General features: G+C 35.6%; 3 protein-coding genes across 3 annotated transcripts; 1 reads left to right on the top strand and 2 right to left on the bottom strand.

Moving 5' to 3' along the window:
- Positions 1-19,036: 19,036 nt before the first annotated feature.
- Positions 19,037-23,199, bottom strand: LOC113350073 (folate-biopterin transporter 1, chloroplastic-like). The gene is made up of 9 exons (XM_026594151.1): positions 22,881-23,199; positions 21,764-22,011; positions 21,566-21,630; positions 21,301-21,463; positions 20,570-20,718; positions 20,200-20,454; positions 19,900-20,068; positions 19,716-19,808; positions 19,037-19,560 (listed from the first exon to the last, which is right to left on the bottom strand). Exons 1-9 carry the CDS (start codon positions 23,131-23,133, stop codon positions 19,261-19,263), a joined length of 1,695 nt encoding a protein of 564 aa, XP_026449936.1. The 5' UTR covers positions 23,134-23,199; the 3' UTR covers positions 19,037-19,260.
- A 21,854-nt stretch (positions 23,200-45,053) lies between these two features.
- Positions 45,054-47,556, bottom strand: LOC113350072 (protein MARD1-like). The gene is made up of 3 exons (XM_026594150.1): positions 46,777-47,556; positions 45,871-46,666; positions 45,054-45,519 (listed from the first exon to the last, which is right to left on the bottom strand). Exons 2-3 carry the CDS (start codon positions 46,620-46,622, stop codon positions 45,414-45,416), a joined length of 858 nt encoding a protein of 285 aa, XP_026449935.1. The 5' UTR covers positions 46,623-46,666; positions 46,777-47,556; the 3' UTR covers positions 45,054-45,413.
- A 912-nt stretch (positions 47,557-48,468) lies between these two features.
- On the top strand, positions 48,469-50,204 carry LOC113352529 (zinc finger BED domain-containing protein RICESLEEPER 2-like). Its single transcript, XM_026596340.1, has 3 exons — positions 48,469-48,656; positions 48,902-49,207; positions 49,277-50,204. Exons 1-3 carry the CDS (start codon positions 48,469-48,471, stop codon positions 50,202-50,204), a joined length of 1,422 nt encoding a protein of 473 aa, XP_026452125.1.
- The last annotated feature ends 21,885 nt before the right edge of the window (positions 50,205-72,089 follow it).

Raw genomic sequence — 72,089 nt, 5'->3', positions numbered from 1 at the left:
TGAGTCAATTCAAGAGCTGGTTCTAAAGAAGATGCTTGCAAGAAAGGACCATAACTCCTGGATTGATGATTTTTTCAAGGATTTAACTCGTTTTCAAAATGATTCAAAGGTCGAGTTTGCAGATCTCCAACTTCAAATAAACCAACTCTTGGATGGTCAGGACAAAATCCTTGCAAATCAAAATATTCTGATACGGAATCAGAAAAATCTCATCATGGACTGTGTCAAAGCTAGACAACTTTCTCGGTTTGTTGATCGAAAATTTTGTGTTCTAAATAACGAACATGAGGTGTCTACGGTCAAGAGAGTAAATGGAATCAGTCATACCTTCTATGATGGATTCATTGAAAGATATGAGGTTCTCAAAGAACTTTGATTTTGTCTAGTAAATCTTCTTTTAGAGAATTTATTTCTTGTTTTTTGAAGAATAACTAGGGTTTGGAATAGCCATTATTGTGAGTACACATAGCTATGTCCAACGATTTTCATCTTCAATGTTTTTAGATTTACTTATTTAAATTATAAGTTTTTGAAAGATGACTTTTGCAATTTTAATCTTTATGATTTTATATATTGCAAATTGTTATGGAATATGTTGTTTACGTCCCTGAATCTCTGATTGTCCCATACTTGTTCGAAAGTTATCTCTATTATGTCGGTATGAATGTATTGATAGAAGATAGAATGAACTTTTGACATTACAAAAGTTAAAGCCTTTTATGTCATTGTTTTGATGGAAGAAAGGATAAAACTTTTGTTTTCAAGGATTAAGAATATTATATGCCATTGTGCAAATAATGATGGAAAATAGAATGAATCCTTGTTCATTCCGCAGTATTGGTCGATCTCCGATCCACATCCTTGTGCATATACTGTGTTGCTCCATAAGGTTCCTTATCTTTGAGCATGACCAACTAAATTGATCATTCTCTTTTGGTTATTTTAGTTGTTGCTCCGTAAGTTCTCTTATGTCGAGTATGACCAATTGAATTGATCACTTTTGTGGTTAACTTAGTTGTGTAATTCCAATTGAATTAATCATGGGTTTTCTTATGGTTAATTTAATTGTGCATTTCGATTGGATTAATCATGAATTCTTTTGTGGATAATTCAATTGAATACTTTGGATTCAAATTCACATTTTCATGTGATTTGATTTTGTCCAAATAAATCCTTATTTTCTTGTGAAAGTAAGGTCGCCTTTGTTGTTTTTTAGGGAATGACATTTTATGGGGGAGAGTTCATTTTGAACTTGTGCTTAATTGCCAAATCTTTGTGGGGAGTGCGGCTGTGGAATATTAGGGGTTATCTTATATCTTTATAAACTCCTTGATGAATGCATTTAGCTTTGGATTTATGATGGCATCTAAATAAGTTGATATGGTATTCTCTTTTGGTCATGAAGTATCTCTGTGAAAATTTTATGAGGATCCCACTAATTTTCGTACCTTTGCCAATTTATATTGACAACGGATCATTATGTAAGGGGGAGTGGTTTTCATGTTGAGATGAAGTATTGACTAAGGGGGAGTGATACATATCACCATAGTATTGTTGTCAAAGTTGTGATACACTTGAACTTTGATGTTGTGTAATAATACTATGACACCGTATAACAATGATTGAGAGCATTTTTTTTCTCATTGTTATCGCTACGGATCTTCAACAACTGTGATGCTGAACTTACAACCTTTAGGATCATGGAGTACTTGGAAGTGACGAAGATTTCGAGTCGCGTTGAAGATGCCAAGGAGATCAAACATTTGAATGAGAAGCTACAATTTCTATCTATTTTGTAATCCATATGTATTGATAGTGTTGTCACTAAAATTGACAATGGGGAAGATTGTTAGAGCACTGCTCGGTCGAACTCGCATGCGTTGCAATCTCAAGCATGTTTTTCAATGTTAGTGATCAAAACTATAAGTCTTGATTTCTAGCCTATTTATATATGTCTCGGACTAAGACATACATAGTGTAGTTGAGCTTAGATTTCACAGAGTTCATCATTTGAAAACGAAGAACTACTAAGGGGAACTTCTGGAACTTCTTCGACAAAAGGTATGTGGAGACTTGAACTCATCTATCACTTGGAAAGTCTATTTCTACTATCTCCTATATTGAAACATAAGTCGTATTAAGATATAGTTTTCTCTATACACATTTGAGATTTTGAGTTGAGTGTATCTCGCTGTGTTGGTAAGCTTTCGCTTCGACCACGTTCATCTTATATCATGAGAAAATTGCTGAGTAACATCTTACATGGTTTGTGTGATACAATCATTTGATGTAGGCTTGTAATGTTTCGATAATGATTATTTCAATATCTTGAAAATTGCTTTGATGCTAATAATGTGTGAAAATGGCTATTGTCATTATAAAAGAAAGTTTAAATGATTGAAATAAAGAGTTGAGAATGTAACCATGTTTGGATATAAGCATATATAGTGTGTTCGCACATTAGTGTATAAATCCATAAACTGGGAGCCAAGTGTATGTATATGTGTGCATACGAAATTGGTGATGGAGACAGTAAGCATACTGGCAGAAGTTTTCGAACCAAAAATTTCTTCTGAGTTTGGTTTTGACAAACTCTTAACTAGTCACCTTAAGTATGCGTACCCGTACGCATACTGGTGGAAGTTTTCGAACCGAGAATTTCTGCTGAGTTTGGAAACTTAAGAAACTCAAATCTGGTTGCTTAAGTACGCATACCCGTACGCATACTTAAGCTGGTTACTTTGTCAAATAGGTCGGTTCGTGGACTTAAACATTTAAATTATAAGGAATGCAATCTTTGAATGTTCATTATTGATTCAAGTGAATCAAACCGATTTGGTTTCAATTGTGTTTTCTATAGCAATTGAACAACTCTTTAACTAGTTTCATTTGAGTCATTTGAACTAGTTATGGTTGAGATGAATAAGGTTGATATGAGAGTAATCATATGGCTAACCTCGGTTAACTATTTGTGAACCAACATGGTGTACACGTTTAGGTACGGTTACGTAAACCTAAATAAGGGTACATTTCATTTGTGTGTAACAAGCTAAGTTCGATCTAACGGTTGAAAGATATTATCTTGGTTGAATCAGGTTTTTCATCTAACAGTGAATATTGAATACTTTGTTACCAATTGGGAAACCTAATCTCCACACCTCATGTGTGTTACTAGTTGCATAACTAGAGTCGATTCTCCTTTAAGCTTAGGTTTCTTCTCGAGACCCTGTAGGTTAGTGACTTGAAGACTTCATTGGGATTGTGAATCCATACCCAACTATTATCTTTGTAGTTACGTGATCTGATCTTGCTGTTTCTATCGTGTTGAGTACAATTGAAATAATTGGCTCGAGATTTTATATCTCCGATAGAAAAGATATAAAAGTAATCATAAACACTTCGTCTCATCGTTTGTGATTCCACAATAACTTGTTTCGCTAGTCGATTAAGTTTATTGTGAGGTGATTGATAATTCTAGGATGTTCTTCGGGAATATAAGTCCGGGTTATCAATTGGTTCATGTTCACCTTAATTTATCAAAAGAAGGAACAAAAACTCTTGGGTATTTCTGTGGGAGACAGATTTATTCAATCCTATAGACTTTTCTGTGTGAGACAGATTTGTCTATCGAGTCTTCGACTTTGGGTCGTCGAAACTCTTGGTTGTGGGTGAGATCAACTAAGGGAATAAAGTGCGTAGTATCCTGCTGGGATCAGAGACGTAAGGAGCGCAACTGTACCTGAATCAGTGTGAGATTGATTAGGGTTCAACTACAGTACATTACGAAGTTAATTGGTAGTAGGCTAGTGTCTGTAGCGTCTTAATACAGTGTGGTGTTCAATCTGGACTAGGTCCTGGAGTTTTTATGTATTTGCGGTTTCCTCGTTAACACAATTCTGGTGTCTGTGTTATTTCTTTTCCGCATTATATTTTGTTATATAATTGAAATATCACAAGTTGTGCGTTAATATCAATCAATTAGAATATCCAACCTTGGGTTATTGATTTACATTGATTGACACTTGAACATTGGGTACCATTCAAGTTACTCATCTTATTCAATCAGGCTCGCATATTTCTACTTGCTGATTACGGATTGAATTAAGAATTGGAGATCTTAAACTCTTTGATATACTTTACTCTAGATTGAGTCTGACTGTCTAGTTGATTTTCTAGAAAGTATTTTGGAGTAAGTCCTCTCAGATTGCCAAACAAACTGTTGGGTGTGGTTGTTAGACCCCCCGCATGTTCACTTAGTGTACCTAGGGACATGTTGCTGAAGATTTGGGGTAATGGCATGTATGATAGCATTTAAGCCGTCAGAATTTTGCTTTGCATCAAGGATATCTTCTGGACTATATCTACCAATATCCTTAGGTATAGATACATCGCCTTCTATATTTACCGGAGGATCATAGCCATTCACAACACGTACCCACGTTTGAAAATCACGAGCTTGAATAAAATCACGCATAACGATTTTCCACCATGAGTAGTTTGAGCCATCGAAGACTGATGGTACGTTTATGGAGATAGAATTCCTGTCCACAGAGTCAAATCGCTAGGAACACAGACTTATAAGGTCTTTAAACGTGTTTACCTTCTATGATACCAATTAGAAATAGCGGGGTCTAACAACCACACCCAATATTTCTCCTAGCAATCTGTATGGAAAAACTCCAATATACTTTTAAGAGAATCAACTAGACAGTCAGACTCAATCTTATAAAAATTATATCAAGAGTTATATCTCAATTTCTCGATTCAATACTTTACTCAAGCAAATAGAAATCTGCGAGTCTAATTGAATATAAGAGAAATTAACTTGAACGGTACCAAAGACCAATGTTCAAGGATCAATCAAATTCAATCAACAACCAAAGGTCAGATTTCCCAATTGATTGATTCAATGCACAACCTGTGATATTTCAATTATATAAAAAAATATAATGCGGAAAAGAAAATAACACAGACACCAGAAGTTTTGTTAACGAGGAAACCGAAAATGCAGAAAACCCCCAGGACCTAGTCCAGATTGAACACACACTGTATAAAGCCGCTACAAACACTAGCCTACTACAAACTAACTTCGGTCTGGACTGTAGTCGAACCCTAATCAATATCACACTGATCCAAGGTACAATTTCTCTCCTTACGTCTTTGACCCCAGCAGGATACTACACACTTGATTCCCTTAACTTATTTCACCCACAACTAAGAGTTGCTACGAACCAAAGTCGAAGACTTTAATAAACAAATATGTATCACACAGAAAAGTCTACAGTAATAGATAAATCTGTCTCCCACAGAAATATCTAAGAATTTTTTTTTCGTATTTTGATAAATTAAGGTGAACAGGAACCAATCAATAACCCAGACTTATATTCCCGAAGAACATCATAGAATTATCAATCATCTCACAATAATCTAAATCGTATGATGGCGAAACTAGATATTGTAGAATCACAAATGATGAGACGAAGATGTTTGTGACTACTTTTCTATCTTGTCTGTCGGAGAAATTAATCTCGAGTCAATCTTACAATTGTACTCAATACGATAGAAACAGCAAGATCAGATCACGCAACTACAAAGAAAATAGTTGGGTCTGGCTTCACAATCCCAATGAAGTCTTTAAGTCGTTAACCTACAGGGTCTCGAGAAGAAACCTAAGGTTAAAGGAGAATCTACTCTAGCTTATACAACTATTATCACACAGGAGGTGTGGGGATTAGGTTTCCCAGTTGCTAGAGTTCTCCTTTATATAGTCTTCAAATCACGGTTTGCAATCAATGCTACCTTGGTAACAAAGCATTCAATATTCACCGTTAGATGAAAACCTGATTATATTCAAGATGATATATTTCAACCGTTAGATCGAACTTAGATTTTTATACACAAATGAAATGCACGTTCATTTACGTCTGTGTAACCGTACCTAAACGTGTACACCTAGTTGGTTCAACAGTAGTTACCAAATGGTTAGCCATATGAGCACTTTCATATCAACCATATTCATCTTCACCATAACTAGTTCAAATGACTCAAAAGAACTATTTAGAGAGTTGTTCAATTGCTTAGATCTTATAAGACACAATCGAAGCAAAATTTGTTTTGATTCACTCGAATTGATTCATGAACATTATAGCCACGATTTGCAAATTGCATTCCTTAATATATAAATGTTTTAGTTCATGAACAAACCAATTTTAGAAAGTAACACACTTAAGTATGCATACAGGTATGCGTACTTAAATAACCGGAATTGAGTTTTTTTTGGTTTTCAAAATCAGCCGAAATTCACGAACATGAACTTTCCGCTAGTATGCGTACAGGTACGAATACTTTGGTAACCGGATTGAGTTGGTTTTGATTTCCAAACTCAGCATTTATTCACGGTCGTGAATTTCCGCCAGTATGCGTACGGGTACGCATACTTACCCAGTCTCCATCAACCATTTAGTACACACACAAGTATGCATACATTTGGTTCCCGGTTTTGGACTTATACACTAATGTGCGAACACACTATATGCTTATATCCAAAGATGGTTACATATTTTAAACTCTCATTTCAATCATTGAAACATTCTTAGAGAACGTTATATAGTTGTTGTTCACAAACTATTTTTCGTCAAAGCGATTTTCAAGTGATTGAAACTAATATGACTTTCGTCACTAGTAAAGATGAACTTGGCCAAAGCGAAAGCTTACCAACACATATTTCGAGAAATAGATAAGCGAGATAAACTTGATTCGAAATAGCAAATGTGTATTATCGAAGTCTATATAGCAATACGACTTTTTTCTCAAGATAGGAGATAGAATAGATAGACTTTTGAGTGATAGATAAGTTCAAGTCTCCACATAACTTTTAGTCTATGAAGTTACACCAGTTCCTTGAGTAGTTCTTCGTCTTTGTATGATGAACGTCGTGGAGTCTAGAGCTCAACTAAACTTTCAATCATAGTCCGAGACTTAGTTATAAGTAGACTAGAAATCAAGACTTATAGTTTTGGAAACTGAACTTGACAAACAAGCTTGAGATAGAAACGCTTGCAAGTTCGACCGAGCAGTGCTCTAACAGGTAGGCTTTATCAAAGTATCATAAGGTGTTATGATTGAAACTTATATGTGAAAAGTCACAAGATCTTGAATCAATTTGTGTTTACATGAGTTGTTTTTAGCATAAACATCAGTGTTTCGGGTTTTCAACTTTTGCTATTGGCATGCATGAGTTAAAAACCATTTCAACCTTTCTTTGGTAAAGGTTGATCTTGTCGTTATTCTTTTGTTCTTGCAGGAGGATGACAACAAAATGGGGGAGAGTTCTTATGTGAACTTGCGCTTAATGATATATCTTTCTGGGGAGAAGAGGATGCGTAATCTGAGGTGACGAATTTTTTAGTTAATCGTTTTCCTTTTTATATTGCATATATTTTAATTTTGCTTAACAAAATTTCGGTACAATTGATATATTCCATTATGATGTGTATGGATATGTGTGTGTGAGATTCAATTGTATCCGGTTAAGAATAATTGTTTGGCTTACTGATTGGTATCTACTTTATTGTTGGGTATCAAGTGTTTTTGCTTAGCGAAATTCGGTGCTATAATGTCTATGTTTGTTTCAGTTACTTCCGGTTAAGAAAATAATTATGCAAGTAAATTTATTTTGGTTTGTATGTATTGTTTATGGCTTAACGAAATACGTGATCATTTGTTTAGTCCAACTCGATTCTGGCTAAGAGAAACTAAGTTAATTCTTATCTTAGTTAGACTTATCAAATTGAAGGATTCGGTTATTCAAGTCTAATCGAATGCCTTGACAATAAAAACTAATTAAATAACCTAGTGTTTGTCTTGTCTAAAGGGAAACGTCTAAGTTATTTTCTGAATAGTTAAAACCTGATGAGATAAATAAAGTTAATTCTGATCTTTAATTTGGTCTTATCGAAATAAGCGATTTTTTTGTGTACAATCGATTTAACAAGGGAACTAAGTTTCTTAGTCAATTTTTTAAACTATTAGGGAAAATTGCTTCGGGAAATAGTCTTCCTTTATAACATATTAAAACTAAATTACTTGTAGTTTCGGTTTTAATGTTAGTTATATAAAAGTGGTATGTGAAATCTTCGTGCTTAACTCTTATAGGTTGTTTACAAGTCTTTTGGATTTGTAAGATCCTTTCGGTTTGACATGTATTTGCTCGAACCTTTGTCATTTTGTGACAGAAGCGGGAGAAATATATGGAGTAAACAAGTGATTTTCAATCACTAAGGAAAGGATAATTTTGCTTAAACGTTATATTTAACGAAAGAGTAAAGCATTGACTAAGGGGGAGAAACATATCATGTTTTTGTGTAGCATTTTTTACTACAAAAGTGGAATAAAAAATATGTTCGGATTGAATATCTACCTATCTTACCTTTACGGGGAGTATAAGCTTTGTTATTCAGATGTCAACAGCGGCATTTATTGATTGAATATATGCAGGATATTGTGCTGTTGAAACTTGGAATCAAGCGTATGTATAATGAATTCTTGTAATTTGTTTATCCATATGTATTAAGAGTTTGTCACTAAAATTGACATAGGGGGAGATTATTAGAGCGTAGCTCGATTGAACCCACCAAGCGTTGGTATATCAAGTTTGGTTATCATATTTTAGTGACTCAAAACTCATCTAAGAGTCGCTTGATTATGTACTAGAGACAACTTCGTTTAGGTTAGAATATAAAGTCTAGGAATGTTGAGGCATACAAGTATTACTCGAAGACCTGAAGAACGTGAAGAAGTAACGAGATACAACGACGACGACATCCTTCCTCTTGAGGTTAGTAATATTGACTTGAACTGTTTCATTCCAAACATATGTTTCAAGTCGTGTAATATTGAAAACATAACTGTGAAGCTGTGTATGGATATATTACTAGTAGTGAGACATGATCACATGATCATAGTATTAGGGAAGTATAATGCTTATCTTTTGAACTTCGTAGATATGACATCGATATAATCTTATGAATGTTGTTATGATTATGTGTATGGGTAAAGGTGAATATTTCATCCTAGGAAACAATGTTTTACATTTGTTTAGAGGAAGTACATTCATGAACTTACTTTCTGAATCGAAAGGAAATCTCTAGGCTTATTGGTACGGCTATTCATTGCAAATCTTTGGATTATTAATATGTGTGAGATGGTAGAACCGATCGTAACTTTGTTATGTATCTTGGTACAACTAATCACAATGCCTGACTTATGATTTGGTATGACTATTTTTGATTAATTAGTGTAACCGATCCTAAGTAATCACCTGAGATTGTATGATCGATCCTACTAATTGGTGTAACCGATCCTGGTAATTGGTGTAACCGATCCTAGTGACTGGTGTGACCGATCATAAGCAATACCATGTGTATATGGTAACCGGTCCTGGTAATTGATGTAAACGATCCTGGTAACTGATGCAACCGGTCCTGGTAACTTGTGTGACCGATCACAAGTGTTCCATATTAGGGTATAACCGATCCCAGTGATTGGTGGAACCGATTGAACCCATAGATGTGATTTGATATTTGATCAATCACATAGTTTTCTTGGAATACAGATGAACCAATTCTAAACTTGTTTGGAAGTATGGTATAATCAATTCCAAGGTTGTAAATATGAAAGAGGATTTACAAAGAAGAGATGTCAACATTCTTTGAACACGTACAGTTACTCTTATCTTTTATTGTTCAAAGATATTCCTTAGTACTCAAGGAGATCATGTTCTAAAATAAATTAAGAATCTTTTAATTAAGGTTATTAGTTTTATATGCTTTAATTACCAGCAATTAAATGCATATCTCTAGAGAATAAAAATTAGTAATGTGTATTTACTAATTGGAGATTTCGGTAAACATTGGACAAAGCATTTACTGGGATTATGAAAACCGAATGGGCATTTAAATCATATCTTGAGAATACTTTCGGTTTTGGAAATTCCTTGATGTCCAAACATCCTTGGTCTACAATTACCTAAGTTTGCATTTCTATCAAATTCCTTGGTTGTTGAAACTTTGACTGCACCTAGTTTGTTTATTCTTGAGAATCCTCTCTTCTGATATAAGATTCACTCAAACTAGATCGAAGTATCGACGGGATCTTTAGAACTGTTTGTATATCTAAAGAAATCTTGTGATAATCCATTGTTAACAGACTCGGTTCTGTGCATGACTGATCACAAGAGATTCAAGTGGTGTTGTACAGGTTTTAATTGAAGATTAAAGAAGATTTGAAGATGAAGAATATTCTTTATTGGTTTCTCATATCTTTGTGTTGCATAAACCTTGATCAGATGGGATCCATTTAGAATCGGATTTAGTTGCACCGAGATCGACATTCACGATATATCTCTTTGATATTTAGTTGGATTGAGTGCGCATCTAAACCTTGCTACTTCGGTAGTTGTTGGATAGGTTGATCAAACCAGTCAAAGGAGTTTATTAGCTTAAACGGAAGAGCCTTTGCATATGACTTGAGATATCTTATCTTAAAGAATCAGTAGAGTTGTTACCAGATTTGTTGTTCCTTTACTGTTTGGAATACGATCCAAAGGAATTGTTCCAGTGCGTGCACTCATCGAAGTCGTAATCGCAGGGATACTGAGGAAACTAAGTGAACTAGGGTTAATTGCTTGGTCTCAACTATACGAAGTTGGTTTAGATTTTGTATAGCGGCTTAATTCTGAGAGTATTCAATTCTGGACTAGGTCCCGAGGTTTTTCTGCATTTGTGGTTTCCTCGTTAACAAAATCTTGATGTGTCATTTACTTTCCTTTCCGCAATTATAATTGTTGTTATTATAATTTAAAGTAAATTACACAAATGTTAACTCCGGTTTACTTGATAGTGATCCTATAGAGTTTGGTTAAGTCTGAACCTATTATCAAGTAATCACACTTTGGTAGTCGTATTGTCTCGATCTCGTTATCCATAGACAATCATACAAACTGCGCATACCGATTTGTAGTATTGTCTCGACTTTGTCCATAGACAATCACTTTCGGTAAGAGGACTTATAGGTGAATAAATTAAAAGATTATGGTGTATTTAGGTACCCTTGTCTTTTCACGGATATTTTTACCGAAGGCTTATGTTTTCCTATTTTTTCAAGACTGTTGCATCAACTACTGGATCATTCAGCAACATCTACTTCGGCTTCTACTGTTCAGATTTCAAAGATATCTTCTTAGTTTTGTTGTTGCATTTCTGTTCTCAATCTGATACTGTGTCTGTCGGTATCACATTAAAGAGAGTTTATTACATATATAAACATGTGAACTGTTTGTGTGTCAAGTCAACTAGTCAATGTTGACTCAATTTTTGTTATACTCCCTCTGTTTCTGGAAAAGTGTTACTTTCATTTTTTTTTTCATTTTAGCCTAAATATAGACCAAATTGAAAAAGTGAAATTAATACTTCTCCAGAAACTGAGGTAGTATTAGTTTTAGTGTTTGGTTGTTGTGTTATTATAGCTAATCATTGTTTTTAAATGCAATGTAATGATCTCTAGATCTGTTATCAGAAAACGTTTATAATAATAATAAAGACCATAAGTTACTCATAAATGCATTGTTGAGTAACTAGTGCAACCACTTATGAAATGACTACGCTTAACTTGGGTACCGAAACCAACCGAAACCATTAAATAAATGCCACGAAATTTTCCGATCACCAAGTGATCTGGTGGTTGACATGTTCCCTCCCACCCGAAGGTAAGGGTTTGAACCCTATAATTACTGAAATCTACCCCAATTTAAATAGTTTGTGTAGTATAGGGACTATTAGTCTAGGACATTTAAAAAAAACACGACATTTGTGAATTAAATAAGCAGCGTTTTCAAACATGTAAAAACCAAGACACGTGTGCTTCAAACCCTAGTTAGCAATTCGGAGAAATTTATTCGCAAATTATTACGTATTTATCGTTCCCGTCCAATTCGCCCATCCAATTGTAACCCCGACTCCCATAAGCGCATTTTATCAGGTTACCGAATTAGTCGTGATTTTCACGTTCCGAACGAGGGGTCGGCTTATTAAATCGGCCCAACTAGCTATCTCCTCCTTTTAGCAAAACCGAGATCAAACAACTGACATCTTGATCCTTTGGTGATAACTTTAGAATCCTATTATTTGGGCTTAAAAAGTCTTGGTCTTTTGACCATTTTGGGGGCTTAAATGATTTAGGGAGGCAAACACTAGATGGGGGAGATTCAAGTGAATTAAAAGTCTAATTTACCCTTTCCTCTAAAAAAATTAAATCAAAACCTAATCATAATTTTAACCCTCTCCTCCATTTCTATTCTCTTTCATCTTTTCAAAAACTCTCAAAAACCAAAATCAAAAACTTTTTATTCTCCATTGATTCTCTAGATGGCAGCAAGACCAAGAGTGACAAGATACGGACGATAGAACCCTGATTCTGAAACAGGACAAGTTATTGATGTTACTTTTAATGGAGATGTGGTGAAACAATCTCTCCAAACACTAAATCCCTATGTGGTGAACCAATTTGTTCAAACACCTGCAAATCCTCCACAAATGACTCCTACAAGGTAAGAATCGAAAAATCCACAAGTTATTTTATCGTTAGATTGAAAAAAGAGGTTCGATTGATGATTTTAGGGTATTTCAAAATTCATTTCTGAAGGGTTTACGGCTGGGATATCATATCATCCTGGCCGTAATTGCAACCTAACGGTTGGGACATCACGAACTCCCAGCCGTTAACATCTTTAACGGTTAGGAAATTTTGATATCCCAACCGTTATACGTTTACACGGATGGGACTTTCCCAACCGTAAAAAGCCCCGTGTTAGCTGATTTTTTTTTGTAGTTGAGCGTTTTCGGCTGGAAATTTCCTAACCGTAAACAGTAGTTCTTGACCGTTATCCATGTTTCCTAGCTGATTTAGTAATTACAGTTAGGTAAGGTCACAATTCCCAGCCGTAATCGTGTAAACGGCTAGGTCGTGTACATTGTTTATAGCCGACACTTTATTTACAGTTAGGATGTCTCAAACATCCCAGCCGATATTGTTTCCCACGGATGGGTTTTTGTTAGTTCCTAACCGTAATTGTATAACTCTGATTTGTTTTTCACCATTTTTAGGAACCCTGAAAAGGAAAAAGAATCCCATGAACTTCCAATGTGTGACATTGCTACGATGATGGTTAAGAGAGCTAAGTGGATAGCCAGGGGACTGCAACGTAGCATTGAGGAGGTCTTATATTTGGATTGCGACCTGACGACGAGGGATGATCTCTATACTGACGACGAGGATGATTGTATTAGTCTTTCCCAAACTCCCGACAGTTCTTCATCATCTTCTGAAGATGTTCCTTCGATTGTTGGTCGTAGTGGATGATTGTAGGTTATGTACTTGTTTAAGTCATCCCAGCTTATGTTTATGCAGACTTTTAGCATGTTTTTAGGTTATGGATTTGGGTGATTACTTTTCGGACTTTCTTTTCATTATGCAGACTTAACCTTGAATGAATGGATACTAGTATTTTGATTACCAGCCGAAATTTGTTTTACGGATAGGTGTCTCAGCCGTAACAAAGTAAAATCTGAAACTGACATTTCAGGATAATTTACGGCCAGGATTACCATCTGTAAGTCTGATTAACGTCTAGGATTACCAACCGTTAAACTGATCGTACTAAGAATAACGGTCAGGAATCCTAGCTGAAATTTGTTTTACGGATAGGTGTATCAGCCGTAACAGAGTAAAATCTGAAACTGACAATTCAGGAGAATTTACGGCCAGGATTACCAGCCGTAAATCTGACAGTACCCAGGTATACGGGTAGGGTTCCTAGCCGTTACTGGATTTTTGGTTAGGTTTCTCAGCCGTAACTATGCGAATAGATCACTTGGGTCATTATGGCTGGGTCATGTCAGCGTATTACCTGGCCGTAAATACCTCTAAATAACCACATTTTTATAATATTATCATTGCAAACACACAATCATATATAATGAGTGATTCAAAATACATAGGTTCACACCACATTGTTATCATATTATCATCTTAAGCACCACCCTACAAAAAACATTGTTATCACTAACCTTCACACCAAATTTACTCATAGTCATCCTCATCGGAACTCATTAGTACACAAGGACCATCCCTCGAAATCTGTAATGCATCTCACAGTTGAAATCTTTCCTCGAACCTATGACACCAACCCAATGGTATTTCGCCGTCACCACCATCTCCCTTCCTTAATGGAGGTAATGGGCATTCATATTTCAATTGGAGGCCGATATAATGGTTCGAGTATACGAACCCCATGATGACTATATTTGGAGAATCTTCTTCGGTAAAATACGTCTTATGGGTGCGTATGTAACACTATGTCCATAGCAGATGGAATGAATAACGCAATGGAATGCGTTGGCGAGTAGATAGCCACATATTGGCATTCTCATCCAATATTCAGTTTTCAAACACTTGTTGCCCATTAAACGCCGTTCAAATGCTTTGAACTCTTCATTTAGCACCTCCTCCGTGTCATCTCTTTCGAATCTCATCATTGGCTTGTAGAAATCGGGGAAACCACGTAGTTCAAGCAAACACTTTTGCCTTACATAAGTAATTTGGTCGTCACCCCATTCTTTTGCCTGCTCAAAAGGTCCAAGTTGATCTACGAACACATGGTAACCACAATTTTCGTCGCCCTCAACATCGTCGGTGGACTTGACGTAGTTATGAATAAAATATGGTAAAAAGTGCATGTAATTTTCGTATATCGTGTAAGTAGGTCGGGTATAGTTACCTTCCTCATCTACAGGGGGTGATTTCATCGGACCTACATCCAAGATAACCATCTCTTTCTCACCACTATCAACTATTTGTGGGGTGATTTGCGATGGTTCGACCATCGGTGCTTTTCCTTTGCTACCTCGGCTTCTCGCTAATTGCTTAATACCAACCACACCACCAACTTTTCTTTGGACGCTACTAGCTTCTTTTTTTGTTGAACCTTGTTGAGAGGGAACAATCGGGTCTTTAATTTTGACTCCACTATCAACTTTTTTTCTTTTTGAACCTTGTTGGGATGGAAAAACCACATTCTTCTTACGGCCTTTTACCTTCATTTGACTAACTCGGATTGGTTTGCCTATTTCCATTTCTTTTCGTTTTAGTTTGTACAACTCGTTCAACTTCTCAAAACCCGAACGATCTCTTCGTATTGAAGGAGTCAATTGTGGACCCTCTTGAACCTTTCTCTTAGATTCTGCCCTTTCCTGTTTCTTTGTTATTTTCTTCGAAGGCCTACCCTTGCCTTTCCCCTTGTTAGGTTCCAAAATATCATCTCTAATGAATGGACAGTTGAAACATATAAACTTATTCCCCGGATCCAAGGGCTATCCCGGTAGTCGGTAATCGTTCTAGATCGTCTCTTTTCAAAATATCCTTTAATTATATGGAGATCACGCTTGAAATACTCGACCAAAGCTTCAAAAACAACAACGAATCCACCATCACAACCATTTAACTTACTCTTGAAACGATGGTGAGTCGACTCCACCGTGCTTGTGGCTTGATTGTCATAATGTCTATAACGGTTTATCCATGCACTAATAAACCTTTCTTTGTGGGGATCCAATAACTCTTTCTTCAAATATGTTATAACATCCGGGTAGGTTGACTATTTTATCATTACAAAACGCTCCCTTAGGAAATATAATGGTTCCGTAAGCGACCATATTAGATGTTCCCAATCATCTTGAAATTCCGCCCAAAGCACCTCGGCTATTGAGTCATTCATCTCAAACTTTTCTTTCTCTTCTTCTTGTTTCTCCAACGGTAGATTTTTAATCCTCTCCATCTCGGTCTTCTTTGCCGACCATATAACCCTCTTGCAATTAGTTTGCACATTATTCCATATATGAAATGTGCAAAGATGATGACGCGCGTAAGGGAAAACACGTGGTATGGCCCACATCAATGCTTGCTCTTTATCTGTAATCAACACATGTGGAGTATAACCTTCTTGATACAATAACTTCACCTTTTGCAATGCCCACAAATAACTTTCCTTCGTCTCGTCTTTCAAGAAACAAAACGCAACGGTAAATGTCGACTTGGTAGATGTTTGCCCAAAAAAATTCAATATCGGCATGTTGTACTTGTTAGTTTTATACGTGCAATCCATAAAAAGAATTTGATGAAAGCATCTTGCCAATTGTGCACATTCCGGATTGGCGATGAAAAGATATTCCACTTTCTTTTCTTCATTCGTTTCATAGGCGGTAGAGTACTTTGCCTCCTCAAACAAAAACAATAATTGTTGCATAAGCAATCTCTCTTTCCATGACTCTTTTCTAAATTTTTCTCTTTCGTTATAGATAGTTGACAATGAGGATGATTTTTGGGGGTTTAACACCTTCACGCCACTAAGAATATCAATAGGTCTTGTGCGTCTTTTACTCAACACGTGTATTAAATCCTTTTCTAAGAGGTTGAGCCTTGCCGAATAAGGATGGTTGATAAAACTCTCCGGAATAGGATGATTATGATAACCCGAGACGACTTTAGCCATATACCACTTTTTCGTATCGTCGTGTTGTTTAAATTGAAGTTTAAAAGGGCATCCGCACTTCTTCGCATAACATACTCCCTTCTTCCTCGTGGTTTTTCGTTGATACTCACTACCCTTTTTCCAATGGCTCTCATACTTTCCACTACACTCGCAAACCATTTGAAAGTTGTTGAATGTAACTTGTTTATTCTGGACTATGATGCACATCTTTTTCAACCCTTGTGATTTAGCCCACTCCTTTGCATCTTTCTTAATTGTCCACTCATAGTTGTTTGCATAGTGAGCACTTGTGTCCTCGGAAACTTGCATAGGTTGGGGTTGATCTTCCATAACCTCCTCTTGCTCTTCAATCACCACCTCTTGATCTTCCATAACCACCTCTTGGTCTTCCACCGGAACGTAAGGTACAATCTATGATAGAATGACATATGTCACATAATTATTCACAAAAGAAATTTAAACACATAGAAACGGCTGGGTCGACAAGTGATATTCCAGCCGTCAATGCGTATACGGCTGGGTCGAGAAGTTATATTCCAGCCGTCATAACATAACCGGCTGGGTCGAAAAATAATTTTCCGAACCGTAAACATGTTACATCCAGGAATTCCAGGACGTAAATCTCACTGTGGAAGAGGCAGCCTAGAAAACGAGCCGTAATACAAGTTACGGCTAGGTAACCCGGCCGACGCCGTCAGCATTAAATAGCATTTAATATTTTCGGACAGGAAACCTAACCGCCGCCGAAAGTATTAAATTCTTCTCATGCACGTAGAAAAAACATGGCCGTAATTTTTTTGTTACGGGCTGGTTTATTCGGCATTCCATCCGTAACAATATGATAACGTCTGGGAGTTCATTAATTGTCAACCGTAAAAAAGGAAAACGGCCAGGAGTTCATGGTTTCCCAACCGTGAGTGGACATGTCGGCTGGAAACTTAGGGTTTTCGGAAGGAAAAAATCGAAACTTCTTGCAACTCTGAGCATAAAAACTGAAATAGGAGTTACAATAGAGGTATACCTGGTAATCTTAGGCAACTGTTTCTTCGGTTTCTTCTTCTTCTTAGGTTGGTCCTTCGAAATCATAGTAGGGTTCATAAGGGTTATTTTGAATTTGAGAAAAAATTTCATGATTTTCGGAAAAATCAGCAAAGAACTCATCGTTGTTGATGGGTATTAATATATTTTGAAGATGAGGGTTCACCTACATCAAAAGTTTTGGTTGAATCACTCATTTGCAAAAAAAATTCTCTAATTATTTCTTCTTCTTCTTCTTCTTCTTCTTCTTCTTCTTCTTCTTCTCTTCCCTCTGATTTTCTTTTGTTTTGATTTTCAGTTTCATCACTTCACTTAAAGAGATGAATTAGTCTTAATTGATTTGCTAATCTAATTAATAATGTTAATCACGTTTTATTATCTAAAATCATATATGGTCATATTAGTCTTTATATAAATATATTATGAGGGGTGTCCCAACTGATATTTGGTGACCCTAGAAAGCCCCCCAAAAAACTTGACTTTCTAAGCCCAATAATAGGATTCTAACTTTATATATGTTTTAAATATCTACATTTTTTATACACAAATCGCATTTTCTCCACCATATTTAATCTTTTCTTCGTACTGGTACATGCCGAATTTTGTGTACCGAACTCATATCTCTATAATGAATTATACACGTACGTATGCCGTTCCGTATCAGTGTCGTATCACGAACCGTTGACCGGATTCTTGACCGAATTTAACTTTTACAAATCCATATAATACCCGTACATATCCCGTTCCGAACGTTTTCCGTACCCCGAATTACTAACTAGGCTTCAAACAAGCAGTGGACTACACAGTAATTTTTTCTATTTTGGACCAAACTACATTTTTCCATGACATGATATGTTGCTGTTGCATATAAGTGTGAAATTGATCCTGGTCTGGTGTGTCTATCCAATGATAAGTGATATTTATGACCACATATTTGATTTACAGTTGCAGTTAACTAACAATTTCGTTCAGTTTCAATATGTGCCAAAACAAATGGAATGTTTAGAGCAATCCAAGTACCAGATGTGTAGGTCGACGGACCACAATCACCCAATTTTCAAACAAAAATACTAGAACAAATCAAATAATAAGGCAAATTCCAATTTGGATAAGAAAGTTGTTAAAACTAGACATTTGTCTCGCTGATTCCTACTCTGCCATAGTAAAACATCAAATAGTTTCAGACTGGTGGTGAAGTTCTTGTAAAAAGGGGGTTTACCATAAAACAGTAAAAGCACACATAAAATGGATACATCTGGATAACACTGGAGTATTTATCTATCAAGACGCACAAACTGGTAGCCTACAGCGGTGACCAGTCTTGGGAAGTAGTTTGGTCCATTTAAAGATAAGCCCACAACCGAACCACAAACAGGTGGGTAACATTAAGTAAGATTCTTAAGTAACTAGGTGCAGTTGGTCCCCAACCACAGGCCTATCGTGGTGTTTTTAATTAGTAAACTAAATTAATTTAAGTTACAGTGTATATTTCTAGTGTATATTTATATTGTGTATAAGTAATTAAGTATTAAGTTCAATTTGGACTTCTGTAGTGAATGAAACAGTGAGAACAGGTATTTCAAATCATTGCAGCAAAATTTTGAGGTGCTTACATAAGTTCAATTTGACTTCATCTCGACATCTCCATTCTCGTCAGGCTTGGTATCTGGAATGTCTTTGGGAAGAAGACCAAGGAGAGGCAATGGCAACAACGAGCTGAGATTGCAGATAACTATCAAGAATGTCAAGTTATTAAAGCTGTCTCTTGTGACACCCAGAAGCTGTGTCAGGCCAGCTCCTAACAGCCCCCCTATGACACTCCCTCCATTTGAGATGGACATGAGAGTTGCAAATAGTGTTGCTTCCATACCAGCGGGACATAATCTTGCAGCCAACACTAAAACAGGCATGAATGATGCCTGAAAATCCCAGACACCCAAATGTTTAGTTTAAAATTGATATAACTTGGATGAACAAGTTATATTTTGGGTATGCTGTATTTAAGCTATTCAGTGGCCTTAGATGTATAGAACTGGATAGAGGAACAGGATAGCCCCATATAGTTAGACATTACCTGACCAAGAACTGTAATGATTAAAGAATCCCCGACAGCAAACCACTCGTCACTTATGCCAAATTGTCGATTTAATCCAGTAACAAGTATAACCTGTCCAAATACACGCCTCTTTCAGTTCCGAACTAACTTGGAATAACTCAATAAAACTTAATTGAAAGCAAAAGCAGATATCTCTGAAAACCTGTGTCATCCCTAGTGCTGAACCTATAATGGTGGTCACAAGAAAAATCTTTCGCATTGGAACATTCTTCAAAAATCCATTGTACAGTCCTACACCTAGTAATGATGCAACCGAAGTGACAAGCTTGACACGACCAAGAAATTCCGGGGTGAAGCCAAGTTTGTTCGTACTGAAAAAAAAATTGTTATATAACAAAGATGTTATAAGAAGAATATATATACAAACAAGCTTCGGGTAAGATAAAACACACTACACAAACAGTTAAAATGAAAGACAGGTATAAGTAGTAATGGAACTTACGTAAAGTAAAACATAGCAGACTCTGAATGAGGTGTAGCTTGCCAGAGGAAAATGAATAAGGTGGGCAAAAATATATTTGGCTGCCGGATGGCACCCAATAACTGAATAATATTCTGCTTTGAGCTCTCAAAAAATCCTGCACCCACTAAAGAAAGATTATATCCTCCTGTAGACCTAGACGTGGGTTTTTCTTTAACAAGAACAGCAACAGCAGACGTTATCAGTGGAAGCAATGCCGTGATCCCGAAAACAAACCTATAAATAACAAAAGATATCAGGCTAGACTGTGTACAATTTGTATTTAATAATCGAGAATGTCTACATCTACCATCTACAGACAAATTTTCAGCCAGAGAAGTTATGACTTTACCTAACACCATAAGCATCAACCAGGGAGCCGCTAAAATAAGCACTAACTATCCCACCGAAAGCTGAGGATCCCCAACATAAAGACTGAAGAGAGCCAGACGTGCTTTGTGATTCACCACGAGCCCGTTCAACAACCATGGAATCTACAACCTGCACCAAGCTTCAATTTGCTGAATCATGCTTGTGAAGTATGGCACATGAATGAAGAGTATCTATCGGCCAGGTATGTTGTTTGAAAAGACTAATTATAGAAATGCTTCCAGGTACACCAAAAATGCGTTTACCACTGCAACATACCCATCGGAACTTTATGTCAAAATTATGCTGATAATTGCTCTGTCCATGCTAGATTATAGGAACAGATATATTTTGCTAATAATTGCTAAGTCTGTAACAGATCTACAACTCTTAACAGATGATAGCAAGCGACTAAGTGACCACAAAATGCTAGCATGCCTTTTTATAATTTCTTGACGGAGGACAACTACTCACTTTTGCTTAAAACACCATTTTGAGTTTCTATAAAATATCTTCGAGAACTATAATAACATGAATACAGTTATATCTAATTAATGCATAATACAAGTCTCAAAGTTGATACTACTACGGAAGTTCCCCCACTTGCTAAATTTTCAAATATGCTATTATATCCATTCAGGAAAATGATATTAAACATAGCTACAAGCATGTTGATATTTGGAAAGAGACTGTGAAATAATCGCCAGAACTTACCACATCAGAAAAGGCAACAGATAGAGATCCAAGAAGAATGCAGAAAGCAGCGCCATACTTGTCATCAACGAGGGAAGCCATCAAAGACCATGATAGTGCTCCGAGCAGCCCAGATAGAACAAGGTATGACCTTCTTCGGTAACCAAAGAGTGGGACAGAATCACTGCAACGACCATGAAATTTTTAAGTAACAAGGTATAACATCATGGAGACAGAAATGAATAGTCAGGGATGCATAAACATTGAGGAAGAGATAAATAACCACCTAATGAATCCATACAGAGGTTTGATAAGCCACGGCAATGCAGATACACCAGTTACCACTGCTGTCTACTTAACACATTAAAAGAAAACAAAAGTATAATGCTAAATCAAATTTGACAAAATTCATCTACAGAAAATGGGATGATAAAGTAACTGAGACTATAGAACTAAAAGAGAATATAGGGTATAAGTAACATACCTCTGCCGGATCTAGGTGGAGGTCATCTTTTAAGTAAAAGCTCACTGCAAGCCTAGAGAGGCCTAAAACACCCTGTACAAAATATACCATTGAAACCGCAATATTATCTGGGGATAAATCCACCCCAAAGAACGATATGTAAGGTTTCTTTTTCCGTCCACTAGCTTTACTGGAAGAGCATGTTTCACCTTCTTTATCAGTCACTAATACTTCTCCTTTCTCCGAAGAAGGTAAGTGACTCCTCGACGCTTCACAAACGGACCCAACAGCCAATTAAAATCACAGGCAAGAGTATTGATCTGATACTTGAATCTATACTACTCAGATAATAAAAAGAACTTGAATCTACAATCCAAGCAAATATCAAATTGAATGATGCAGTCGTTCTCGTTGGTATAATCCCTCGACCACGAGCACAACAAGTTACAAAAATGAACTCTATGATTGTTTGCCTAGGGCCTGTAGTAGACCAACACTGTCCCAATGTTGGCAAAGGCACATGTATGCAACACCTATGTGCCCAAAGGCCTACTCAGGAGTAGGCAAGTCGTAGCAGCCCAACTTCCCGGGTTAATGCACGCCTACCTGCTTAGGAGTGGCCCGGGGAAATTGGGAGGCGAATAAGGTGACCTGAGGGGAATGTTGCTTGATTTTGCCTTTTCTTTTCTTATTCTTGCTGGTTTGGTGTTGGGCTATTAGATTATTTAGACATGTATTATCTTGATTCAGTCCTAAATTTTGATAACCTTATTATTTGATATGCAAAAAAAAAAAAAAAAAAAAAAAAAAAAAATCCACAATATCTGTGTCATAGGCTTGCTTATGGCATTCCCTGGCGCCTCCCCCCGAACAACATATATTGTTGCCGAAACCAGCTGACATGAAGGTAGGATGCCCAAGGCTACTAATACGGAACATTACACATCTAATAACAAAAAGCCCCAGTCTTTGCACTTCAGACACCCTAGATTCCTTCAAATTAGTGGTCTGAAATTGGTGGACTATAAATATCTCACTAATTAGTTCTTAAGACATTGAATGAATCTATAACTAAAAAGTCAAATTCAGGCATTCTCCAGAAGAAAATTAAAATTCAGGTATAGTGTTAATTACTTACATGTTCTAGATCCAAGCAAAGATGCTCCTTCTTCCGATGGAGGAATTTGTAAGCTGACAGACATGTCTTTTTCCGAGGAAGATTTTTGTCTAGATTTCCGGCGGGTGGGTTTTGATTTACATGTGAGTTTGTTGTGTTTTTGCCGGTGGATCTGAGAGAAAGTAGGAGAGAGAGAAGGGAAGAAGAAGAAGAAAGGGTTTTGGGAAGTGAAAGTGGAAGCGAGAAGTGAACTGGAGTTTCTTATGAATGCCATAAAGAGGATCGGGTACACTGTGTGACAGTGTATCGGGTTTCTTTTAAGCAAATGAAAGTATGAAATGCATCGGCAACCCCACAGGCCACTCGATTAACGGGAATTTAAATGGGTGTGTGGATAGCGCTCCGGCTGCGAAGCCTACCCAAACCATGAGCATGTTGTCTTCCGTAAGCAACACGTGTATGTCCCACGTTGGAAAGAATGTTTAGGATAAACCAAGGCTTGAAAAACGGGTAACGTCTCCCGTCATCTGGGTGTGACCGTTATAATGCGTTTTGACGAGTGTGAGTACGTTTCAGACAAAAAAACGCGTTTTTTATACATTATTCTAAAATAACGGGCGTTATAACGGTTATAATGTGCGTGAAAACAGTTATAACGGGTCTAATAATGTTGTTACAGGAAAAATTACATAAACTAGTTGGAAGCCTAACAAGCTAAGCTCCAACAACGTACTACTACATTCTTAAAAAACGGTTATAACTATAGTGAAAACAGGAAAAAATTTCTAGAAAACTTGCGTTAAAATGTTATTTAGAAGAAAAAAAATGTAAAATTCAATTTTAGAAAAACAGTTATAGCATGCATGAAAACGGTTGTAACGGGTCTAAGTAACGCTGTTATTTCCTATTTATCGGTGATATATAGACACGTGTATCAGTAACCCTCACGGACACGTTACATAGGCGTGATTGTTTTAACGACCATTTTTCATAAATAACGGACCTTTTTTCAAACCTTGGGATAAACTCTAAATTGTTTTTAATATAAATGATTAATTGAAAAAACGGGAGGTCTAACAACCACACACAATATTTCGTTTGGCAATCTGAATAGATAAACTTCAATATACTTTCAAGAGAATCAACTAGACAGTCAGACTCAATCTAGAGAAAAGTATATCAAAGAGTTTTATATCTCTATCTCTCAATTCAATCTGCAATCAGCAAATAGGAATTTGCGAGCCCGATTGAATATAAGAGAAGTAACTTGAACGGTAACAAAGACCAATATTCAAGGATCAATCAATTTCAATCAACAACCAGAAGTTGGATTTACCAATTAATCGATTCAATGCACAACCTGTGATATTTCAATTATATAACAAAATATAATGCGGAAAAGAAATAACATAGACACCATAATTTTGTTAACGAGAAAACCCGCAAATGCAGAAAAACCCCGGGACCTAGTCCAGATTTGAACACCATACTGTATTAAGAAACTACAGATACTATCCTACTACAAATGAACTTAGGACTGGAATGTAATTGAACCCTAATCAATCTCACACTGATTCAAGGTACAGTCGTGCTTCTTACATCTCTGATCCCAACAAGATACTACGCACTTGATTCTCTTAGCTGATCTCACCCACAACCAAGAGTTGCTACGAATAACAACCTAGTATTATCAATCACCTCACAATAATCTTAATCGTATGGTAGCGAAACAAGATATGTGGAATCACAAACGATGAGACGGAGATGTTTGTGACTACTTTTATCTTGCCTATCGGAGAATCAATCTCTATCAAATCTTAGAGAAGATAGTACTCAATACGATAGAACAAGGCAAGATCAGAACACACAACTACAAAGAAAATAGTTGGGCCTGGCTTCACAATCCCAATGAAGTCTTCAAGTCGTTAACCTGCAGGGTTTCGTGAAAACCTAAGGTTAAAGGAGAATCGACTCTAGCTTATACAACTAGTATCACACAGGAGGTGTGGGGATTGGGTTTCTCAGTTGCTAGAGTTTTCCTTTATATAGTTTCAAATCAGGGTTTGCAGTCTATGTTACCTTGGTAACAAAGCATTCAATATCCATTGTTAGATGAAAACCTGATTAGATTCAAGCTAATATCTTTCAACCGTTATATCGAACTTAGCTTGTTATGCACAAATGAAATGTACCCTCATTTAGATTTAAGTAACCTTACCTAAACGTGTACATCGTGTTGGCTCAATAGTAGTTAACCAAGATTAGCTATATGAACACTCTCATATGAACCGTATTCATGTTAACCACAACTAGTCCAAATGACTCAAATGAAACTAGTTAAAGAGTTTTTAAATTTCTATATTCTCATAAAAGTATACAAGAACACAAGTGAAGCATAATCGGTTTGATTCACTCGAATCAATTCATGAACATTATAACCACGGTTTGCAAAGAATGCATTCCTTAATATATAAATGTATTAGTTCATGAGCCAACCGATTTTAAAACTTTAACCACTCAAGTATGCATACGAGTACGCATGCCTAAGTAGCCGGTCTGAGTTTGGGTTCGCCAGTATGCGAACGGGTACGCATACTTAAGTACACTTACAAAACCCAGCAGAAATTTCCGTACCTATACGTTACGCAAATATGCGTACCGGTATGTGTACTTGGTACATGGAATTTCACAATTACAAGTATGCATACGAGTATGCATACTTTAGTTCCCGTTATGGATCACATACATGCAAGAATGCACACTATGTTTATAATCCAACAATAGTTATGTATTATAAACTCTATTTCAATCATTGAAACTTTCTTAGATGATGACAATAGCCGTTTTCACACACTATTAGCATCAAAGCAATTTTGAAGTTATTGAAATAATCATAACGAAACATTCCAAGTCTACACCAAATGATTGTATCACACAAACCATGTAAGATGTTACTCGGCGATTTTCACATGATCATCTTTTGACTTTCGTCAAGAATATAAGATGAACTTGGTTGAAGAGAAATCTTACCAACACATATTTCGAGAAATATGTAAGCGAGTTAAACTTAGCCTGAAATCTCAAATGTGGATAATCGACAACTATATAGTAATACGACCTTTATCTCAATATAGGAGATACAGTAGAAATAGACTTTCCAAGTGATAGACGAGTTTTAGTCTCCGCATACCTTTTGTTGATGAAGTTCCACAAGCGCTCCTTAGTAGTTCTTCGTCTTCAATTGATGAACGCCGTGAAGTCTAATGCTCAACTACACAATCTATCCTAGTCCGAGACATCACTATAAGTAGACTAGAAATCAAGAATTATAGTTTGTACCATCATTTGGGGCATACAAGAAAATTTTGGGACATACAGACTTATTATGCCATCCAAAGATTCCTGATATGGGGTGTCTAGTGATGCTTAAGTTACTATAATACCCTTATATAGTTTAAATTACATTATTACCCTTCCTCTAAATTTAATTCTAATCCTATAATCCTCCCACTAATTAACCATCCCTAATTAACTACCCTTCAACTATTTAACCATTCTCCCACTAATTAACCCATTTAATTAAAAACACAAAAATTCAATTTATTCATCTTCTTCCTCTTCCCTCCTTTTCTTCTCCTTCTTCTCTCTTCTTCATTTTCTTCTCAAAAATCAATCAAAAACGTTGAATCACCAAAAAAAATTGATTAAACCCAGAGACATCATGCCACCTCGTTATAAGCGAGTTGCTAGATCAGGTAGGATGCCTAATCCAGCAGTTGTTTCTGCAGCAACTCAACCTAGGGTTTTTGATGAAGAAGAAGTTGAAGAGGATAGTGGATTAATAGGTGTTGGAGAGCGAGAAATAGATCCTGATTCCTTAAAATTGCACATAGAAAGGTATTTCCCACAAACCCATTGCTTGTTTTTTAGTATTTCACTGATTTGACGAATGTAATCCATGATTCATTGCGGTTGCAGTAGTTACAGTGTATTGTTCGGCTGACATTTATCAGCCGAACCTCTTTTTTTTGCTACAGACGAAGAACAGTTCGGCTGATACGTATGTTTTGTTTTAAATATCGAATCAGCCGAACCTGCATGTTCGGAGGATTTGAATTTTTATGCTAATAAGCCGAACTTAAGTACGTGTATATGCTATCTTAGATTGTTCGGCTGATAAGTGCATAATTTACATGTTTATAATGTCAATTCCATAATTGTTTAAACTAGAATTCTTGCATATTACTTGTTATTATAATTGTTTTCTCGTTTATGTGTCATATCAGGTGAATCATCCAAAAAGGAGCTACAAAGTGCTTAAATGAGCAAGGAAGTGGAGTCTATCAATGGAGGAAGGCCAAAGTCCAAATTAAACTCATTCAAATATAAAAGTTCTCAATACCATCTTAAAGATAACGAGAATACGAAAAGAACGCAAAAAAATGAGGTCATTCCGAGTTCGGACGAAGAAGTTACGGGCAAAACAAGGTTGAAACTTGAAGTTACAGAGAGAGGTTCAGCTCAAAACTCATCAGCTCGAGTCAGACGAACATGGAGCTTAAAAATCAATATTTTCGAAGAGTATACAGGAGTATGTTCGGCTCAAAAGTATTTTAATCGAGTGAGCCGAACCTAACACTCTCCTGGAGTAATTTTCACTTGTCAGGTTCGTCCGGGAAAGGTCGGTATGTTATGAGCCGAACCTGACAACTTCCTGGGACATATTTGGACGCGAAATTGACTTCTAACTCAAGAAAACACGGCCCCAGAAGGATTCTAAAGCTTAACTTTGAGAGTTCTATATAAGAAGACATCCAAGCCTTGAGAAGACATCTTTTATATCATATTACATCTTTTAAATCAAAACCTAGCTAGGGTTTACCCCTTTAGGGATAATCCATTCTTCTTGTAATTATGAGTAGATAAACTTTGATTGATAAAGGATGAATTCAATATTCTAGACGTGAAGTCTGATTTATTAATACAAGTTTGTTTGAAGTTTTAATTATCATAGATTGTCTTTTATATAATTAGGGTTTATGATTGATTTCTAGATTGTTCAAATATACAATTTAGATGGTGCCATACGTGGTCGTGTCATTTTATCTACCTCCTCATATTCATGAGCTTTGAGTCTTCCGGCTCTATAATGTCCATGAAGATCCTTTGGACGTGGATGGTTATGACGGCAATCCATATCTTTATTCATGGTGAAAACCCTCTCATTTGAGTTCCAACTGAAGACGATTTTGAAGGGACAATTTATCTTCCTTGATTTAGTCTCATACTTTTTCCCGGTCTTCACAACATACACCTCACCCTTTTTCTTTTTGCTTACTTTCCTCCCCATCTCTCACAAACCATCTCAACTCGCTCCTTTCGGCTTTGTCTTCCTTTAACTAGGACGCAATTGATTTTCCAACCATGTTCCTCAGCCCATTGAACAGCTTCATCTCGAGTTTTCCACGTTTACATGGATACAAGTACAAAAGTTGAGTTTTATTACGGATTTTGAATACATCATACTTGAAAAAATAATAATAAAAAAACATAAATTAGATTACCTACCAAGTCAGTTTGGAAGTGATCTTTAGTATTTTCATGAATTACATCAACAGGAGGTGGTTGATCCTCCATAGTTTCCATTTCAGGAACAATCTAGAACAATATAACATACGTTCGGGGTAAGGTTCGGTTTATTCGTAAATATACTTGAAAGCCGATCTTAGGGTTCGTCTGATTCGATTTAGACTTCCAAAGACGAACTAGTAAACATATATGGGTTCGGCTTATAGGGGACTAACATTATAATCCGAACCACCACAATTGAGTTTCATCAAAACAATAAAATTATGTTCGGATGGAACACGTATGAGCCGAACATGACACTGTAACTCAGAAATATTTTTGAATAGGGTTCGGCTTATATGTACACAACATTTTCAAGCCGAACCAAGTAATTTATTTGGCGCCAAAAAAATTTAATGACAGTTCGGCTTATATAAAATGCAATCATATATACCGAACTGTTCTTATATTTCAAGGTTCGACATCCAAATTGTTTGCCGAACCTAACACTATTGCGCCGAACTACATACAAAAATTCAAACTTTTGGTGAATTCAAGCTACAAAACGGACATTAAAAACGTATACAACAATACCTGTATATTATTAGCATTGGGTTCCTCATCAATGTACTCATTTCTAGATTTGGCTCCAAAAAGGAATCATCTTGAGCATGAGAAAAAAGTGGAGTTTTAGATTTAAAATCTTTTTCATAAACCAACAAATAAGCCATCTTTGGATCTCCATCGTAATTGATATGTATTTTCTTAGCTTTACGTGATGAAGATTCACCTTCCTCACTCGAATTTGAATCACACATATTTTAACAATCACAAATATCACAAAGGCAAAAAAAAAAGTTTTTTTTCTCTACTACTCCTCTTCTTCTTGTTGTTGTTCTTCTTCTTGTTCTTCTTCTATAATAACTCATTCAATCTCTATAAAAAGATAATTATTATCTTAAATTAACACTAACTCAAACTATAATCATTAACAACTAATCATTAAAATTAACACTAACACCAATCATCTAAGGGTATTTTAGCATTTTTGAAAGTTGCTAGATAAGGAATAGCCTAAAAACACTATTTCCCACCCTCCTTTTGTCTTATTCAATAGGCCCCAAAATTTTCTTGTATGCCCCAAATGATGGTACTATAGTTTTGATCACTAACATTGAAAAACAAGCTTGAGATAGCAAAGCTTGCGAATTCGACCGAGCAGTGCTCTGACAATCTCCCCCTTTCAATTTTAGTGACAAAACTATCAATATATGGATTACAAAATATATAAAATTTGTAGCATCTCATCCAATTGCTTGATCTCCTTGGTTCTTCAACATTACTCGAAATCTTCGTCACTTCCAAGTACTCCAATGATTCCAAAAGTGTTCAACTCAGCATTATCGTTGTTGAAGATCCGTAGCAATAACAATGAGAAAACAGTTGCTCTTAATCACTGTTATACAGTGTCATAGTATCATTACACAACATCAAAGTTCGATTGCATCACAATTTTGGCAACAATACTATGGTTATATGTATCACTCCCCCTTAGTCAATACTTCATCTCATAATGAAAACCACTCCCCTTACATAATGATCCGTAAACCATATGTATTTGTAGTGTGAACTATACATTAATTCTCTCCCTTTTTGTCAATATAAATTGGCAAAGGTACGAAAACTAGTGGGATCCTCATGAAATTTTCATAGAGATACATCATGACCAAAAGAAAACAACATACCAACTTGTTTCGATGAATTCACATAGTCGAAACTTAGTGTATTCATCAAGGAGTTTGAAGATACAAGATAACTCCTACAATATTCCACAGCCGCACTCCCCACAAAAATTTGGCAATTAAGCACAAGTCAATTAAGAACTCTCCCCCATAAAATGTCATTCACGAAAGAACAACAAGAGCAACCTTACTTTTACAATAAAAGAAGGATTTATTTGGACATTAACAAATCATATGAAACATGAATTTGTATCCAAAAATATCAATTGAATTAACCACAAGGAAATGATCAATTCAACTGGTCATGCTCAACATAAGAGAACTTACGAAGCAACACAGTAAATATACAAAGATGTGGATCAGGGAAAGACCAATACGGCCGAATAATCAAAGATTCATTCTATATTCATCACTATTTGCACAATGACATATAATAGACTTAATCCTTGTAAATAAAAGTTCATCCTTTCTTTCATCAATATTTGCATAATGACATAATAGGCTTAACTTTTGTAATCAAAATTTCATTTTATCTTTTATCAATACTTTCATACCGACATATAATAGAGTTAACTTTTGAACAAATATGGGACAGTCAAGGTTCACGGACGTAAACAACATATCTCATAACAATTTGCAATATATAAAACCGTAAAGATTAATACTGCAAAATCATCTTACGTATAAACTTTAGAATTTAAATAATAAATCTAAAAACATTGCAAGATGAAAAACATTGGAAATAGCTATGTGTACTCACAATAATGGCTATTCCAAACCCAAGTTATCCTTCTTAAAAACACAAGAGTAAATTCTCATAAGAAGTTTCCTAGACATTTATTGAAAAGAAACAACTCCCATAAAGCACTTCACTTACTTTGAATACCCTTCTCATATTCCCTATATTATTCAAGCTCATCTTCTATTACATCAATCCTGGATTCAAGGTTATCCATCTTTTCTTCAAGTCTTTTGGAAGAAGATTCAAGTTCACTTTTCAGGGCACTTACTTGTTCCAAGACGATACTCATGGTTAAAGAGAGTTTATCAAAAGGAGAGACAGAGGGATTCCAAACAAGGGAAGAATCACGTTTGTCAGACGACATCTCACTATCAGAAGAATCTAAACGAATCTTCTTAGAAGGAAAAAGAACAGTCCATACATCACTTTCTTTGCTTGAAAGACATGATGAGGACATGATCGAACAAATAAATGAAATGCTCTTACTTAGGAGAAATCTTCATCTTAAAAAGAAGAAAGATAGGGGATAAACTTCCAAAATGACTTTTGATCAAAACCCTAACAAAATTTGGTAATCCCCAAGAGAATGGCTTACAGGAAAAATCCGTTTAAGTAGAGAAACGGTTCGTGACTCAATAAACAAAAAGAGTCACGAATAAAAAGGGACGGAAACACACAAGAGAAATAACAGAAATATTTCACACAACCCTCTTGAAGATTATGGTTCTCATTTAAGATAGAAAATAACAAGAACCATCTTAAACCTTATTATAATGTAATTTATCCAATCCAAGTCAAGACTGGGTGGTTTCTTATGAGAGGAAGAAGTATTTGTTATTCCTTGTTTTTGTTGAGTCTTCATGAGAGAAGAGTTATGTGCATCATTCTTCCTTTTCAACACAGTTTTGAATACCTTGTCTGTTGATTTTCGTAAACTATGAATGACTTTGGAAATCTCTTTTGAAAGAAATGAGGGTTTCTTAGGAGATTTCCTTTTCATCTTCTGAAAACAAGGTTTAACATATGAGAGATTTTATTGATACCTTGTGCACATTGTATCTAGATGATCCTGATTTCTACACAAGATAACCAAAACATTTGGTATGTCCTTGCATTTTTCTATATCATCAGAGTGACTTGAGAATGATATAGATTCAGGAATAACTTGCTGAAGATGCCTAGAAGAGTTAATCGAAGAGGTTCGATGTATCTTAGTAGGATCATAATTGCGAGAGATAACAATTTCTTTTCTTAAAATCCGCAGTTGACATTCCAGATCATCAATCTTTTTAATTAAGGCTTCTTTTTCCAGTTGAAACTCTTCTGGAGAAGTAAGATTGTAAATCATGGAATAATCAGGACTGTTAGGAGGACAAGTGTGATTATCAACAACGAAGCCAAGAGAACCTTCACATATATTTTCCTCGGGACAGTAATCAAGAGTAGTCATCCATGCTTTAGTTAACTCACTAAACTTCTCATCAGAACAATTGGATGTATCATGGACACTTCTATAGCACTTGGAACAAGTTTCATTAACATAGTTTTTCTGAACTATTCTATCCTTTTTTTTTTAATGATCTGTCTTTTGAGACTTTCTTTTACTCTGTTTGAGAGTCTTCTTTAACTGTTGTATAAACAGTGAAAGAATAGAATTAAATCAATTCTCATCTCTTGTATCAATCAATTTAGGACGTCGAGACTTTTTATCAGATGTAGCAACAGAATTGACTAGCAAGTGGCGTTTTTCTCTTTGACATAGTTCAAGATTGAAAATCTTTAGCTTTCCAACAAGAGTATTTCTGGAAAGAGTATCAAGGTTATTTCCCTCAATGATGGCATACTTCTTAGAATTGTATCTAGATGGCAGTGATCTGAGAATTTTCATCACAATGTCCTTTTGAGGAATAGTCTTACCCAATGCAAAAGATACATTAACAATTTCAGGCACTTTGTGATTAAACTCATCAAATGAATCTTCATCTTCCATACGAAGGTTTTCCCAATCAGAATTTAGGTTTTGAAGACTAGCTTCCTTTTCACAGGTATTCCCTTCAAATACAATTTCTAAGATATCTCAGGCATCTTTAGACCTAGTGCGCATAGTCACATGGTGCTGAAGATCTGGGGTAATGACATAGATGATAACATTTAACCCATCATAATTTTGCTTTGCAACGAGAATCTCAGCAGGTTCATATGTGTCAATATCATTTGGAACAGTTGCATCGCCTTCTGCAACAACCGAAGGATTATAGCCATTAACAACATAAACCAATGATTGAAAATCACGTGCTTGAATAAAGGCACGCATAACAATTTTCTACCATAAGTAATTTGATCCATCGAAGACTGGTGGTACGTTTATCGAGATAACACTTCAGTCCATATTCAGATCGCTACAAACACAGACTTATGAGGTCTTAAATGTGTTTTCCTGCTCTGATACCAACTGAAAAGGCGGGGGTCTAACAACCACACCTAATATTTCGTTTGGCAATCTAAATAGACAAACTCCAATATACTTTCAAGAGAATCAACTAGACAGTCAGACTCAATCTAGAGAAAATTATATCAAAGATTTTTATATCTCTATCTCTCAATTCAATCTTCAATCAACAAATAGGAATTTGCGATCCAGATTGAATATAAGAGAAGTAACTTGAACGGTACCAAAGACCAATGTTCAAGGATCGGTCAATTTCAATCAACAACCAGAGGTTGGATTTACCAATTAATCGATTCAACGCGCAACCTGTGATATTTCAATTATATAACAAAATATAATGCGGAAAAGAAATAATACAGACACCAGAATTTTGTTAACGAGGAAAACGGCAGATGCAGAAAAACCCCGGGACCTAGTCCAGATTTGAACGCCACACTGTATTAAAAATCTACAAACACTATGCTAATGAACTTCGGACTGGAATGTAGTTGAACCCTAATCAATATCACACTGATTAAAGGTACAGTCATGCTCCTTACGTCTCTGATCCCAACAGGAAACTACACACTTGATTCCCTTAGTTAATCTCACCCACAACCAAGAGTTGCTACGACTCAAAGTCGAAGACTTGATAAACAAATTTGTCTCACATAGAAAAGTCTATTGGAATATATAAATCTGTCTCCCCACAGAAATACATGTGAGTTTTGTTCCTTCTTTTGATAAATCAAGGTGCACAGGAACCAATTGATAAACCAGACTTATATTCCCGAAGAACAACCTAGTATTATCAATCACCTCACAATAACCTTAATCGTATGGTAGCGAAACAAGATATTGTGGAATCACAAATGATGAGATGAATATGTTTGTGACTACTTTTATCTTGCCTATCGGAAAATCAATCTCGAGCAAATCTTAGAGAAGATAGTACTCAATACGATAAGACATGGCAATATCAGAACACGCAACTACAGAGAAAATAGTTGGGCCTGGCTTCACAATCCCAATGAAGTCTTCAAGTCGTTAACCTACAGTGTTTCGTGAAAAACCTAAGGTTAAAGGATAATCGACTCTAGCTTATACAAATAGTATCACACAGGAGGTATGGGGATTAGGTTTCCCAGTTGCTAGAGTTCTCATTTATATAGTTTTCGAATCATGGTTTGCAATCTAAATTACCTTGGTAACAAAGCATTCAATATCCATTGTTAGATGAAAACCTGATTAGATTCAAGCTAATATCTTTCAACCGTTAGATCGAACTTAGCTTGTTATACACAAATGAAATGTTCCCTCATTTAGGTTTAAGTAACCGTACCTACACGTGTACACAATGTTGAATCAACAGTAGTTATCCAAGGTTAGATATATGAACACTCTCATATCAACCTTATTCATCTTAACCACAACTAGTTCAAATGACTCAAATGAAACTAGTTAAAGAGTTTTTCGATTGCTATATTCTCATAGAAGTATACAAGAACACAATTGAAGAAAAATCGGTTGGATTCACTCGAATCATTCATGAACATTATAGCCATGGTTTGCAAAGAATGCATTCCTTAATATATAAATGTATTAGTTCATGAGCCAACCGATTTTAGAACTTTAACCACTCAAGTGTGTATATGGGTACACATACCTAAGTAGCCTGTCTGAGTTTGGGTTGGCCAGTATGCGAACGGGTACGGATACCTAAGTACACTTCCAAAACCCAGCAGAAATTAACTTACGCAAGTATGCCTACCGGTATGCATAATTTAGTTACGTTCATGGATCACATACATGCAAACACTATGTTTATAATCCAATGATGGTTAAGTATTCTAAACTCTATTTCATTCATTAAAACTTCCTTAGAAGATGACAATAGCCGTTTTCATACACTATTAGCATCAAAGCAATTTTCAAGTTATTGAAATAATCATAACGAAACATTCCAAGTCTACACCAAATGATTGTTTCACACAAACCATGTAAGAAGTTACTCGGCGATTTTCACATGATCATCTTTTGACTTTCATCAAGAATATAAGATGAACTTGGTTGAAGAGAAAGCTTACCAACACATATTTCGATAAATATGTAAGCGATTCAAACTCAAATCGAAGTCTCAAATGTGTATAATCGACAACTATCTATTAATACGACTTTTGTCTCAATATAGGGGATAGAGTATAAATAGACTTTCCAAGTGATAGATGAGTTTTAGTCTCCTCATGCCTTTTGTTGATGAAGTTCCACAATCTCTCCTTAGTAGTTCTTCGTCTTCAATTGATGAACGTCGTGAAGTATAATGATCAACTACACAATCTATCCTAGTCCGAGACATCACTATAAGTAGACTAGATATCAAGACTTATATTTTTGATCACTTACATCGACAAACAAGCTTGAGATAGCAACGATTGCAAGTTCGACCAATCAGTGCTCTAACATTAATGATTCACGGGATTACATAACACAATAAACCAAATAGAGTTGGACTAGCTATAATGATAAACGATTTTCATACATGACTACATGACGAATATCAAGTAAAAAATTTAGTAACCAATAACAGTAATAATAACACCCACTTTGATGCTTGACCCGTAATCTTAATAAAGTTTTCAAATCCATTTTGAACGATATCTCCTTCACGAAATGTTATAAGATGCTTGATATGTGTCTTTCCCAGTCGAAAAGCAATGAACTCGCTAGAAAAAACCGTCAGAGTTCATGTACCTGCCAAAGAGAATCATCACAAATTATGAAATAAACGTTGATCATGTATAATTGAGAAAACAATTTTCTTCTCTGTTAAACGGAGCGTGTTGTTTTCCCATTTTTTAAATTGATATGAAAACCAAAATATTGATAATATCCTATTATGTCTTGCAAAATAGAATTTATATATAAAAAAAGGTTAATAACAAATTAATTTTGATAGTAACTAACCTTAACATTTTGTTACACCGGTACCGGAAGTTTCTAGGTCTAATTTAATTTAGGAAGATTCTTATTGTTTTGAAAAAAATAAATTATAATTTTCATCTTAATATCATTGATTGATGTATTTTTTTGAGTTTGCTAGAAAATATGTACATGTGGTTGTTTGTGTCAGTTTCTTATGGTTATGGACCCAGTAAACCCTGTTGAACTAGTGGTAAGACCACATAAACCTAACCCAGTAATTTTACCAATTTGACGCTCAACTTGGATTTTGAAAATTGCTTTGCTAAGGGATTTTTCCTAATATATCCAATTTTTAAAAGTTGTTTACAAATTATCTTTTCGAAAACTTATAAATATATCCATGTTACAAATACTTTTATCCAGTTACAAGTTAACTGGAATTAACTTACAGGTGGCATTTTAGGGTTACCTAAGTTGACTGATTGTGATTATGTTCAACTAACCATTATGGTTATGTTCCACATGTCGCATATCAGATGCAGACAAGATAAACGGTAGAGATTTCATCTTAAAACGAATGACTAATATTTTTTATTGTTGTGCACACGTAAATGATCTGAGCAACATAAAATCGAAAATCTCAGGATTGATCATACTCCCCTCGATCATCTTCTTAACTCTGTCTTCTTCACCTATGACATAAAACCTTAACGAACCTATCAAAATCCAAACATATCCATTCGATTCATTAAAAACCAACATTGAAAACATCACTTATTCAATCTAAACCTAAACAAAATACATAAAATATAAATCAATCACAGAAATTGTAGAACCTAATAAAACAACAATTTAATTCTTAGATTTCAGACCTTTCTCTATCTTCTTCTGCCTAATTGTATTTGCATCAGACCTGTTTTTTTTTAACTAACTTTTTATGCAACTGTAATGCCTAAAAGAACGAGTGGGAGGACTAACCTCTTTGTCTTATTTTAGGGAGAGTATCCATTATTTCCCTTAGTATCGGTAACATCGAAAATTATATATAGGCAAGAACATTAGTACCAAATTTTTTATCATGAAACCATATCCCTTTGTGTACCAGGAGCTATAAAGTTAGCACCGCCATTGTTCATTTAGTAATTTTTTAGTTTGAAACCTTTATCAATACCAGCACCACATATAACACCAATACATTACATTATCATGTAGAAAACAACTCTAATTAGATATAGTTTTGTTGTTAATAGCATTCCAACAGTAAAAGCAGGGTATATATGGAGACTTATAGAAGCACGTCAAAAGGAGAAAATTAGAAGCAGAAAAACCACTATCGAAGTGGGAAAATCAGAAGAAGGAAAAAAGAACACAATAAAAAAGACCAAGTGAGCTAAAGAGAGAGTTGGAGATTTGCTGACAACTTTGAATGAGATGAGGAAGATGGCTTATCTTGTATATATCTAGTAGAAAAAAGACTCAAACAATTTTGGAATATGGTTTTAACGAGGCAACGTATTAGAGTTCAATTCTGTTTTAAGTTTCTTTTTAAATATTGTACTCTTTTTTCTTAGTTTAGGTTTTGTCCCTCTGGACTTTCTAGACAGGCTTTTAATGAAGTAATTGACTTAAACAAAGTGATCATCACGGGCGGAGCCAAAAATCATGAGAAGGGGGTGCAAAAATTTACTATGGGTGAAACCAAAAATTCTAGGAGGTGCAAAAATGCAAAAATCGGCTTGTTTGTTAAAAATAATAATCTTATAGGCTTAAAATGGGCTTTGGAGCTAGCTGGGCGGGGGTGCAAGTGCACTCCCTTGCAATGGGCTGGCTCCGCCCCCGATGATCATTAAAGATATAACTACATGTGAAGAACTATATCAACTATATTTGAAGTACCATATGTGAAGCACTGCATATGAAAGCACTACTATTATACCGCACAAAGGGGAATATTATAGGGCCTTGGCACATGTATGTGTGGCCCATATTGATACAACCAGAGTTTACCTTATAGTCTTGGCCAATGTAATCAATCTCAGCCGAGATTTCGGTGATTTTTTCGATTTCGTCATAATAGAAAACGAAATACATAATCTCGGGGATCTGAAATTTCAGACGAGAATCTCGCCTTACTCGTCTAAATTTCTCCCGATTCCCGAAATTTAGGTTGATAATTCCTTTGATAAATTATTTTTTGTATATCCATTCTCTTGGGCAAAATTTTCTTTGTTTGCTATTTTTTTCTTTGTTTACGTTCTCTTTAAACTTTTTCCATACTAAAATCAATCCTTAAACAAGATTTATGGGATAGAATGTCAAGCTCTGTCGAGTCAAAAAGCTTTTTCCATTTCCACGAGTGAGTCATGAAGATCGTTTTTTACAGTCACCTGTTGTAGCTCATTAAACATGTGTTAGTATTTGTTAAGCTTTTACATACGAAGACATCAAGAGAAATCAAGAAAATGATTTCATGTTGTTATTCAGCATATTTCTGCTTGCGTACTTTTTTTGTCTTAATATAAGTGAGGATCGGTTCCCTTATATTAGGACCTCCTCTATTCTCTCTTCTTTTCAATAACAAATGAAGCCTTGTTAATTATTACGCTTAGAGTAAATTGAAAAAAGGTTACTGATAAAACACTTTATGTTTGAAGACTACGAAGGGGAAAATCGCATACACACTTTTGATTTGGGAGAAGAGATAAGTGATATTGTTATCGTTATCAAGTATTATTTTTATGTCCTTATTTTTAACGATGATATTTCTCATTATTTTTGTTAAGACCAGCAAACACAAATTAAAAGTATAAAATTTTAAATAATGGACCGGAATATATTCCGAGTTTCTTCCCGAGATGAGATTGACCGAGTGTCTCGCTCCCGACGAGACAAGCCGAGATCCGAGATTGACTACATTGGTCTAAGCCTATATATAGAGGCTTAAACCTATGTAATATATGTAACTTATCCCTAACGAATAAGAATTCTACTTCTCATATTCTTTCACATCCTCGTAATACTACAACAAAAATATCTTTTAAAAACTTTTTATTGGTAACTTGTTTCTCCATGTTTTACTGAACAAAAAATTCTAAAGAGCTAAATATATACCCCAAACATATCCATATACATGTACCTAACATTTTAAACTGAACTGAAATAAGTTAAATTCCATTGTATTTGACCTATATCTTCCAAATATCCCATAAATTCCCTTTACTAAGCACAGACGTCCATTGGATTTTCAAATCAGCACCTGTTTCTTTCTTTTATAAGAAAAAACAAACAGATGGTTACAAAGAAACAACCCCTTACATATAGATGGCAGGAGCCAAATAGGGGTACACACCAAGCCATATGACTGGCATTTGTTTTAACCCATTGAACCAGATTGTGAGCAACTCCATTTGCAACACGGTTAACAAATACAAAGGAGATAAATTCAAATTTAGGAATTAGTGCTTTAACGTCTTGTAACAGGAAATGGGTTCTCTGATCTCCCATGAAGGTCTTCTTATTTATCAGCACCTGCTTCTAATTCAGAATCCATTGGAATGATTTCTAAGGAATCAAATGCTCAACCTTCACTAAAATTGTGAAAAAGAGAGTGAATATTCACATCTCGATCCTTGGTTTGGTTATAAGTTTCTCTCATCCCCTTCATCACTGATCTTATACTTTGATACTAAGAAAAAGATTTACTAGTGGTCAATGAACCATATGAAGAAACAATTTCGGACTGTTTTTTATTGGTACTCCAACGCCTAGTTAGTAAGTTCGCGAATTATACTCGTATGATTTGCGAATCCGTATGTAACTGTTGTATAACTGGAACCTCAACTTAGATTCGCCAATTTCCAGCTTAAAATGAATTATATGCGTATTTACGAATTACCGAAGTATACGACCCGTATAATACTTTTCCACATCGTCACTATATTATCATTATTTATCATATTTTTGACTTTTAAAATTTTACATACACCAATTTCATTCCAATACCACCAACGTACATGTTATTTGTTGATTGTAATGCACATATCATGTGTATAATTCATGACAATTATTAAATTACAGTATCTAAGAAGAAATTATATTAAAAATTACTTTTTTAACAAGTTAATATATGTCGACTTTTTTATGTCCAATTCATATCTCTCTAAAATGAGTTACACACGTATGTATGTAGTTTCGTATTACTGCTAATCACGAACTATTGATCGTATTTTTGACCAAAATTTGCTTTTACAAGTCCGTATAATATTCATATTATCCCGTTCCGAACATTTCCGGTACCCTGAATTGTTAACTAGGACTCCAACGCACTCAAACCATTTTGGACTGTCTTTTATTGGTACACCAACGCACTTTTTTTTTTGGGAGGATGCACATTACCCAGGATTTCATCACCAATTTTCTTATATATTTCTGTTACAATGCTTTACATTCTTACCAGAAATATTCTTACATTGAGGCTGAGTGTAGTGGAGAGATTATGGGCAACGACAATGACAGACTTTTGTGGCTAAAGGTTCGAAAACTTTAAATCCCCTTTCTCTCTGCTCGAAAGCAGGTAAGGTGGGAGGGGATTTCAAAATAGGCGAGGATTGAATCCTTGCCAGAAAAAAGAAAAAAACGAGGATTAAATCCTCGTTTACTCTTTTATTATAATAAAAAAACTAATAAATATATTCATATCAGATTTTGGGTCCACCTTTAGTGTTTTATATAAATAAAACACTCTTGGGCGAGGATTGCTTCCTTGCCCATACCCTAATTCCCTCCCTCACCACTAGACTAAGACCTTACTCCTACGTGATGTGGCGGGACTGTACAAGTACCCCTTACCTCCTCCACTAGAGTCACACTGAGATACAAAACCCTGTACAAGTACCCCTTACCCATCAATTTAACATAGATCTATTAACAAAGCTGGCCAGTAGATTAATCTCAGAACATGATCAATTATGGGCCAAACTCCTTAAAGACAAATACTTTCCCAATACCCACCCATTGGAATACTCTAGATCTAATTAAGGGTAATTTTATTTGGCAAGTAAAAGATGGAGCTAAGGAAAAAAATTGGGAAGATGATTGGGTTCCCAATTCTGATATAATTCCTAAACTTATGGATATAGAAGAACCCCTTCCTCAAAGGGTGCAAGAGCTGATAAACAAGGATGGAGACTGGGATAAATCAAAGCTTGATGTTCTCTTCTCAGTGGAAACGAAAAGAAAAATCCTAGCTTTATATCCTAATCGTAATGATTCAGATAAAATTAGATGGAAACACCATCCATCAAGATTGTTTTCAATAAAAAAACATTTACAATTTTTTGATAAGCCAAAATCTTGAAGACGAAGACAACAAGGATTTCCCATGGAAAAAATTATGGAAGTTGCTAGTAATTCCAAGAATTAAACTATTCATATGGAAATTAACCCAAGAAGCTCTTCCTACTACAAGCAGATTAGCGGCTCACAATCCAGAGATATCGCCAGATTGCCCAATGTGCAACTCCCAAGCTCCAGAAACAGAGCATCACCTCTTCATACAATGTCCCTTTGCAAGATCCATTTGGTTCAGGTTATCTTTAGATGGGGTTAACTCACAGATCTTAACGGACTCGATAAGCACATGGATTGAAAAAGGATATCCGACCCAAAGTTTACGCATATCTCGGAGAAAATTGCTACTATACTTTGGTTCAGCTGGAAATATAGATGCTCGCTTACTTTTGAAAAAATAGAACCAGATCCAACAAACCTAATTGAACAGATAAAGAGATTTTTACAATCGAGTTACCCAATACACAACTCGTCAGGTAAACAATATAAAGGAAAAATAAATCAACCCTCATGGGTTTCCATTCAATTGGATTGGATAATCTTTATAGATGCCTCCTTCAAAAAAGAAGATTCTTTAATGGGATATGCGTTTATTCTTTATTCGGTGATCACGAGAAATTTATGCACATTTCAGCAGGATCAGATTGGGCTTGTTCGGTTCTTCCTGCAAAAGCTAAAACACTGCTAAAAACAGGAAAATGGTTAGAAGAAAACATTATATCTAGCGTCTCTATTGTCACAGATTGCAAAACGTTAAAAGAAACAATTAAAAATAAAGGAGCAAACATGTCTTGGACAGCGGAGAACACTATCTAAGAAGTTATTTCAGTTATGGATAAATTACCTCAACCTCATGTTAGATATATTAACAGAAATCACAACTCAGCAGCAGATGCAATGATAAAAGAAGCGAGGATCAGAAATCTCCAGCATATGTGAAAAATTTGAACCAACGCGTTAAAAAATCTAGCATTTTAACTAATATTTTTGACAAAAATGAAATTGTAAATCTATTGTACTACATTGATTAATTAATATATACTTTAAAAGAAAATTGTGAGGAAGGGTAAGAATAACCGAAATCCAAAATCCAAAATCATTTCCAGTAGCAAGTACCGAGTCGACTAGAAAAAAATCTCCTAAGAGTTGAACATGGGTTTTACGCCGGCCTGTCCGAGCCTCGCACAACTTGCACTACGACAAGCAGAAATACTTGATGCTACCCGCGCCGCTGTTGTTAATGTTTTTGGACTAAGTGTGGGTAGTCATCGTGGTAACGGGATTACGAATTCTTGACCATTAGTGCGAGTATACTTACACTCAGTCCCGGTTGTAGAAGCTTACAGGGTGTTTTCCCCTTCACTACTCCACTTACTGCAGCGCTACAAGGGGATTCCCCCTACTTGCACTCAGTCTCGGTTGCATTTACGTGTTCTCCGATTGAGTTGTAAAGAAAATAAAAAATAGGAAATAAAGGAGGAGGGTTATTAGTCTATATACCTGAAACCCACCTCTTCCACGCGTATTGCCGTCCTCCAAGTCTGTCTATCCAACGCCTGTTCTGGTGAGAGATTTCGGTTTCTCAGGTCGTTCTTCACGCATTCGTCCCAAGTTAGCTTCGGTCGGCCTTATCGTTGCATCCTTCCTTCAGCACGCCTGATGCGGCCTACTCGTACTGGGGCATCAGGCGGTCTTCGCTGAAGATGCTCAAACCAACACAGTCGGTGTTGTGCGACCATCTCCTCGATTGGCGCTAACATAAGTTTCTTACGGACATACCCATTTCTGATACGGTCATGTCTCGTATGTCCACAAGTCCACCTCAGCATCTGCATCTCGGTACTCTTCAGTCTTAAGGTGTCTCTGCCGTTTATTGCCCAACATTCCGCACTGTAGAGCATGGCAGGCCTGATCGTAGATTTGTAGAACTTACCTTTAAGCTTTAGCGGAACTTTGCGGTCACAAACGATGCCAGAAGACAGACGCCATTTCCCCTAACCAGATTGTGTTCGATGACGAATATCCTCCTCGATGCCCCCATTACTTTGGAGTATCGATCCCAGATAGTGAAACGACTCTTTCCTTGGGACAAGTTGTCCATCAAGTAAAACGTCCCCTTCAACTCTCCCAGAGCTGCTGAGATCGCACTTCAAATATTCGGTCTTTGTTCTGCTAAGCCTGAAGCCCTTCGATTCCAGAGTCTGGCGCCACAATTCCAGTTTTTCCCCCACATCTTCTTTTGAGTTGCCAATGAGCGCCACATCATCTGCAAAGAGTATCTCACCCTGAATTTTTCTCGTTACCTGATCGAGCACTAAATCGAAAATATAAGGGCACTAGATCGAAAATATAAGGGCTCAAGGCTGATCCCTGGTGAAGCCCTATCTTAATCGAGAAATCGTCTGATACTCCGCCGCTCGTTCGGACACCAGTAACTGCGCCCTCGTTAGGGCTGAACATGGTGTCGGTTAACCGTTGGAAACCGACCGAACCAGACCAATAAGCAAGAAACCGAACCAAACCATTTAGATTTGGATTGGTTTGGTAAAAAAAGTTGAAAAACCGACATTACTGGTTTGGTTTTGGTTTGACCTGAAAACCGAACCAAAAACCATTGGGAAACCGATTAATTTTTAAACTTAGTTTCTACCGTCGATTTAAAAGTATTAGATTCTACCCATTGATTTAGAGGATAAATAGAAACCCTAAATCTAATATTTCATTATGATACTCTCCCTCTTTCTCTTTCTCCTTCTCTCAGCCGCCTCCCTTCTCCACCCCCAACTACAGCTGCTGCTACTCGATTTTTTTCTTCCCGTCTTCCTTCTTTTTTATTTGTCAATAACTAAATTAAGATATATTATATATCTTCTTTTGATCTCTAGAATTAGAGTAAGCTTTAACTATTCTTGATTTTTTTTTTGTCTGTATATTTGTGTAAACCAATACTATCGGCAACTACGATTTTTTTATCTGTAAATTTGTGTATTTTTTTTTGGTTTGACATAATTATTGGTTAACCAAAAACCACTGGGAAAAACCGAAACCAACTGGAACCATTTGGAAACCGAACCAATGGTTAATGGATTGGTTTGGTTTAGATTTTTAGAAACCAATAGTATTGGTTTCGGTTTTGGTTTGGCTAGAAACCGAACCAAAACCGACCATGAACAGCCCTAGTCCTCGTACGTATCCTTGATTAAGGTACATATCCTTGAAGGGTAAGAATAACCATGACATTAAAATTGGAGGAAGCGTAAGAATAAACAACCGATACCTTGGCCATTCTTTAATAAAAAATCAAATGATAACTTTATTTGATTACTACTTTAATAAGGACGGTTTAGTGGATTGACATGATTATGTTAGATTTGGGTCCATTACACTGGTAAAGTAGCAATAAACAAGAACGTAGCAATTGAAGCAAAATTATGCATTTGAGATGGTATACAAAAGATCATTAGTCATATTTTCATCAGTTTACTAATCAAGCCCACAAACAAAACTGAAAACTCGCTCAAACATTCTCCTCATTCACTCAGGAAAAGAAGAAAAAAAAAACATAAAATGTTTCAACTCCCAGTCTTAAACAAACTTGAGATAAAAAAAGGTAAGATCAAAAATCAAAATTATAGATTAACCAGGTCCAGTATACCATCTCTAGATAGCGGCTTAGAGTCTGCAGACAGTCTTAGCAACAACTAAGAAAACATCCAACTGGGTGGCTGATTAGTGCTCTAATAATATTCCGAGCATTTACACATATTAACTTCCGATTAGGCTTATCAGTAAGTGACCATCAATCAAGAACAAGTCCTAAGGGAACTGTCCATGCCAAATTTCTCCCTCCCCTCGTCGAGTAAAATCTCTTTGTTTCGACATTCATGGCTGCAGAAGGCTTTCTCACCTCTGCAAATATAGAACCAATCCACTATCAAAATCATGCACTAGTTACTCAAAAATTATTCAATCTAATCTGGAACTACTTCGTACTCGACATGGGTAGCAAAGTTAAAACAATATATGCAATCCGAGGACTAGTATCTCAAAAAATTACCTTTTACCGGTTAAATTCGGTAAGATCTTCGGAGGCCTAGCCTAACTTTGTTTATCAAATTCGATGTTTAATACTAACAGAACTATTCTAAGAATTGGATGAAGGTCCTTCCCCCTAAAGCAATCTAGGAATCCAATTAAACTGATACAGACATATTCTCACAATACAATAAGACATGACACAAATAAGTTAGTGAAAGTTACCTGTATATGTAAATGTCTTTACCCTGCTCAAGATTCTTCTTGCAAGTATGACAAAAGCTGAGGAAATTCTTGGAAGGATAATCTTCTGATTTTTCAGATAAAAAAACATTTCCCTTTCTTGGAGACGAAAATCCAACAACACCACAACAATTCTTAACAACACAGTTGTCAAAAATATGAGTAGTTCTTGGATTAGGACCATGAGTCATAACACAAGTATAATCTTCAGATGACTCCATTTCAGAAGCAGATAAACAACCAGTAAATACCCTAGGAGAATTCTCAGATGGAGAAAACAATTGAGAAGAAAAACCAATTTTATTATGAATTGGTGTATTGATACCAAAATCAGTAGAACTAGGTGATTTAGTTGGTAAAGGTGAGGGGATTTGAATTTTCAATTGAGAACCAAACAAAACCACTCTACTAGAAGAAGTCAAGATTTTGTGATTTGGTTGTTTTTCATCATCAAGTAATGCATCAAGAATTCCTAGACCAATACCCGACTCAACTTTTTTCTCCCATGATTTAGTAGTACTAAAAGGGTTTGCAAAGAAGGGTTTGTTATCAAGAATTGAAGTGGGACTTTTAACAGAAGAATGATTATAATCACTTTCAGATAATAAACCATTTGAAACTGAAAATAATAACCTTGGTAAAATAAGAGGAGGTGTTGGTTTTATGAATTTGTCTCTTGAACCCATTGAGGGGGAAGCTTGGTTATTAGCAGTTCTTGATCTCTTCCTTAGCATTCTTTTTAACTTCTCTCAAAATTCCAGTGCTAGCAGTTTTCTAACTGCAAAATCCCAAGGGAGAAAAAAATAAAGAGGGGGTCAGATTTACATATACAGTGTAGAGAGAGCCATAAATAAACTTTAATGTTTAGACATGGGTTTAAAGACTTACCCATAATAATCCTACAAAGAAGCCTGAACAATCGCCAAAACCATTAAAACCGCCATTTTTGGAACTTCAATTTTTTTCTTGGAGAAACCCTTGAAACAAGAGAATGGGCCAAAACTATGTACTAGTATATATCAAAACAACCTTTAAAATCAAAACTTCATATGACCTTTAAAAAAAATTACTACACCCTTAAAATGGAAACAGAGACTTTTTTTTTTTTTTTTTTTTTTTCTCTTTTCTCTAAATGGTACTGATGTTATAATCAAACTCCAAAAACAAGAAGAATCAAAAACCCAAAACCAGAAAAAGAAGAGAGAATCTAACAGGAAAACAAAAGAATAAACAACCTTAACTTTGTGATCTTTTACACAGTACGTTTCCTCTGTAACAAATAAGGACTTAGATTTGGTTTCTTAAGCTTTATATACTCTGCTGACTAAAACTACACTAAAAATGAACCCAAGATGTTGACATTATTAGAATCACAAAAGATTTACTCTCTTCTTTTCGGGAGTGGGTTTTCTTCTTTTTCTCACAATCAGTCCTCAAACACAAGAAATCTTCATTGATAGTTGATTTTAAGCTAAATGTCGAAGCAGGGAGAGGAGTGAAAGAAGTTCAAAGAAAAAGGTGTTATGGTAGACATAGAGACGCGTGTAAAGATCAAATCAAATCTAGTGAAAATTTATGTTTACAGCTAAAAATTACTAGACAACTATCTAAAAATGGCCAGTTTTTACTGGCGGTTTTGAATTGACACGACTTAAATAGCAGCAGCGCAAAGAAATCTCTCTCTCTCTCTCTTTTTTCTCGCTCTCTCTCTCTCTCTCTCTCTTTTCTCTCCTACTACTGCAGTTACAAACATCAGAGTGAAGTGACGCACACTCCATAGACTGACAACACGAATATCCAATTCATATATGCGGGCATATCTTTTATGTACATAGAGTAGAATCAACGGGTTAGGATACTCTCAACTTAAATGGTATTTAGGGATGGCAATTTGGCCCACCCAAACCCATCCCCGTCGGGATCCGTCTCTATGGGTTAGGGTTTTACCCGTATAAACGGGAAACGGGGCGGGGTACGGGGAATCCCCGAAGTACTGATGCGGGGATGGGGTGGGGATGGGATTCAAGGTCCCCACCCCATACCCGCCCCGTACACCTATTATATATATATATATCTGTTATCTAGGGTTTAATAAAAATATATAGATATCGTATTATTGTTTTTGTTTATTATTTCGGTGTTCATGCTTATTAGGGTTAAAGGCGCTCGTAAGGTATAACTCATAACTCCCTAATCTATACAATTTATAGATCATGGAATGTTAATTAAATCATGTTGTACTCCATTTCCATACCGAAGCTTCGACGTTTTCTCATTCGAATCTATATGTTCAAATAAGACCACATGTTTCGTTGAATTCATTGACATTTGTAAAAAAACAAGTGATACTTTTTTGTAATTTCTTTCTTACTGTATAAGAACATAAATGATTTTTGATTTAATAGTTGGCTGTTTCGTCTTCTTATTAACTCCACAGTTCATAGTGGGTATATGGTCATGATGTGAATCTTTAGAGATGGATACATAAAATGTCTTTTTCTGATTATGAATCTTTTACTATTTATTTTATCTTAATTCTTTATGTGTATACAGCTACAGTGATTCCAAAGTCGTAACAAGATGATCATTACACCGATCCTAGACGAAACTGAAGAATCTCAATATGAAGACCATGTACGGACAACTCCAACTTCGCCTCCACCAGCTAATGACGTCCAACTTCAATCTAATGATACTGCGCAGCCAAATGCAGCTGATGGTGACGATGCCGAGGATGAAGCTACCAAAACAAGAACAGGGAGGAAGAGGTCCATAGTCTGGGGTCACTTTAAAAAAAAAAGAAAATAAGAGGGGAAGACAAAGAGGTTTGCGATCATTGCAACAAGATACTAGGAGAAAAAAGCAACCATGGGACAAAGCATCTACATGATCATATGAAAAGATGTCCTCGACTTAAACAGACAGACATAAGACAAGCGGTACTTACTCCGAGTAGAAAAAAAGATGTGCGAAACCAGCTTACAACATATAATTTTGATCAATCTGTCGCCAGGAAGGAGCTCGCTTACATGATAATTCTACATGAATACCCGCTTTCCATCGTCGAGCATGAAGGATTCAGAAGATATTCAAATGCACTCCAACCACTGTTTAAGGTGGTATCCCGAAACACCATTAAAAATGACATTTTCAAAATATACGATGAAGAAAAAGTTAAAATAATGCAGCTTTTAGAGAAACATCAAGGAAAAATTGCATTAACCACTGATATGTGGACCAGTAAACAAAAGAAAGGATACATGGTCATTACATCTCATTTTATCGATGATTCATGGATCCTACAAAGCCAAATTATCAGGTATGAATACATATACCTATATTATGTAGATGTTTTTTCTATTGCTAATACATGTGTTATCTGTACTAGGTTTATGTATGTTCCATGTCCATATACAGCTGAGGTCCTCTCGGAAGCATTGATGGAATGTCTGTTGGATTGGAATATTGATGGTAAGATATCTACTATTACTGTTGATAATTGCACCACTAATGATCTTATGATCAAAAATACCTTGGAAAAATTGTCAAGTAACTCATTACTATTGGGTGGAGATTTGTTTCATATGCGTTGTTGTGCGCACATACTAGCTCTCATAGTCAAGCAAGGATTAGAAGGAATTAAAGGGGCAATCGAGTTGATTCGTAATAGTGTTTCTTACTGGAAAGCAACACCAAAACGAGTTGAAAAATTCGAAGAGGCTGCCCGTCAGTTAAATATTGCATGTACAAATAAGCTAGTCCTTGATTGTGAGACTAGATGGAACTCTACATATATGATGCTTAATATTTCTATTAAGTATCAAAGGGTCTTCACTCTCCTAAAGCAACGAGAGCCACAATATAAGTATTTTCCCGGTGAAGAAGATTGGTCGTTGGGAACGGAAATGTGTGATAAATTGAAGATATTTTATAACTTCACGGAGAAGTTTTCTGGAGTAAAATATCCTACAACCAATCTTTTTTTTCCAAGTATTTGTGAGATTAGATTGTCATTGAACGAGTGGAGTAAATCTAAATTTGATGTGATAAGAGAAATGGCATCAGGTATGATAGAAAAGTTTCAAGAGTATTGGATGGTGATCAATGGGATAATGGCAGTAGCAATTATGTTGGATCCAAGGTTTAAGATGAAATTGATTCAGTTTTACTTCCCGCAAATTTATGGTCCATCTTTTGCAGACTTCGAAATGACTCGAGTAAGCAATTTATGTTTTGATTTGGCTAAAGAGTATGAACTGAAAGTATTTGCTGATAAATCTATTGGCCAAAGTGATTTTTCATCCACTTCTCGATAAGAGATGTATGGTTTAGATGATGACGTAGATCCTTTGGATAAATTTGATATCTTTGTCTCTAATAGCACTCAGACTAGTACTGTTAAGTCAGAGTTAACATGTTATTTGGAGGAAAGTCTTTTACCTAGGGCGAATGATGTTGACATACTAGCACGGTGGAAGACAAATTGAATCAAATATCCGGTCTTGCAGTGTATGGCTAGAGACATCTTAGCGATTCCAGTGTCTACAGTTGCTTCAGAATCTGCTTTTAGCACTGGAGGTAGATTTGTGAGTATCCAACGTAATCGACTTCATCCAAAAACATTGGAAGCTCTGATGTGCACTCAAGATTGGCTGTGGGATAAGATGGAAGGTAAAAGAATATTTGTTATTAAAGCAATTTTTACATTTAAATACTTATTTACGGTTATATATGATACATTTTATTTATATTCCAATAGGTGAATTAAAATCAGAACGGGGAACTTTTTGGGAAGATAATGAAGAAGACCATGATGAGATTATTAACATGGAGGAAGATGGTTAACAATGAGGAACTAAGAAGTAAAAAGAACCATGATTCTTCATTGTGGATCAATTGTTTCCTTATTTTTCAGTTTTAGCTTAGTTATGATAAACTTCAAATTTTAAGATACACTGCACGGATTATTATTATTGTTTGAAACATTATAATTATTTTTAAACTATTATTATTTATAAAATTCTAAATATTTATTATAGTGTTATGGTAACCCATGGGAAACCCATCCCCTACAGGAATTCTCCATACCCGTCCCCGCCCCATTCTTATGGGGAACGGGTAGGGAATGGGTTTTGGTTTTTTGAACGGGGTAGGGGATGGGATTCAAGGTCCCGCCCCATTGCCATCCCTAGTGGTATTCCTATATGGTAGTCTGAGACGTCCAACTGTTGATGATGGTCAAGGGATAAGAAAGTTGACCCGTAATTTGGCAGCACTTTACTCAATTCGTACACACTACTACTACACAGTACACACATATCATGAACCAGGGTTCAGTAATTAGGTCGGTTATTGTACGAACCTTGAATCCTTGTTGAACCATGACCATAAGTCAATGTTATGAGTAATGCTAGTTAGACTTATTATTTAGTGGGAGTGGGTCGGTCAGTAGGTGGTTAAAGGGTTCCACAGGCAAGGATAAGTGTGGATAGTTTGACACACATACGAGCATGCCTGGCGTGCTTCGGGTGTGCTGTGACATCAGACACTGTTACTCTCGGATGTGTTGCTTTCGTTTTGTTAATAACTTGTTTGCCGCGGACTGTGGTGTGCTAGTATCCGGGGGTGGTTTTTGTTCCTTTCAATTTGCCAAAAACTTGATACAGTATGGCGCGGTGTTGTGTTGTGTCTACATTTTAACTTGTTCAACACTGGTGTGATATAATTCTAAGAATATTCTAATTTCTTCAATGGATGTCAATGAAAACATTCAAATCTTTTCTTTATATATATAAAATTTCTACCGATTTCTCATTTCATAATAGCAAATCAAAATTATATGAATATAAAGTACATTAACAATCAAAATTAAACTAAAGCAAATAAGCAACACACTTGTAATATAATATAAGATCAGAAATCCTGATAAGGAAAAGAGAAGGAGTTCCGAGAAACGACCTAAAACAAAAATGATAGAGCAAATTAAATCGGAAAGAAGATACTCTTCGTAACATGTATTGACCATTTGATAGGTTGTTTTCTTGGGAAAGTGATGCCCCATTAAAAGTGGAGTAATCTTCTCAAAATCTTGACTAAAGAATTAATAACACTCGGTATTCGAAATACAATGTCATATCTAAGAACCCGGATAATGAAAGAATGAAAGTTGTTTAAATAAATAAGAATCATCATTAAGGTGAAGACAAAATCACCATTAAGAGTAAAGGTTATAATCACTTAAAGTACAAACAATAAAAACGAACCCTAAAAGCTTTAAAATTTTAAAAATTCAAGGGAAAAAAACACCTTACAAGTGAAACACAAAAAATTGAAATCCTTGCTCAGGATTAGTCCCAAATTTACTAGATTTGAACAAGAAGATGAAGAAGGTTAAGGATTTTTCCTTCTTTTTAGAGGAAAATGAGAGAGGGGAGGGAGGGGAAAAAACTAAAATGCACCTCGAAACATGTTATCCAAAAGCGAATTTGAACATTCTGACTTTTTATTCGAAAGTGTCATTGATTAGATAGGAATTCCTGTACAAAAGTTTTCATATAGGGACTATTTTAATCTTAAATTTTACACATAAATATATGAAATTAATACTTAAAAAATATATATCAAATGGGGTGTTGGTGAATTGAGTTTTGTACCTAGGAATGTAGTTGACCGATTTGACCGTTACCAAAATAATTTGATTATGAATAACTTAGTTACCGTTAACACGTGTCTTGCACGTATAACTAAAAATCTGTTTTAAAGTACATCCAATGGGTGAGAATTGATGGAATTGGTTGTTTAGATTATTTCTCTGTTGGGTATTTCACCAGCGACTAGTGTTCTATCTTCAAAGTCCCTTTCTTAAAAAGGTCAATACATTTCCTCTCGTTGTTGATATAGAATCCATGGCAATCTTAGGGCTGTCAAGGCATACCTAATTACCCTAAATCTTATCGGGTCTAATAGGATATACCTGCCGGATATCCACGGGTATCGGGTGCCAATTTATTTCATTCTTTTACTAATCATTTTAACAAAATTCTAAGTATTTGTCTAGTTTTGACTTTGATTTTTTCTTTTCGTTTTCCATTTCTCGATCATATTTTAGCTTTATTTACAACATTAACAAAGAAGCAATAGTAAATTTGTATACAAATAATTTGGACTCGTGTAAAAAAAGAAGAAGATATTACGTTTTTGAGAAATTGTTTTGTAATTTTTCAATACCTAATTGGTACTCGGGCGCGACGAGTATCTAGGGTTTTTATCGAGTATGGCTACGAATCACTAAATTAAGATCGGAACCTAGAAATGTTAGGACCTGGAGCTATCTTTTTTTATCGTATCTAGTTCTCGATCCGGTGGTATACTGGACCATTTGCGTCCTTAGCAATCTATTGTTTATTCCCCTAAGAATACAAATAATAATTTTGAATTCAACCAAACAATTTCCAAAATATGGAAGAAAATAATCCATATTTTAACGAAATATATCTCAAATCAGGAGCAATAAAATGAGTTGGGGAAGAAAAAGTACGAGAATGATCATTAATATCTAAATATTTTAATCTTTTTCCTCGTAAATTAAATGACTTTGATGATGATTTTATCTCCTCCTCCCTTCATTTTCTCAATCAATCAATTCGATCAACAATGTAAATCTCTATATTATGATTTTTGTTTTTAATGTCTCGGCCCTTATATTTCTAGGAAGAACTAAACTTCTCTTCGGACTCAATTCCAACATTCGGTTACAGAATTGGTCTCTGAAATAAAAGGCTTGCCATTTAAATAAGCTCGGAACGAGATTAGAATTGAGTTGATTCCAAACTATTGTATTTTTGCTCGACTTTATTTTGCGACTAGAAGTGTGGCATATTTTGATAGATATATCATTTTAATTTTTTACTAATTGTTATTTAAAAGAATACAATTGGAAGAAAAAAAAACAGCTAAAAATATCTCGTTCCCCTCTTTATTTTGAGAACTGTGAAAACTTAAATATGTCAACTTTGGTGGAACGGAAGGAGTATTAATTTTCTTGCAATTTTCTTTTCATTTTTTAGAACTCCAGATCAGATATTATCCAATATTCGGATAAAATTATCTACGAAGTAAAAAAAATGACATTCAAATTATTTGTTTTCAAACTTTTATGCGACATGTATAATTTACAATGCACGTCTACTGCACGAGCTATACTTCCTTTTAAACTTTCTCATTTTCTTTTTTGATGGCGATGAGTGGTAAATAGATATTGTTTTTACTTTGGATTCCCACTAATGTTGATATGTCGTACATCCTTATGCATGTATACCTGAAAGGATGATGAACATACAATGCATATACATTGAATTTTGTTTTGGACTTACAATACCTATTTTGCTCATCATCAGTGGAAGCTTTTACATTCGACTTCGATGGAAATAGAACATGATGATATGTGACTGAACATGATGATTCTGTATAATTTTTCATCGGCAGAACATTTGCTGACTACAAATTCATTATCTTGATCTTAGGTGAATTGAAATATACAGAAGAAGGATATTTCTGAGATGCATGTAGTTTTGACTGCCTCATCTTGAAAAGGTGAGGGCACCAAGTTAACCAATAATTTTTTTGTGCGGCAACCTGAATAGAAAAAACCGAATACAGTTGCAATTAGACCAAAAAAAAAAGATCATTGAATCAGATCAGATTGTATATAGATTTTGTTAGAGCACTGCTCGGTTGAACCCACAAGTTTTACTACCTCAAGCTTGTTGTCAATATTAGGTGATCGAAACTATATCTTGATTTCTAGGATACTAAGTCAAGTTTCGGATAGGTTAGAACTGCAGTGGAGTATCAAAGATCACACTTGAAGACTGGAGATCGACGAAGACATTTGGAGAACTTCTGTATCAGGTATGTGAAGACTGAACCATTCTATTTTACTCATTATACCATCATTCTATCTACTGAGAGTATGTCGCATGACTTATACTAGATTTACAAAAAAGATGTTTAGAGTCAAGCTTGTCTTGAGAAAAATCTCGAAATATGATTTAGCGATTTGATGTTCAAAGGTCCTTAACAATATTAGTTCTATGAATTAATTTGTGGATCAATTCAAAATTTCCCATGAAAATGATTATATATAACTTGGGAATGTTTCAAACATCATAAGAGAGAAACATGAACTTACTGAAATTTGTACTCAGAGTAGGTTGGCGAACCAGTTACCAAACCATAGACATTTGAGGTATAGAAATACAAAAAGAGTTCAGTCGGGAACAATTCACGAACCTGGTCAACGAACTTTGGTGAACTGAATTTTCGAGTTGAATAAATTGGCTAGCAGTTGGCGAACCCGGTTCACAAACCGTGGTCAACTGAGTTAGGTAGTCTAGTAGGGTAGGCTAACCTGGTTTACGAACCGTAGCACCCTGACTCGTGAACAATTCCCGCGGTTGGCAAACCGTTGTACCAAATGTCCCGATAATGTTTAGCAGATGCTTAAAGACTTATTATTTTAATATGTTTAGCATTGCTAGAACTCTCTTAAACACTTCTAAGACTTCATTGATCACTTAAACACTTATGTGTGTGAATCATGATTAATTTTTAGGTGTTCAAATGAACATCAAATAGCCTTTAGTTCTTTGTCTAATTAAGTTTCCAAATCGAATAATCATTATACACGGTTCAGTAACTGAACATATGTGTACAGTCTTCAATTGTAGTTTGAAGACCTAACTTGCTTGCTTGATTCTCAAGTTATCTTAGCTTGAATTCTAAGCTAACCATGGTCTTTGAAAACTATAAATAAAGCATCTCTGTCAACTGGGAAAATCAATCCCTGACACTTTGTGTCCTAGTTGATTCTAGTGTCGTCTACGACTTAAAGATTTCACTTGAGGATTCGTGAAGCCAGGTCCGAATATCTTTACCTCGATAGTTCGTGAATCCTGATCTTGCTTTTCTGCTATCGAGGTTTTCGTAATCTCTATCAGGAAAGATAGATAGTAATCGCAAAGTTCTCTTCATATCATACTTTGTGATTCCTCAAGATAGATTTCTAAATACTTATCTTAGTTGATCTTTCGATGATTGTTATTAAGAGGTGGTTAATAATCTAGGATGCTCCTTGGGAGTCGTAAGTCCCGGATTTGTGAGGTTTGCTAGTTGCAAACAGATTTCCATACCTTGATCTTTGATCTAAACAGAAATCAAATGGGCTTATCTATTATAGGAACATTGGTATCAAAAGTCTTCACTTCGGATGAAGCAACTCTTAGGCTGTAAAGGACGTCATCTATAGGAATCAAGTGTGTATAACCTTGCGAGGTTCAAGAGACGTAAAGAGTGCAACTGTAAATGAATCGCTTGGAGGGTGGATTTGGTCTCAACTGTATTCCAGTCCGAAGTCTGATAGTAGGCTAGTATGTGAAGTGACTTAATACAGCGTGGTGTTCAATCTGGATGAGTTCCCGGGATTTTTCTGCTATTGTGGTTTCCTCGTTAACAAAATTTCTGGTGTCTTGTGTTTTCCTTTTCCACATTATATTTTTTTTATCTTTATAATTGAATTTAGACAGATTTGTACGTATTCAATCTAAGTAGATACGTATGCTTAATTGTAATCGATTATGAGACTAGTTTCTTGTAGAATTCACATCTTGAAAGATAGATAACAAGTTTAATTACTTGGTAGAATTCCGATTGGATTATTTGGATACGACTAGATTGATCTTGGATATTGATTTTTTGAGATCGTACAAGTACTCTGCTTAACAATCAGTTTAACGGACCTTGTGTCTTTATACATACTGATTGAGTAGATATATATATTGTCAAGGATCATTAAGTTGGTCTACTAACAATTGTAATAATTTTTGACTATACTGAAAAAGCGGGGATCTAACAACCACACCAAATATTTCGTTCGACAATCTGTATGGACTAACTCCAATATAATTCCAAGGGAATCAACTAGACAGTCAGACTCAATTAAGGAAATACATCCAAGAGTTATATCTCAATTTCTCAATACAATCTGCAATCGAACAGATAGGGATCTGTGAGCCTGATTGATATGAGAAATAACTTGAACGGTACCAAAGAACAATGTTTAAGTGTCAATCAATTTCAATCAACAACCAAAGGTTGGATTTACCAATTGATTGAACTACACACAATCTGTGATATTTCAATTATATAAAAAAATATAATGCAGAAAACAAATAACATTTAGATTTGAACGCCACACTGTATTAAGCCGCTACAGACACTAGCCTACTACAAGTTAACTTTGTACTGGAATGTGGTTGAGCCCTAACCAAGTCTCACACCGATTGAGGTACAGTCGCGTTCTTTACGCCTCTTAATCCCAGTAGGAATCTACGCACTTGATTCCCTAAGATGATCTCACACACAACTAAGAGTTTCTAAGACCCAAAGTCGAAGACTTTATAAACAAATTTGTCTCCCACAGAAAAGTCTATTATGATAGATAAATTTGTCTCCCACAGAAATACCTACGGAGTTTTTGTTCCGTCTTTTGATAAATCAAGGTGAATAGGAAACAATTGATAATCTGGTCTTATATTCCCGAAGAACAACCTAGAAATATCAATCACCTCACAATAACTTAACTATATTGCAGTAGAACAAGTTATTGTGGAATCACAAAGAATTAGGCGAAGAGCTTTGTGATTACTTTTTATATCTTACCTATCGGAGATAAATCTCAAGCCAGTCTTAGAGAAGATGGTAATCGATAAGATAGAACAAGTAAGATCAAAACACGCAACTACAGAGAAAATAGTTGGGTGTGGCTTCAGCATCCTAATGAAGTATTCAAGTTGTTAGTCTAAAATGGTTTTAGGAAAAACCTAGGTTAAAGGAGAATCGAATTTAGTACGCAACTAGTATCACACAGAAGGTGTGGGGATTAGGTTTTCCAGTTGCTAGACTTGTTCCTTATATAGTATTTCAAATCAGGGTTTGGTAGCTTGGAAACAAAGCAATCAACATTCACCGTTAGATGAAAACTTGATTTAATATTCAAGTTAAGTTTGCTTAAAACCAAAGCAATTCTCCGACGTTAGATGGTGTTAGCTTGTTACACACAAATAAAATATACCTTCATTTAGATATGGGTAACCGTACCTAAACGTGTATATTGAGTTGGCTCAACAATAGTTAACCGAAGTTAGCCATATGAATACTTTTGTATTAACTACATTCATCTAACACTTCTAGATCAAATGATAATCAAATGAATCTAATTGTGTTACCATAGAGTTTTTCAATTATTTATATTCTCATAGTAGTATACAAGACACAGTTGAAACAAAATCAGATTGATCCAAAAGAATCAATTCATGAACATTTAGCCATGGTTTGCAGAGATTGCATTCCTTAATTTATAAATGTATTTGTTCATGAGTATGAAATCATACTTAACCGATTTTAGAACTTTAACCAACTTAGTTTGCAAACGGGTACGCAAACTTAAATCCCAGACTTTGGTCATGTACGACAATTCGCAAACGGGCATGCATACTGTCGTTCCGGACCGAACTCAGGTGAAACCGTTCGCATACTGGTATGAAAACTTGGTTCCCGTACTTTAGCAGTTAAAACCGTTCACATACTGGTATGCAAACTTGGTTCCCGAACTTGAATCATAGCTCAACAGTTTGCATATTGGTATGCACATTGTGTTATATCCATACAATGGTTAATTGTTCTAAACTCCCATTTAAATCATTGAAACATCCTTAGAAGACGACAACAACTGTCTCACACAAACTATTAGCTTATAAGTAATTTTCAAGTGATCTAATGATTAATACGAAACATTCCGAGTCGACATCAAATGACTGTCTCACACTAATCATGTAAGATGTTTCAAGGCAATTTTAACATGATCATCTTTTGACTTATTATATAGTTTCCAACAAATAGATTGTTTTCAACTAAACTCGTCAAGAATATTGATGAACGTATCTAAAGCAAAAAGATTTCAAACACATATTTTGAGAAATAGATAAGCGAGATAAACTCGGCTCGAAATATCAAATGTGTATAACGTAAAAGTCTATATAGCTATACGACTTAGTCTCAATAGGAGATAGAATATAATAGACTTATGAGTGATAAATAAGTTTTAGTGTCCACATACCTTTTGTTGATGAAGTTCCTCCAAGGTCTCCTCAGTAGATCTTCGTCTTCAATCAATGAACGTCGTGAAGCCTATAGCTCAACTACACATTCTATCCTAATCCGAGACATAGCTATAAGTATACTAGAAATCAATACTTATAGTTTTGATAACCTAAACTTGACAAACAAGATTGAGATAGTAATGCTTGCGAGTTCGACCGAGCAGTGCTCTAACATATACAAGTTGTCGAACGAAAAAGTTGGGTGTATTTGGTGTCCTCTACGTTTTTAAGAGTTTTTCTCTTTCTCTCTAAAATCAGTATGTATAAACCAAAGGTACATGTATCTAATTGTATAAAATAGTTCTTGGACGATCTCAAAAATCAATATCCAAGATCAGTCTAGTTGTATGAGAATTATCGGTGAAAAAGCAGGGATACAACAACCACACCCAATATTTCGCTTAGCAATCTGTATGGACTAACTCCAATACACTTTTAAGGGAATCAAATAGACAGTCAGACTCAATCTTAATAAAAGTATATCAAAGAGTTATATCTCACTTTCTCGATTCAATACTTACTCAAGCAAATAGAAATCTGCGAGTCTAATTGAATACAACAGAAAACACTTGAACGGTACCAAAGACCAATGTTCAAGGATCAATCAATGTCAATCAACAACCAAACGTTGGATTTCCCAATTGATCGATTCAACGCACAACCTGTGATATTTCAATTATATAACAAAATATAATGCGTAAAAGAAATAACACAGACACCGGAAGTTTTGTTAACGAGGAACCGTAAATGCAGAAAAACCCCGGGACCTAGTCCAGATTGAACACACACTGTATTAAGCCGCTACATACACTAGCCTACTACAACTAACTTCGGTCTGGACTGTAGTGGAACCCCAATCAATATCACACTGATCCAAGGTACAGTTGCGCTCCTTACGTCTCTGACCCCAGCAGGATACTACGCACTTGATTCCCTTAGCTGATCTCACCCACAACTAAGAGTTTCTACGACCCAAAATCGAAGACTTTAATAAAAAAAATTGTATCACACAGAAAAGTCTACGGTAATAGATAAATCTGTCTCCCACAGAAATACCTGCGAGTTTTTGTTCCGTCTTTTGATAAATCAAGGTGAACATGAACCAATCGATAACCCGCACTTATATTCCCGAAGAACAGCCTAGAATTATCAATCACCTCACAATAATCTTAATCGACTAGCGAAAGAAGATATTGCGGAATCACAAACGATGAGACGAAGATGTTTGTGACTTCTTTTATATCTTGCCTATCGGAGAAATCAATTTCAAGCCAATCTTACGATTGTACTTAGTACGATAGAAACAACAATATCAGATCATGCAACTACAAAGAAAATAGTCGGGTCTGGCTTCACAATCCCAATGAAGTCTTCAAGTCGTTAACCTACAGGGTCTCGGTAGAAACCTAAGGTTAAAGGAGAATCGACTCTAGCTTATACAACTAGTATCACACATGAGGTGTGGGGATTATATTCCCCAATTGCTAGAGTTCTCCTGTATATAGTCCTTCAAATCAGGGTTGGCAATCTAAGTTACCTTGGTAACAAAGCATTCAATATTCACCGTTAAATGAAAACCTTATTAGATTCAAGCTAATATCTTTCAACCGTTAGATCGAAACTTAACTTGTTACACACAAATGAAATGCACGTTTTAGGTTTGTGTAACCGTACCCAAACATGTACACTTAGTTGGTTCAACAATAGTTAACCAAATGGTTATCCATATGTGCACTTTCATATCAACCATATTCTTCTTTACGATAACTAGTTCAAATGACTCAATGAACTAGTTAGAGAGTTGTTCAATTGCTTAGATCTTATAAAAGTATACAAGACACAATCGAAGCAAAAACGATTTGATTCACTCGAATCGATTCATGAACTTTATATCCACAATTTGCAATTATGCATTCCTTAGTTTATAAGTTTAAGTTCACGAATAATCGTTTTTTGAAAATAACCAACCTAAGTACGCGGACTTAAGTACCCGAAATAAGATTGTTTTCAGTTCACAAACTCCAGTAGATTTTCACGGGACGTGAACTTCCGATGGTGTGCGTACTGGTACGCGAACTTTAGTTCCGGTTTTCCTGATCAGCAAAGTACGCATACTTTGGTTCAAGGAATAAGGACTTACACACGTATGAGTTATCACATAATATTTATATCCAACAATGATTATATATTCTAAACTCTCATTTTAATCATTGAAACATTCTTAGAGGACGTTATATAGTTGTTATTCACAAACCATTTTTCGTCAAAGCAATTTTCAAGTAATTGAAACTTAATATGACTTTCGTCACTAGTAAAGATGAACTTGGCCAAAGCGAAAGCTTACCAACACATATTTCGAGAAATAGATAAGCAACATAAACGCGGGTCGAAATAGAAAATCTGTGTAATCATAGTCTATATAGCAATACGACTTTTGTCTCAAGATAAGAGATAGAGTAGATAGACTTTTGAGTGATAGATAAGTTCAAGTCTCCACATACCTTTTAGTCGATGAAGTTCCACCAGTTCCTTGAGTAGTTATTCGTCTTTGTATGATGATCGCGATGGAGTCTAGAGCTCAACTACACTTTCTATCCTAGTCCGAGACTTAGCTATAAGTAGACTAGAAATCAAGACTTATAGTTTTGATCACTAACATTGACAAATATGCTTGAGATAGCAACGCATGAGAGTTCAACCGAGCAGTGCTCTAACAATCCCCCCCTTTGTCAATTTTAGTGACAAAAATATCAATACATATGGAATACAAAATAAATAAATAAACTTTTGTAGCTTCTCTTCCACATGCCTGATCGTCTTGGTTCTTCAACATTACTCGAAATCTTCTTCACTTCCATGTACTCCAATGATCCCAAAGGTTATAAGTTTAGCCTCATCGTTGTTGAAAATCCGTAGCCATAACAATGAAAGAAAAAGAGTTCTCAATCATTGTTACACAGTGTGATAGTATTATTACACAACATCAAAGTTCAATTATATCACAACTTTGACAACAATACTATGGTGATATGTATCACTCCCCCTTAGTCAATACTCTATCTCACATGGAAACCACTCCCCCTTACATAATGATCCGAAAACATATGTATTTGTAGTGTGAACTACACATTAATTCTCCCCCTTTGTCAATAAAATTGGCAAAGGTACGAAAACTAGTGGGATCCTAATGAAATTTCTATAGAGACATTTCATGACCAAAAGTAAGCACATATCAACTTTTTAGATGCAATCATATAGCCTAAGCTAAATGCTTTCATCAAAGAGTTTATAAAGATACAAGATAACTCCTATAATATTCCATAGCCACACTCCCCACAAAGATTTGGAAATTAACCAAAAGTTCAATCAAGAACTCTCCCCCATATAATGTCATTCCTCAAAGAACAACAAGAGCGACCTTACTTTCACAAGAAAAGAAGGATTTCTTTGGACATAACAAATTACATACGAATATGAATTTGAATCCAAAGATACTCAACCAAATCAACCACAAGAAAACCCATGATTAATTTAATCGAAAATGCTCAACATAAGAGAACTTACAGAGCCGCACAGTATATACATAAGAAATATGGATCGGGGAAGATCAATATTGTGGAATAGACAAGGATTCATTCTATTTTCCATCGCTATTTGCACAATGACATGCAATAGACATAATCCTCGTAAACAAAATTTTTATCCTTTCTTCCATCAAAAAAATGACATAAAAGGCTTTAACTTTTGTAATGTCCAAAGTTCATTCATTCTTTTATAAATACATACATATCGACATATGGAAGACTTAACTTTTGACAAGGTATGGGACAATCATAGTTCACAGAGCAAACACACATATCCCATAAAAAATTGCAATATATAAAACCATAAAGATTAATACTGCAAAATTCATCTTCCAAATAATTTTTAGAATTTAAACAAATAAACCTAAAAACAAAGAAGATGAAAACGTTGGACATAGCTATGTGTAATCACAATAATGGCCATTCCAAACTCTAGTTATTCTTCTAAACAAAAAAATAAAATAAAATTCTTATCAGAAGACTTACTAGGCAAATAAAATTAAGGATCTAAACATTTACTCACCATCTTCATCATCGGAAACAATCCAAGATGCTTGAATCATGTTCAAGTCTTCCTTGATCTCGGGAAACTTAGATGCAATCAACGACAATTGTTCTTGCACGCACCTCACACTTGAATTGACTTTACACACACCTTTGTGAATTTTTTAAAGAAGACTCAAGGTGGTAGGATCGCAAGAACCGTCAGTGGAATCATCTCTTTGTCTTTTGTACACATCCTCCCTTATACGTCTGAAAGTACAGGGACGAACAGGTTTGGGAGCTCCAAGGGAGTTTCCAATTGGGTCAAAGCCACATACACGGAAAATTTGACTAATCACGCAAGGGAAACCTAACTTCTTGATGGGTGAAGTCATCGAAGTCACTTGAAATATGATGAAACCACAAAAATCGAGACTCGGAACACCCAATTCAAGGAAATAGACCAATTCCGCAAAATCGCGACTCCACCGAGAATTCTCAATTGTGGAGGGACAAATATTAGAGATACCAAGTTTTCCGAAATCCAACAAGGCTATACTAAGAACATTAGTAGGAAACTTCTCTTGATTCCAAGCAACCTTCTTACTACAACGACCATGAGAGATGTCTTCATCACTTGGCCTAGGTAGACGAATATTACCCAATCGAATTTTGGTAATCTTCGAAATCAACTCTCTATTAACAAGAAACCTTTATCTATTTATCATGGTTTTGAATTCCATTTTTTCGATATCAACATCATGAATGTTGGCTTAGAAAATTCTTGTGAGAGTATCAAATCCTTGACCAAGACCATCAAAGATGTTTCCAAGATTGAATTTTTCAAAGCAAACTAAATCCTCTTTATATCCACTAGATGAATCCAATTTCTTTTCTAGAATAAAACCATTAGATGAAATCTTTTCAAAAACATCAGCACAAGAATCATTGACAAACTTAATTCTAAGAGAATTTTGGTTTAAAGGAAGATTTATGCTAGAAGAACCCAAACTTTTTGAAGTTTTTTTTTGAAACCTTGAAATTCATCATGAAATCTAGAAATTAGAAAGAACCAAGAGTAAATCACTTACTTGGGAATGAACTTTGACCACCCCTTTGTCTTATTTTCCTCCAAGGAATTTTAATGGAGGAACTTCATGAACCCTAGAAAGTTCTCGTACGCGGACTAATGGGATGAAGAAGAAGGTACGCGTACTTCTTCTTTATATCCCTCACTAATGAGCTTGGACCCATTTATGAACCGCGACCCACAAAAGGAATGTCGGATTTTCTTTGACGTTCACACACCAAGGTTATGCATCCCGACAAAACACAATTTGTAAGAGGAGATGGATGCAGTAGAAGGCTCATTAGAATATCCTAGAACAGAAAGATATGTTCAACCCAACTGTACACAAATCAAACCTTTTCTAGCCCCGTCTCAAGATATGTACAAATAGGGTAGTGTCAGGCTTGTTACCAAGAGGCATGATGTCCAGAGGAATCCTCATGCACCATTTCTGGTTGACATTTGTGAGCAGTCCCAGTGATATAATCAAAGTAATGATGATAATCGGGGTTGTCAGAGTTTCTAACTTCCTTTTTATATGACTAGAAAGAAGATTCTTCCGATATCTTGAATTTGTGTCAAAAATATGAGAACCCGATTTGGATCTACTTGTGTTGACAACATGTTCAGTTCGTACATCATTTTTCCATAGTTTTACATGTACAAAACTTTTATTGGGTCGATTCTTAAACTTAACGAAATTAAGTTTTTCTAAGAATCTAAAAACGCTTTCAAAAGCTCTAAATAGATCTTTGTCAATTGATCCATTACGATAGTATTTCTCAAAAAGATTAAGAGTTAATCTCGTGAGAGTCCATATCTTTGAGCGTAACGAACGTTTTCTCAATCTTCCCTTCTTTTTAATTCTTCCTTTAGATTGTCTCTCATTATCTAAGTTTTCCAAGATCTTAGATGAAATAAGATTATTATAAGAAACCTGAGGTTTTTTCCATGATAATCTTTGAACAATCTTTACGGATTTCTGGCGTGCGTTACAGATGCCAAGAGAAAGTTTTTCAAAGAAATTTCCCATAGGGCAATTTTTAAGGATCAAACAAACACAAAATTATCAGGTTTAAAGTGTTTTCCTGCTCTGATACCAATTGAAAAGGCTGGGGTACAACAACCACACCCAATATTTCTCTTAGCCATCTGTAAGGACTAACTCCAATATACTTTTAAGAGAATCAACTAGACAGTCAGACTAAATCTTAATAAGGTATATCAAAGAGTTATATCTCACTTTCTCGATTCAATACTTACTCAAGCAAATAGAAATCTGCGAGTCTAATTGAATACAAGAGAAAACACTTGAACGGTACCAAAGTCCAATGTTCAAGGATTAATCAATTTCAATCAACAACCAAAGGTTGTATTTCCCAATTGATCGATTCAACGCACAACCTGTGATATTTCAATTATATAACAAAATATAATGCGGAAAAGAAATAACACAGACACCAGAAGTTTTGTTAACGAGGAAACCGCAAATGCAGAAAAACCCCGGAACCTAATCCATATTGAACACACACTGTATTAAGCCGCTACAGACACTAGCCTACTACAACTAACTTCGGTCTGGACTGTAGTTGAACCCCAATCAATCTTACACTGATCCAAGGTACAGTTTCTCTCCTTACATCTCTGATCCCAGCAGGATACTACGCACTTGATTCCCTTAGCTGATCTCACCCACAACTAATAGTTGCTATGACCCAAAGTCGAAGACTTTAATAAACAAATCTATATCACACAGAAAAGTCTACGGTAATAGATAAATCTGTCTACTACAAAAATACCTACGAGTTTTTGTTCAATATTTTGATAAATCGAGGTGAACACGAACCAATTGATAACCCAGACTTATATTCCCGAAGAACAGCCTAGAATTATCAATCACCTCACAATAATCTTAATCGACTAGCGAAAGATGATATTGCGGAATCACAAACGATGAGACGAAAATGTTTGTGACTTCTTTTATATCTTGCCTATCGGGGAAATCAATCTCAAACCAATCTTACGATTGTACTTAGTACAATAAAAACAGCAATATCAGATTACACAATTACAAAGAATATAGTTGGGTTTGGCTTCACAATCCCAATGAAGTCTTCAAGTCGTTAACCTACAGGGTCTCGGTATAAACCTAAGGTTAAAGAAGAATCAACTCTTGATTATACAACTAGTATCATACAGAAGTTGTGGGGATTAGGTTTCCCAGTTGCTAGAGTTCTCCTTTATATAGTCTTTCAAATCAAGGTTTGCAATCTAAGTTATCTTGGTAACAAAGCATTCAATATTCACTGTTAGATGAAAACCTGATCAGATTCAAGCTAATATCTTTCAACCGTTAGATTGAAACTTAGATTGTTACACACAAATGGAATGCACGTTTTAGGTTTGCGTAACAGTACCCAAACATGTACACTTAGTTGGTTCAACAATAGTTAACCAAATGGTTAGCCATATGAGCACTTTCATATCAACCATATTCTTCTTTACCATAACTAGTTCAAATGAACTAGTTAGAGAGTTGTTCAATTGCTTAGATCTTATAGAAGTATACAAGACACACTCAAAGAAAAAACGATTTGATTCACTCGAATCGATTCATAAACTTTATAGCCACGGTTTGTAATTATGCATTCCTTAGTTTATAAGTTTAAGTTCAAGAATAATCGTTTTTTGAAAATAACCAACATAAGTATGCGGACTGGCGGAACTGCACCGTCCGCAATGATAGACGCATTTATGTGTCTAATATATCTCATTTGTATATATTGTTAGTGCCCGTTTTTGTACTTATTATGGTGTTTTATTTATTTATAGGTGTTTTTGGAAAAATAAGGTTTTGCGGCGAAATTGGCTAAAATATGGCGTTTGGAGCTCCGTTGACAGTATACCGGAAGTACCCCAGAGGAAGCCTGAAAAAGTCCGGAAAACATCCCAGAAAAATTAATAAAGGCACCCCTGGACACCCCAGCTGGTAAAGGCGTCCAACTTTTGGATTAAGGGAACTCATTTTCTTATTCAAATTTTCAAACTCAAAAATTGGCGGGAAAATGCATGCAGACGGTTACAGATTTTGGACTTCGAATTTGAGCAGCTTTGAGCGAGATTCAATCGCTGGAAACCATTGGGCTGGTCTTGAATGGAGTTAACAGGCCTTGTACGTCTGTTTTGATCGATGAATTTGGGCTAGAATAGCCGGACTTAGCTAAACAGAGAGGAAGAATATCTTTGCGAGAATATCGGGTCCTGTTGGAAGATTACATGCGTGATATTGGAGGAGAATATCTTCTCATGATTCTTTTCTATCTTTAGAATAGTACGCAGTAAACAGGAAGAGATTTTTGGATGAAGCATTGACGCGTAAAGAGAGTTTAACAGGGAAAGAAATACCAGACTTTACGTGAAGAATAAAAAAAATATTAGGAGATAAAAGAGATTCTTGGTGAGGATTTGGTGGAGCTATATGGTATAAAAGGAGTTGTTCGAGTCTCATATAAGGGGATGAAGAGTTTGGGGTCGATCCAGAGCTAGGAGGAGCGAGAAAATGGAACCAGCAACAATGTTCACCTGCTGCTGCTGCTGCCATTAAAAAGCTTCAAGAACACGAAGAACAGACTCTTAAAGACAGTCGTTCTTCAACAGTTCCAGCAGCGGAAAGGAAGTGTCGTTGTTTACAGCGCTCAGGTTCTATCGTTATTTTACAGCAGTTTAGTTCTATCGTTTCTTTCTGGACGCCTTCTGTGAGTCTCAAAACCACTGTTTTATAACTTTTGACTCTTTTAATCATACTTTGAACATCAAATATATATTTTGAGAACATGATTATTATGATTAGCTAAACCCCAATACTGGGATGATGGAGGAAGCCGTTCTTTACGCATATGATAATTATATTAAATCTTTTTTTTGACTACTTGCACTTTTTATTAATCGATTTATGATTTTTCTTAATTGGTTGTGATATCGTATGATGATGTATGCTTGGTCGTAGTGCTTTTGATGCGTCATGCTAGTGATATACAATAAATATTCTAAAAATCTACCTTGGCAAGAATGAGAGTCCTTATGATTTGAGCTATAATTGTTTCGAATAAATATATGAATTGTGTGAATGATTAATGGTGGAATCCTGTGTCCTAGTGTCTCTTGATCCTGTGACAAATATTTTGTATATATTATTGTTTTTTTAAATCTTTACAAGTCCGAGCAACGAACTTTTACTTATCACTAGAAAAAAAAAACTACAACAAAATGGCGCCGCCGACGCGGACTTGTTTATAGATTTGTTTTTAGGTTTTTTTATTTTTTTTTACTATTATTTGTTCCTTTTTACGTTTCTTTTTGTGTCTTTGATTTACAGGTTCGAAGTGGAATACTAAGGACTTGGGAACAAAAAGCTTAAAGCTAAAAGAGAAGAAAAAAAAGACATAATTTTTTTTTTTAGGATTTAATTTATATTATTATTATTATTATTATTTTTTGTATATAGCTTTTATTTATTTCTTTTAGAATTTGTAAATAGGCTTTATTTTTCATAATTTTTGTAATTTTTGGACTTTTTATTTGGAATTTATTCTGGACAATTGGACTTTATTCTTTTTTTAACCCTACGGAAGGGTATTAATAAAAATAAAAAAAAATTATATAAACTGTGTGCAGGGAAGGACGACGATTACTATATCGTCTCGTCCCCTCGGGTTCGTACATGACATAGGAGTCGTGGCCCGAGTCGACTTCAACGGTTCATCCCTCGTCTGGTACGGGAGGTAAGTCCATCGAAACACTCGCGAATCTCCTGTCAGCGGGTTTACTGTATTCCTTAAGGTGATTCATTGATTGAGGACGAATTTGGACTGTTTTTAAATTCCTAGTAAAGGGCAAGGCCTGACCAATACAAGATAAGGGTTCGGATTTAATCACCGCTCCCTTCTTGCCCGCCTTAGGAAAACGAAACCTAACGCGAACCCAAGCTTAAAACTTGACTAGAACGAGACCGATAGGGTAACGCGCTTATCAGGAAAAATTTTCGAAGGATATTGGTTACTTTCTTAAGCACACCTCGAAGTTCATGATGGTTTCTGTGAGTTGAATGTGTGACTGCGCCGCCTTGTGATAGCGGTGAGCCCTTGGGTATCAAAGCTCCACTGAGCTTCCCTCGCCTCAATTCAACTTACTTTGACTCGGATTGATTCCAGAGGGGTTTGCTTAAATTGTAACGAATTCCCCTTCGAGAGATAGAAGCAAGTCTAGAAACAATCTAAGTGAAGCCTTCATGCTTTTTGTTTGCTAGAAATCTTTAGGTTTGTTTTGGTGGAGTCGAGTCGGCCTTGTTTGTGGTTGTGTAGAATTCCCTTGCAATTAAGAATGTCGAACTGGTATGATAGAAGCCAATACAATGAGTATCGACCTGAATTTGAATATGGATATCATCAGTTTTATGACCATGGTGGGAATAGTAGTTGAGAACGCCAACCTTTTCAAGGTTATGGTTCATACCATGGTGAGCCCAATTACTATCCACACGCGAATTGGTCTTACGAGCAAGAAAATCAGGAACACTGTAGTACTGGTTACTCGTTTTTGGAAACTAGTCCTGATTATGATATTTCTGAACCTGTTCCATCTCTAGAAGAGACCCAACAACGGATTGAAAGGACGTATAAACGTTTAGTTGCAATGAATAGTTCAAAAGAAGAGTGTACACGATATTCTGAGATGATAAACGAGAGTGGTGAACGTATAAGTGTTATGCCCAGTGAAATTCAGGCACGTCTAGAGGCAGAAAATGAACACTTGGCTAATGCTGCTCGAAATAATCTAAATTTCCAAAATAGGGTTTCTAATTCTACCCTTGATATCAATAGTGAATATTTGCCTAATTTAGAGGACGAGGCTAGAATAAAAGACACTACTTATTTAGATAAGGTTCAATCATCTTTGTACTATTATGATGATGAGGATAATAGTAATGAAGAATCTTAAATATGTAGGCATAGTGATCAGGAATCTATTAATCCAATTGAGCTTTATAATGATTATATTATTTCTAGTTCAAATCCAAATAATTTTTATGATTATTCACCTATTCAAAAGGACGAGGATTTGATTAGGGATACCACCGTTTTAGACGATGTAGTTCATGATACTTTATCCTGCAGTATGTTGGATAATCCATTATTTGATGTGCCTATCAGTGAATCGGAGGAGGTAACTATGATTAAAACCTATGTTGATGAGCCTTTATATGAAACTTTCTCTGATAATCCTTTATATGATTGTGATGATGGTTTAGAGGAAAGAGTTTACCCTGAGAATACTGTTTTAGAATCTGGCGATTTAGAAACACTAGTCTTAGAAGATGATAAACTCGTAGAAATGAGTGAGGATGAACCCAACTTAGAAGAATCTATTGACCATTTCCAGGAATCTGATGACCTAGAAATTAGGGAAGTTGTGACTAGTCTTTCTAGAGACACAGAAAACTCTAAGTTTGGGGGTGATTATCATTCTCCGTGTGCTTTAACTCTTAGAAAGTACCCTCCTGTAGGACTTGACATTTGTGCCTCAACCATATTACAAGATTATCTTCATACACGTTTTACCGAACCTAATGATGTCCAGAAAGAAGCTCAGTTGTTAGAAACCCATCCTCTGATTGATGTGGTTAACCCAGGCTATGATACCAAGATTGACTTTGTTTTCCCACCAAAAACTTTTCAACCAATTGTGGGAACTTTAAATTTTAAGATATGTCGGTTATTAAGTTTTGAGACTAAACCTAATCACTTTAGGATATTAGGGTCGACACATTTTCTTAAGGAAGAACACCTCTTTCATTGTGGTCAGCTGTGTGAGTCAAATCTAATTGACTTAGAGGATCCCCAATTATTCGGGTTGTTGTTCTGTGCTTCTAAGTTCTTAGTTGAGTTTTTACAGACTCTAATACCTGAACCTGATCTTAGCTTTGAGGAAATCCAACCGATGAAAACCTTTTATTTAGACCCTTTTATAGAGCCTGAACCTGAACCACAACTAGATGTAGTTGTCTTAAGCAAGGGTATGTTCGGTATCTTCTTGGTCTGTTGCAGTTTCCTCTTCTTGTGGGTAAAACTTTTTGATCCAGATGACCCACAGTTATTCCGGCTACTACTATATGATTCTACGTGGTGACTAATCCTTGATTAGTCTGGCTGAAGACTTTAAACTTAGCACTTCTTGGGAGGTAACCCAATATTCATGCGACACGGTAATATCTTTCCTTATCTCTTTTGCTTCATTGGTAACAGTTTCTCCTTGTTCATGTTTTTAATTTTATCTTTAGAACATTGAGGACAATGTTAGGTTTAAGTTTGGGGGTATGGGAGAAACTTTTTAGTTGCATAATAAATAAACTCCAGAGCCTAGAAATTTATGCTTATTTAGGATGGCACTAACCAATCTAAGTGGATGGAAGCATTTTGGTTTTAGGAGTTGAGGGACCAATCTGACTAGATTAGGGCTGCACAAAACCGACCCAACCCGCACCCGCCCAAAAATACCTACACCCGAACCAACCCATTTAGGAGTGGGTCGACTATGGATCACAAAATCTGAACCCGCCACATGTTGGGTTGGGTGCGGGTAGCATCTTCCGTCACTCGACCCAACCCACCCACCCGCCTTAAACTACAACAACCGTTAGATTACCCTCATCATTTAATCCTAGCCGTTTATACAAAACGAACTCTTATCTAAACCTAATCCCAAAGCCTGCCGCTGCCATTTTCAGTCTTCACTCTTCTTTCTTTCTTTCTCTCAGTCTTCAGACTCTTCATTCTTCTTCTTTCTCAGTCT

Source organism: Papaver somniferum, chromosome 2, assembly GCF_003573695.1.
Source record: "Papaver somniferum cultivar HN1 chromosome 2, ASM357369v1, whole genome shotgun sequence".
Classification (NCBI taxonomy): domain Eukaryota; kingdom Viridiplantae; phylum Streptophyta; class Magnoliopsida; order Ranunculales; family Papaveraceae; genus Papaver; species Papaver somniferum.
Note: the sequence above shows the minus strand (reverse complement) of the source record. Positions and strands in the feature narration are given on the sequence as shown.

Bases quoted from the DNA above. Each gene is read 5' to 3' on its own strand.
- LOC113350073 (XM_026594151.1), bottom strand. From the start codon at position 23,133: ATGGCATTCATAAGAAACTCCAGTTCACTTCTCGCTTCCACTTTCACT. The intron at 21,464-21,565 runs GTGGTTATTTAT...TGGTCGTTGCAG, and splicing joins CCTCTGTATGGATTCATTAG to TGATTCTGTCCCACTCTTTG. The intron at 20,069-20,199 runs GTAAGTTCCATT...TTTTTTTTTCAG, and splicing joins TCTGCTATGTTTTACTTTAC to TACGAACAAACTTGGCTTCA.
- LOC113350072 (XM_026594150.1), bottom strand. From the start codon at position 46,622: ATGCTAAGGAAGAGATCAAGAACTGCTAATAACCAAGCTTCCCCCTCA. The intron at 45,520-45,870 runs GTAACTTTCACT...CTATATTTGCAG, and splicing joins AAAGACATTTACATATACAG to AGGTGAGAAAGCCTTCTGCA.
- LOC113352529 (XM_026596340.1), top strand. From the start codon at position 48,469: ATGATCATTACACCGATCCTAGACGAAACTGAAGAATCTCAATATGAA. The intron at 48,657-48,901 runs GTCCATAGTCTG...ATCTGTCGCCAG, and splicing joins ACAAGAACAGGGAGGAAGAG to GAAGGAGCTCGCTTACATGA. The intron at 49,208-49,276 runs GTATGAATACAT...TATCTGTACTAG, and splicing joins CTACAAAGCCAAATTATCAG to GTTTATGTATGTTCCATGTC.